Source organism: Delphinus delphis, chromosome 3 (genome assembly GCF_949987515.2).
Source record: "Delphinus delphis chromosome 3, mDelDel1.2, whole genome shotgun sequence".
NCBI classification, from domain to species: Eukaryota; Metazoa; Chordata; class Mammalia; order Artiodactyla; family Delphinidae; genus Delphinus; species Delphinus delphis.
Window position 1 is genome coordinate 82,597,336 of NC_082685.1, and position 72,089 is coordinate 82,669,424.

The 72,089-nt window shown below is 37.1% G+C and overlaps 1 protein-coding gene across 3 annotated transcripts; it reads right to left on the minus strand.

The window, feature by feature from the left end:
- Window positions 1-13,775: 13,775 nt before the first annotated feature.
- WDR36 (WD repeat domain 36) lies at window positions 13,776-48,268 on the minus strand. 3 transcript variants are annotated; one of them, XM_060009034.1, is made up of 23 exons: window positions 48,021-48,268; window positions 46,733-46,760; window positions 45,008-45,108; window positions 43,449-43,566; window positions 41,504-41,636; window positions 39,966-40,020; window positions 38,554-38,686; window positions 37,827-38,002; window positions 37,388-37,508; window positions 36,817-36,882; window positions 35,761-35,847; window positions 34,414-34,559; window positions 33,810-33,924; window positions 33,140-33,305; window positions 32,240-32,348; window positions 30,175-30,254; window positions 23,860-23,967; window positions 21,070-21,167; window positions 20,494-20,639; window positions 18,129-18,248; window positions 17,860-17,941; window positions 16,191-16,378; window positions 13,776-14,824 (listed from the first exon to the last, which is right to left on the minus strand). In XM_060009034.1, the coding sequence occupies exons 1-23, from the start codon at window positions 48,180-48,182 to the stop codon at window positions 14,675-14,677; spliced, it is 2,688 nt and encodes an 895-aa protein (XP_059865017.1). In that variant the 5' UTR covers window positions 48,183-48,268; the 3' UTR covers window positions 13,776-14,674. The 3 variants fall into 3 exon arrangements, with proteins under 3 accessions (XP_059865017.1, XP_059865018.1, XP_059865019.1); XM_060009035.1 differs by lacking the exon at window positions 23,860-23,967; XM_060009036.1 differs by lacking the exons at window positions 13,776-14,824; window positions 17,860-17,941 and having other exon boundaries at window positions 16,210-16,378.
- Window positions 48,269-72,089: the final 23,821 nt, after the last annotated feature.

Sequence of the window (72,089 nt, forward strand, 5' to 3'; positions counted from 1 at the left end):
TTAAAGTGCCCATGTTACAAAATGGCCATGGAGGCAGGGATGAAAGCAATGCATAGGCTTTAAAACATGCATAGGCTGATATGACTACCGCTACTGTTGAGTGCTTTGCTTTTGCACAGCAGAGACTAATGCTGAGCCCTTAATATGCTTGTACTTCCTGAGAGAACCAGCCAGCCATACAGCGGCAGGTTAATTATATTGGATTTCTTCCATCACGGAGGGGACAACAATTCGTCCTCACTACAATAGACTCATATTCCAGATACGCATTTGTGTTCCTTGCTTTTAATACTTCTGCCAGCACCACCATGTATGAACTTACAGAGTGCCTTTGTCACTGCCATGGCATTCCCACAATATTTTTTCAGGGCAAGAAACTCATGCCACAGCAAAAGAAGTACACCGAAGGGCTCATGCTTATGACATTCACTGATCTTACCATGACCCTGAAACTTCAGAAGAACGTGACCTGATAGACTATTGGAATAGTTTAGTGAAGACTCAGTTATGATGCTAGTTTAGAGACAATGCCCTAAAATAGGACGGATATTATCTTGCAGAAGGCAGTGTATGTTTTGATTCTACAACCAATATATGATGCTGATTCTCCCATAATCAAAATATCTGAATCTGAGAATTAAGTGGTTGTGAAAAAGTGGGAGTGACTGACCTATTACAATGAATAACCCTCTCTCAGAGTGCTATTTTCCCCTCAACTTTCAGCATTTCTGGTTTGGAAGTCTTGGTTCCTAAGGGAAGAATGCTTCCACCAGGGAACAAATCAAGCTGAGTTGGAAGCTGAGACTCTACTTACCTTCTAGGCTCCTTGTGCCACTAAACAAACAGGCAAAAGGAGACAAAGGAGAGGGTCTACTGTCTGGGTGATTTTTCCTGATTACCACAGGGAAATTACATTGCTACTATTTCCCTGGGGGTAGGGAAGACTGGGATTCTCTCCAGAGTCCTGTCAGGCTCCACCAATAAGAGGCTGCTGAAGGAAGACTACAAGACGAGAAGCTGGAGTTGGAAGAAGTGACATTCTCTTTCTTGTTTGCTTTCTGCTCTATTCAGCAGACCTCTAGCAACACTCTTTGACCCAGAAGCAGCAGTTTATTCCAGAAGCAATGGCTGATTCCAGGTTACAGTTTTTCCAGACTACTAGGGCCTCACAGTATTCACTCAGAGGCAACAGCACCAGTTGGCCAAAGCAGCCTCCTTAGAGATCTGTTCTATCTCCTTTTGGCACCTCCACCAAGTTCCTGAGGCAAAAGTAACCAGCCAGGCTGCACCACTGTCCTCAGCATTCTGAGTTCCAGATCCAGGGCACCAGTAGTATTTGGACAGGATGCGTGCCTCAGAGATCCTACTAATCCCTGCTACTCAGAGGCCCCTTCTCCAAGCTTCTAAATTTTAACAATTCTAACCTTTCCTCCCTGTTTCTCTGATCCTACAAATGGATAGTTTCTGAATAGACTCTGACTGAACTGCTTGTCAGTAGCTGCTCCTTTAGTATAAACAGACCTAAGGAAGCATCTAATAATGAACAGTATTTTCTAAAGTCTGTTTTCATCAAAACCTTTCAGATATTAAGTGTCAACCTTTGCATCAGATCCCCATGCTGTATGCTTTTTCATACTTTTCATATATAATTTTCATTGCTGGGAAAAAATGAACTAAGTTAGTTAAAAATATGTGTTCATGTGTTTAAATTAAACAGTATTTTTAGAAATAAGTAGACAATCTGAGGATAAAGTCCTGCACAAAATAAATAAACAAGGGGAAAAAAAGTCAAGGACTGATAAAATACAGACAGATAAACTAGCATTGACAAATGATGTCTACAAGGCATAATGGAAGGAAAATCTCTGGTTCTTTGCATGTGACAAAAGCGTAATGTCGTTGGCCTACAATGAATAGAATATCAAGAATAAGTAAGGATAACTCCAAGGAAAGACAGTGCAGATGTCAACAAAGACTAAGATACCAGACCATCCAATACATTATAAAGACATGGTGTACAAAGAGGCAGATGTACACAGCTAACTGGGACCTCGGGTGCAAAGACCACCTCAAGGGAAGCATTAGGTAGGCATCTGGGTGAAATCAGAAAGAACAAAGGAAGAGGGGTTTACAATTGTGAGAAAATTTGTAAATCTAGTCCTGTATGTTTGAGAACTTTTGGGGCATTGCAGACCTGCTGTTTCTCTCGCTGGAAAAAGGTGGAGGCTCACTCAGTGATGCCACTGTGACTCAGACAGGGATTGGGATCATGTATTAACCTATTTCTCAGACTGCTCCCCAAACTAGGAGGGTTAGCCCTCTCAGAAGCCAGAATAGAATAGGGAATCAACTCTCAAAATAACCTTATGAGGTAGAATTCTTTTTATCCTCTCTTTACAGATGAGGAAATTGAGAGTCAAAGAAGCTAAGATCTCCTAGCTGGCAAGTGGCAGAGCTCTGCTTAGAAGCCAGGTGCTTCTGACTCCAAAGTCTTCTAATGTCATACTTTGTGCCCAACTGTAAGTTCGAAGTGGAGACAGTTTAGTGACTGCAGAATGGCCCAAATATGCTATTTGGGCATAAGGATTATTTTTTGCTAAAGACTCGAAAAGCAGTAGGTGTAAGAAAGGTGCTTTGACCTCAGCTTTTATTCTTGAAAACAGAAGAGAAAACTCCCATGTGAAAGATGTCCTCCCTGTCCTGGGGGAAAGAAACATTATCACCAGAGACTGGGAGTCAAGGCTGAGAGAATTCTGTATAAGCACGCCTTATTAAAATACTTCTCATCTTCCTTTAGCCTCCCCATATATTTAGTTACTTTCCCACAATTGCCTCTCTTCGTTCAACCTAGTATAAAAGCATTTAGGTTTTGTCACTTCTTTGGGTCTTCATTTCCTTATGAGGATTCCCATGGCACATGAATCTTATATGGAATAAATCTGTATGCTTTTCTCCTGTTAATTGGTTTGTGTCAATTTAGTTCTCAGGCCCAGCCGGAAACCCTAAGAGTGGAGTACTAACTACAACTGGCAATTCAGTTTTCCACAGCCAACAACTTTCTGGTCACTGAAAAAGTGCCAAATGATATGGGGTTTTTAAGCAGGCACTTTTGTGGCTGCTGTTTTTGAAGGAAGGAGAGGAAGAGATATATTTTTAAGTTGCTATAATTAGGCTTAATGAGAAAAACATGGATTACTCTATATTCTATGTTATTTACATTTGTTTTCTTTAAAAACGTAGCATTTCATTTAAAAACGTAGCATTAGTTAACTGTTCCTGGAAAGTGGCGTGACATGTTTTCTCTCCTTAAAACATGTCATTTCTCTTTTTGTCACTTCTTCTTAATGGAAAGTAAAATTTATAAATGTGTCTTTATTTTTAAAAGTAAACATTCTTTTTTCTGAATGTAACATATTTTCATGCAGATGATACTGAGATGGCTTTCAGTCCAATATAAACCCCTGGAAAATGTTCTAAAATCTTCCCTAGCATCTTCTTTCTGATATTAAGTTACTTAACATTTTTAGATGCGAGAAAGAGATAGAATCAGCTGTTTGCCATCCCTTGATTGAAAAGTCCTTTCGATCCTTAATTTTCACAAGGTGTTGCTGCTTACAGATGAGGTGCTGAGAAGACTGACTCATCAGCACTTTGACCACTCATCCTGGACTAGACCTGAGTAAGACTGCTTTAGTTAGTGCTGAATGAACATGGGACTCTGGGAATCAGGAGAGGGCACTCTGATTCAGCCAAGGTGGGGCGATGCTATCATGGGTCTATGCATATGCCCCAAACTCATCAAAACACATACATTACATGCAATTTTTTATATCAATTATACTTCAAAAAAAAAACACAACTATGTGAGCAGCTACTATGCTCATAATGACTTAGCAGAGTGAGGACCTGAGCGGGGTGGGGCAGCTGAGAGCAACGAGACCACCCGGCACCACCCCTTGAGTTGAAAGGAAGTCTGGAATTTAGGCTGCTATTAAAAAGCAAATTTATACAGGAGAATACTGTCAGACCTTGTCACAAATGTCACCTTTGGCTTTAAATCTTCCCTTCTAGATTGTTTTCTAAGAGCCACATTGCTGCCAATTCTAGAAGTGTTGTGTTCATCACTGATAGCTACTCAGAAATGGTGAGCCAGGCTCACAAGGCAGAATAAGCGGGACTATTTGGACCATTTTCATCCCTTAATATCCATTCCCTTTCATTTCATGCTAAAATATTTGACCACTGTTAAATTATACACCAAATTTCATTTAAATCATATTTAACTCATAACTCAATAAGAACAATCTCCAGTAGACAATGAATGTAGTTTTTGTTTGTTTTTGGTTATTATGAACCAAAGACAATGTCTATTGCCAATGTAACAGCAATGTCTGCCATTTCTTCCCTTCTAATAGCACCCCAATTTCATGTTTAGATAGTGCCCATTGCTCTCTTTCCCAGCCCTTGGGGATAAATCATGTTTGGTCTAAGTTAATCATTTCTCTTTATCAGTGATTGGCCAAGTGGTAGTCATGTGAGCCAGTTCTGTCCAGTGATACTTAGGGAGAATCTGTTTGGGTGGTGATTAGGGGTCTTTCCTATTAAAAGAACAAAGCCTCAAAAGAATAAATAATTTTGCCGATCTCCCTTCTTTCATGCTTGGGAAGGTTTGATAGTTCTGATGTCTACAGTTGTTGGCAGGCATCCTGAGACCACAAAATGACAGATATGAGGAACTATGTTCCTGTCATAAAAATGAAGCAGGGAAAGCAGGAAAACAAAACAAAGCAACACAAAAAACCCCCAAAACAAACAAAACCCTATGCCCTTTACAGCATCACTGAATAATTGAACCAATGTGAAAAACTACCTACCTCTAGACTTCTTGATGTATGAGAAAAATAATTCCCCATTTGTTCTAATCGTGGTTAGTTGGGATTTTCTGTTACTTAATCCTCAAATCATTTATAACTGATAGAGAATTGTTTCTCCATTTAAGAGAAAGGGTGAGTGTGTTTTTATTTGTATGAAAGATAGTATTTTATTATTGTTGCTGCTGTTATTGTTGCTGGAAAGAAGGGTGTCTGTTGGACAGCCAAGGTAAGAACTATAGGGATATCTATCCTACTTTTTCACTCCAAATACCTCCTGAACATTCTTCCCACTTTAAGTCCCTGGATCCCCAACACAGAATCCAGAACCTCACTCTCTTGGCCTCCCTTGTGGCTTGGATACAGGCATGAGCCTTAGACTGTTCCAACTGGATGTGTCCACATAATACGAATTGTAAGTCATTGCCATGGAGGAGGTACTGTACAGAATCTGTTCCACTGAGAGTGGTGGCCAAGATCCCCAGCCTTCAGAGGTACCAGAGACACCCAGCACCCAGGGCTGGCCATGCCAGTGACTTGGGGTGATCTGGACATCGTTCTTAACTACAAAGGCCACAAAAGATTTGGAAAGATTCCTAATGTTCTTTTTTTTTAAATTAATTTTTATTGTAGTTACTTTACCCTAATGTTCTTTAACATTTTTTTCTGCTGAAAATAGCTAAAATTGATTCTAAACACCTGGATCGATACATTTCATTATCTTAACAATTTTAGCACTCTTGATTTGTCACTTCATTGTCTTAGCCTAAAGTTTGCCATCTAGTCCTCACTGAACTCAACAGACCACTAATTCCAACTAAATATGACATTGAATGGGATCTCAAAACCTGACAGCTGCCCTGGCCCCACTGGTCCTCTCAGAGAATCTAAGAGCAGTACTGATTCATATTCCATATCTTGGAACATCAGGTTTTAAGGCATTTTCAGATATGAGCATAAGGTATTGCATAGTTTATGCTAGCACCTCTTGGTGAGGTTATGTATTTCTTTAGCCAATTAATAAGGGCAGTAATTCTCAGCATTTTTGGTCTCAGGACTTCTTTACTCTTAAAACTTATTAAGGGCCCCACCAAGCTTTAGTTATATAGATTATACCTATTAATATTCCTGTATTTGAAATACCAAGATCAGAAAGAGGCAACTAACTTCTGAGTCTTATTACTAAAATGGTTTTTTGTAATATTTTGCTGACCCCCTGAAAGGATTTCAGGAACCCCCAGGCAACTGTATCACACTATGAAAACCATGGAATTAGGTATTTATTGTACACCTGTTGTGTGCACAACACTGAAATGGACTTTATACCAAATTTGGAAGTTCAGCTGAAGGTGACAGCACAAACAGAGGCAGATCTATGAGAACATGACTGCCATGTTAACAGAAGAGGACGAAACCAATCAGGCAGAGCAATTTGAAGATAACGGAAAACAATGAGAGACACTTTCCCATATGGTCTAAATTTACCCTAAGTGTCTCTGGGCAATGCTCTCTGTTCAGGGGTTTTGCTACATAAGAACTATAAGAAAAAGGCCTTTTGTTTCAAAATAAAGAATAATTTTTTAAGGCTTAGTATTTTTTAAAGATAAACTTGGTTTCAAGCAATACAAGGTGTGGTATATTTGTTGTGAGACTGTTACTTCCCAGCAGGAAGGAGAATGGTAATTTCCTTCCGTGGGCTCTGGTAAAGGGTAAAGAGATAAGCTAATGTGATACTGTGTCTCTATAAGACATTTAGTTCATGAGGAACCAAGTGGGTTATTTCTTTCTGCTTACCGCTGAAGAACAGTGAAACTCTCAGCCCCAATATTCCTCAAGCTTTCTGGGAAACTTCAGGCACGCACCACACCATTTATTTAGGTGTGGATCTCTTTTGCCAGTTGTCCTTCCCACCACTTCCTGGAAGAACTCCAGGCTCAGCCCAATGCCAGGTGAGTCATGGACACTTCCATGGGTCTCCTACATCCCAGCTCATGTCAACCAAATGCCGAGAGAAGACGGGAACTGGAGAGTATCACCTCCTCTCAAAGAGCCCATGCTAGGGACTTGCATCCCCAAGCGAGTGTCATCAGCTCAAGTTTGAAGGTCTGGGTGAAGGTCCAGTAATTAGGGCAGCAAGCACAGTTGTAGCTCCAGTGGTGCTTTCCGGGAGGAAATGCAATTCTGGCCAGCCACATAGAATATCTGTGCATAACAGGATGTATGTACATTTGGGTGGATGGGTGTTAAGCTATATACATAAACAAATTTTATTTGAAAAACTAAATGAAGAGTAAAAAATAAAGTAAAATAGAGTAAAAGAAACCAAACACCTAAATATAAAGAGTACTGAAATGTAAGCATACAACACCCAGAATCAACATTTTATCCGATTTTGTCTAATTTTAAGTAAAAATACATAAAATATTGCAGAAAAGTTCGTTTCCTTTGTACTTAGTTCAGGGACCATTGGTCTCCACACTCCCCCTGAGGTAACAAAGAGCATGTGGCCACCCCTGACTTTCCACTGCCTTTTTCATCTCCCCTTGGTCTCTGAATTCTTGTCTCTCTCTACTCCACCACTCCTCTGGCCACCCACGTCTTTTTTTTTAAGTTTCTTTTTTTTTTCCCCGGTACGCGGGTCTCTCAGTGCCGTGGCCTCTCCCGCCGCGGAGCACAGGCTCCGGACGCGCAGGCTCAGCGGCCATGGCTCAGGGGCCCAGCCGCTCCGCGGCATGTGGGATCTCCCCAGACCGGGAAAAGCCCGTGTCCCCTGCATCGGCAGGCGGACTCTCAACCACTGCGCCACCAGGGAAGCCCCACCCACCTCTCTTTGAGCTCTCCTGACAGTTGTCCTCTTCTCCACGCAGCCTGCCCGGGCTCACAGAGGCAGATGTTCTCCTCCTGTGTGGCTCATGTCTTGGAGTTTGGGGTCAAGCTGCCTTATTTGCGTCGGTATCTCCAACACCTTGTCCAACACCACATAGGACTGTGAATGAACCACTGAGGAAAGGTAATGGGATGGACTGAGGGAAGCACACGGTCCCCACGTGTACCTACTATTTCCTCACCCGTTACAGTCCCCGCCCTTCACCTCACCTTGTCACCGCAGCAACAGGCATCCTGTCTCCACCTTCCCTTCAGGTCATACTGTGTCCAGTGTGCCAAGAGCGAACACTGGCACCCAGCCGCCTGGGGAGTGGCCCTCAGATCCATGAGCCCAGTCTAACAAGTGGGGCCGGGCTGATGCCTCGCTTCCGCTTCCGCTTCCTCAAATCTGGCCGACTGGTACCAACCCGTTGTCTCCAGAGAACGAAGAGGTGGCGTCTTCTGAGAAAAAACGTAGGTTTTTTCCCCCCTTAATTATTTAATCTCATTATATGCATTGCTTTTCTAAGTTATAACCAAATTCTTTGTTAAAAAAGAACCGCAGCGAAAGAGCAAAAAGGCGTTTCCTCACGTCGTACTCTCTCTCACGTAGGCTTAGAAGCTGCTTGAGACCTTCTGTCAGGCACGCACGCACGCACGCACGCACGCACACGGGGTCTGCGCTTTGTAACAAACTCCGGGCAGTCGCTGGTTTTGCGAAGTGTGGAGGCTTAGAAACGGTCTCTTTTGTCTTTGCACTAAAAGAGAGCAAAGGAAAATGGCCAACCAAGAGATTTTGAAAGAATGGTGAGTTAACACCCAGCCCCACAAGGACCAGAGTTCTTGTATGTTTTGTTTTCTGAAGTAGTTCAAGAGCATAAAACAGCACCTGAGACAGAGTAGGTGCTAAGTGAGTAGCATTTGATGAGGCAGAATGAGTAAGTCAGTGACTGAAGGAAGGAGCGAAACACTGCTGGGTGGGGAGGCTGTCACCTTTTCGTATGTTATACTGCTTAAGAGACCCAATCAACAGGGTAAGGTGAATCCAGGCCGGAAAATCCTCGCACCTGCCACTAATTCGGCCCCTGTGCTTGCATAATATTTACTCTAGACAGCAGGGTGTGGCTAGGAGTGAAGAAACAAAGCTAGAGTTATGGGATAGAGGCCAGAATTGGAAAGTTCGGGTAGGGAAAAAGAGCCAAAATAAGTTGTAACTGGTTAGTCAGAGACAGTGGAAAAAATTAAAATGGTAACAAAGCCTTTTGATTTGAAATATACATTCCTGGCTGTAATAGAAAATAAATGATATTGCTAAAAATTATTTGTCTGGGATTTGTGCCATTCTTATTTTTTCCCATGAATATTAAATCATTGTTATCTGCATGTCTGTGTAGATAAATCACTTTAAAAGGAGATGAAAACTAATGAATACTTATGTACTCCTTTAGAGATATTTAGTAGAATTCAGCTGTAATTGGAAATTAGCATAATTGGAATTGGAAATTCAGCCTACAGTACAGACACTGAAAAAAATCCCACAGAATTCTCAATTTCATCCTAAACCGTCATGCCACTGGATTCAGGGGTTGGGGGAAACAAATTTACCAAATAAAAAGTATCTCAGTGTCTTTCACATTAGTTTAGGCTCTTTTGAATACACATTTTGTGAAATTTTATTTTCAAATTATCCACTAAGGCTTGCTTTCTTCTCAGTGGTTCAATCCACTCCCTTCTCCTTTCCAAGATGGCATGTGGATAAAAACCTTCTGTGTTGCCAGATCCTTTCCTTCTCCCTCCACCCACCACTGTCATCCCATTTAGCCTGTGTCTTAAGTCTCAGCTAGCCTTCCAGCTGCACCCTGGGCTAGGATGGTGCAGTTACACTCTGCTATGGGGTCATGGCTCACTGTGTCACAGTGGCTCTGCAGCCAGCCTGTGGACACTATACTCTCAGCTCTCCCTCGTTCCTCTCGTGAACAGGTGGAAAGTTCAGAGCTCTCCAGATGTCACCCACAGTCCTCTCCAGATGTCACCCACAGTCATGGAAAACTGTGATCTGTTACAGGCCTCTCTCCCTCTGCCTAAATATATCACCATACAGTCACCCTTAACTATGGTTCAAAGTTTAAGTAGGCTCATTGAAATTCTGTTTCAGGATTTGTTTAAAGATAATCACTTTCTAATTAGTTTAAGTGGAAAATATGTAAATTCAGAGCTGCTGGCAGCTGTATTTTTTCAAGTTTTGATCGCTTATATTCCCAGCACAAATAAGATGCTGGCACATACTAAGTTCTCAATAAATATCTGGTGAATCAGGGAATGAAGAGAGATCTTGACTGAACAGTTAACCATAATGAGAATAAAAAGGAGAGATGGAGAAAGGGACTAATTCCTATGGAACCCATGGATCTATCAATAGGTAAAGCCAATTTTTATCCCTGGACTTTGCAGATACTCATGTATTTGAGTTAGGTTTTGGTCACTTGCAACCTAGTAATTAATAAAAAGGCATAATCCTAATATAATTTACACTAATAAATTTGAAAATCTAGATTAAAGTCATGATTTGTAAGGAAAATATAGTTTACCAACACTGGCTTGAGAAGAGACAGGAAGTCCAATTAGTTCAGTAACCACAGAAAAAATTAAGTAGGTAAAAATCACCATATAATAAAGACTTTATGCAAGGGTTTTTTCCCTTTTGACTAGACAAGTTTAAAAAAATATATCAAGGATAGCTGAATTCCATGAAGCAAACAAATGCACCAGTTTCATCTCACTTATAAAAAGTTCTATTCCAGAAATAAAAATGACTCAGTGTTAGAAATCTTTGAATAAAATTCACCAATTACAACAATTAAAGATATTGATTTTCCAATATATGCTGAAAAAAATCACTTGATAAAATTCTATACCTCTAGTTTAAATTTTTTAAAGTAGCAAATTAAAAATAAAGTAGAACTTAACCAAGGATATCTACCAGAAATTCAGAGCATACATTATCCTTAATGATGGAACACTAAAAGCATTTCCACTAAAGTCAGTAACAACACAAAAATCTCTAAGCACTGCTAGTATCCAACATTCTATGCCAGATTGCTAAAGCAATCCTAACTAAAAACAAGTGAAATAATGAATACTGGATAGAAAATAAAGGCCAATCAATTGAAGAAGATGGGATTCTCTTGGATTTTCTAAGACTATACTCACAAACTTTTTTTTTTTTTTGCGGTATGCGGGCCTCTCACTATTGTGTCTTCTCCCGTTGTGGAGCACAGGCTCTGGACGCGCAGGCTCAGCGGCCATGGCTCACGGGCCTAGCCGCTCCGAGGCATGTGGGATCTTCCCGGACCGGGGCACGAACGTCCCCTGCATTGGCAGGCGGACTCTCAACCACTCTGCCACCAGGGAAGCCCTATACTGACAAACTTTTAAGAGTTCTGCAGTATCATAAAAGATCAACACATAAAAAGCAAATTGCTTTCACCATGACAGCAATAACCAACTATAAAATATATTAGGAAAAGTATATTTCACTGTAACAACAAAAATAAAATCCCCAGAAAAGAGTCTGTCAAAAAAATGTATGATTATATAATGAAATCTTATGAAATCAAGAGAAGCCCACTCCTGGTTTAATGAAGATATAGAGTTTTCTCAAAAAGAAATACTATTGTATGGTTGACCCTTGAACAACATGGGTTTGAACTGTGTGGGTTCACTTATACATGTTTTTTTTCAGTAGTATATACTACAGTACTACAAAGTCTGCAGTTAGTTGAATCCACAATGCAGAACCACAGATATGGAGAAACCACAGGTATGGAGAGCCAACTATAAATTATGCTCAGATTTTGACTGCATGGAAGGTTGGCACCCCTAACCCCCGCCTGTTTAAGGGTCAACTGTAATTCTTTTCAAATCAATACTATAAATTTACTGCAACTAAAATCAAAACTTCAAAAAGATATGCTCACCAATAGCCAAAAATTTTTGAAAAACATTAGGAATGCTTTACCCCCATCTCTGAAAACATACCAGAAACTATAAGCAATGCATTATTTATTAGGAATATTAAATACCTTAATTAGAGAATTTAACACATAATAAAACAGCATCCCAAATCAGTAAAAATGAACTTCAAATGGTTTTTGGACTTTTGAATAAGTGTAGCTCTGTTCCTTGCACTCTTCACAGAAATCAATTCCAGATGGAGATCTGGATGCATACATAATTATCTTAAAAGAAAATACAGAATATGCTCTATATTTTGAAATAAAAGTCATAAAAATACTTACCAATTTTACTATGTATAAAACATCTCTTTAAAAGAGACACCAAAAGTAAAGCTAAAGACTTAAGTGACCAACTGGGAGAAAACATTGCAGCAGTCATAAAAGACTAATATCTATCCAAACTATATGAAAAACTCCTAACAAATTCATGAGATAAAAAGACAAATCATTCAACAGAAAAATGAGCAGTGTTGGCAAAAGGCAATTCACATGTCTAAAATATATGAAAAGATGCCCATCTTCACTAGTCAGTTTTTTTAATATAAACAATAAAAATGGTAATTTTTACCTATTAGATTAATAAAAAAAATTTTTAAATCTAAATCAAATGGGATTTGATTAGGGATATGGGGAGCAGGTACTCATTCCTTGCTGAGAAGCTATAAATTGCTACCAGTCATTTTGGAAGCCAAATGAAGTACCTCTTTAAAACTGCCTAACTCTGGCCCAGCAATTCAAAGCTTAGGCACACTAGAGAAATCCCTATATGCACATAGTCATACAGGATGACATTCTTTCAGCATTGTTTGTAAACAAAAAACGAAAGGGAAACTACCCTAGTGTCCATTATAGAGTAAATAGCTTGTGGCACACTATATAAATGTAAACAGGTGAGATTAGGTGAGATTATACTCAAGTAAAGAAATCACATAGAAAAGTTGAATGATATACATATATTTATGTAAAAACTGAAGCTATACATTTTATTTCCTGTAGCTATACATAACATGTATATATATTCACAGAAAAAGGTCTAGATGGAAGGTTAACAACTGTTACTTCTAGGGAAGGTATTGGGATTGAAGGTGACTATAAAAAATAGACTTGTTGGGCTTTCCTGGTGGCGCAGTGGTTGAGAGTCCACCTGCCGATGCAGGGGACACGGGTTCGTGCCCCGGTCCGGGAGGATCCCACATGCCGTGGAGTGGCTGGGCCCGTGAGCCATGGCCACTGAGCCTGTGCGTCCGGAGCCTGCGCTCCACAAAAAAAGAAAAAAAAAGGACTTGTCTTCGATGGTTTTACAAGTAAAATGTAGTCATATACTACACTTGTAATTTAAAATGTAAAGAAAAAGCAATATGCACAGAATGATACATTTTAAGAAAAAATATACACAAAAAATTATCCTTTGTATTTCTTTCTCCCTCCCTTCCTCGACGGCAAACATACAGGAAAGGTTTTAGAAGATTACCTGCCAAAATGATGCTTTAATACTATCTAAAGCTATCTCCAATAAAAACAATACACTCAACTCCTCTATTCTCACCTGAAAAAGAAAGCTCAGTTCAAGATTTGTCACAGCAATACAATTTCAGTTTAGAACTCCTGTTTTAGATATTTACAGTCTTCACATTGTACATAATTGTATACTGAAATTTTGCCATATCTTTAGAATATAGTATTTGGGGCAAGGGGAAATACAGTTTTTAAAGTTACAACTTAAATCATTATTAACATTTAAGTCGATGGCTTAAGTTTATATACATTTCTAAAAGAACAAAGTACCAAACCAGATTGGCTTACTTCCTCAGCCATTTACTAATTCTACCTTTCACCATTAAACAAAAACACTTTGATAGTTAAAGTTATCGTTGATCATCTCCTTGTGAGGACTACTCCTTCTGGAGATTATTCTGTAAAGCTACATCCTAATCAGAATAGAATAGTATTGGTGTTCAAATACAACCAGCTGAATTTTACGAATGACACTACTTTTGAGTGTAAAAACTAACAAGTTTTTAGAACAGTGTGCTTTTGAGAATTGCTTACTTTTAATTCACATATTGAAATCTTGAACCACAAAAACAATGACGATGAGAAAAAAAAGTACCAGAACTATCTGGTTTCACAATGGTTATGACAGAAAAGTACAGTCAGCAGTTTCTTCCCAAATAAAAAGGTCATCAGTGGGGAAGAAAAACCTTTGAAGGATATCTTCAATGGAATTCGGAATTTCCCTCACCTATCCTAGGTATCTGTTCAACTGCCTCCTATAGCAAGTTGCCTTGTGAAAGTGCCTCTCATATAAAAGAATAAAAGAATAAGTTCCTTTAGAAAGGCTACAATGTAGAGAAGACTAACTGGGCCAGTGTTAGAAAATCTGGATCTGTTTCTGAGATCCTGAGCAGACCTCAGCAGTTTCCTCTTCTGCAATGCAAGAGGGCTGCACTGTCTGACACACCTTCCGGCTCTAACTATGTTTTCATCAAAGGCCACCAAGGAAGGAAACATGCCTTTTTACCTTATAACATGAAGGCATTTTCATAACTGTTTTATGTATTGGTTTTATCTTCAGTGTAGTTCAGCAATATTCTACATTAAACACCCAGCATACCTCATATGTTACAAATATTCAAAAAACACGAGCTTGGTGACGACAGTTCAAAAGAAGTCATATCCAAGTAACTGATGTGAAGAGACTCAGAAAATAAATCATTTGAGAATACTCTTTATGTCTTTAAAACAAAAAATAGGTATACTTTTATTTCAAGAAAGTATTCAGCATTTAAAGTGGAGAATGACGGACTAGTTGGTAGTGCTGGCATTTATTTTCTTTTCACATTGACACTTGGAAAACAAGGTTGTAAGTTAAACTCAATCTCTTTAATATAAAAGTCTTTATTTAGTCACCTAAGTTTATTTTTACAACAAAGCACTTTTAATGTAATTTAAAACACACATGCTTTGATTGAAGAGTGATTGTAAATGGATCCAGTTTTCTTCCAACTGTGATGACAACTTAGTCATTTCCTCTAGAAGTACTGGCTCTGAAGGAAGCATTTTAAGGTGTAACTGAAAAGAAAAACGATAGTCGAACATTTAATTTAAGAAAATTAAAATTTTGTTTATTCTGGATTTAACTGTTTTACCAAGGAAGCTCAGAAGGTACTATTCTTAATTTTTTTTCTTAAATGCTGGTTTATTACCATCTCCCATCTCCCTCTCCTCTATTATGAGCTCCTTTATGGTACTGTCACTCTTTTAATAGAATTCAAGTGGTCATCACTCTCCTCCACATAAGGACAGTCCTGATACAGATCCAGAAACAAGGTCCCAGTTCTAACACTAAATCTGTATTTCTGTGCTTCTTTTAAGTTTCTCCTTTCATAGTAACCCATTGTTAATGAATGACCTATGGGCCCTTTGCTTTATTTTCTAAAGATTTAAGTAAACATATTCAGGAAGGTAAATTTGGGAACGAATATAGAAACAATTTATGGCATTTCTATTTTTTTTTTTTTTTTGGCGGTACGCGGGCCTCTCACTGTTGTGGCCTCTCCCATTGCGGAGCACAGGCTCTGGCCGCGCAGGCTCAGCAGCCATGGCTCACGGGCCCAGCCGCTCCGTGGCATGTGGGATCTTCCCGGACCGGGGTACGAACCTGCGTCCCCTGCATCGGCAGTCAGACTCTCATCCACTGTGCCACCAGGGAAGCCCCAGCATTTCTATTTTTAATTCTACATACTACTTTTCAAATAATTTAAAATAATTGCCTCAAGTGAAAAGTTGTTTTAGATATTTATGGAATAAATGAAGAATCATATCTGCTATTACTGAAAATCAGCATCATCTACCTCCTTCAATACATTATACTCCTTCAATACATTATACTACTGAGATAAACATGAGTTCTCTATTATATTAGTCATAAAAGCAACTGTCATTGTCAAATCATTTGAAACTCCTTCAACCAGGATAGAAGTAAATATTTTGATTTCAACAGTAGAAAAAACAAAACAAAAAATAAACATAAAACCTGACTCTCTTCATGATCATTAAAAAAAAAGTCTGCTGAAATGTAACTACATTAAAAAGTTAAGTTTAGTATACTGATCAAATGGATGACACATAAAAGTCAGGGGGTTGAGTCAAAATTGTGTTAAAAAACAAAAGCCAACAAAAAACAATTATAAGCTGCTGCACTATCCAGCCATCCAGTATGGTAGTCACTAGGCACAGGAAGCTATTTAAATTAACTAAATTTCTATAAAGTGAAAAATTCAGTTTCTCAGTCACATTAGCCACAATTCAAGTGCTCAGTAGCCACACACGGTAAGTGTGGATATGGAACGTTTCCATCTTTGCAGCAAGTTCTATCAGACAGTACTCCTCTAGAGGAGGGCAAGCTGCGAAGTACTTTTTTATATATTAGACTTACCTTTAAAAACAACGCAAGGTATGCCTGGGCTAACTCAAAGTCACGCTTTTTGTCCAACATCATCCTGATCATTTTCAAGAAGCTCTTCATAACTTCTACAGAACCACCACAATCAGGAGACAAACTTCGCAGCTCTGTTTCAATTCCTGATGGGCCTAATTCTTTCAGAAGGTTAAGAGCAGCTTCATCTACATTAAGTTTTAATAAGAATCCAGTTATTATCTACAGTCATTTCTTTTAGGAAACTAGTTTACATTTCAAACCCAACATATACTTAAATTGCACAAGAAATTACTTCTATGGCTTTTTTTTTTTTTTTTTTTGCGGTACGCGGGCCTCTCACTGTTGTGGCCTCTCCTGTTGCGGAGCACAGGCTCTGGACGCACAGGCTCAGCGGCCATGGCTTACGGGCCCAGCCGCTCCGAGGCACGTGGGATCCTCCCGGACCGGGGCACGAACCCGTGTCCCCTACATCGGCAGGCGGACTCTCAACCACTGCGCCACCAGGGAAGCCCTATGGCTTAATTTTTGTTTTGCATTTTCAGTAAGCTTTTTTCCTATTAAGGCTGTTAAAATCTAATTAATACCTAGCAACAGACATTTTAATATACTCATGAATCAGTCAAACAAATCCAAATGTAAGAAGGCTACAGAGGTATATGCCAAGTTATTAATAGTATTTGCCACTGGGAACAAGATGAGGTGAGGGAATTTATTTTTCTTTCTTTCTATCGTTATAAAAATTATAAAAACACCACATGATTATTAAGAAACATTAACACGACAGAAATATATGTGGGGAAAGACTCCACCCTAATCTTACCCACCCCAAATCTACTTCATTTCCCTAGAAGTAAGCACTCTTGTTTCATATGCATCCTATGAAAACATATTCTATACACTTACAAATTTTATACGAGGTATTTGATATTACAATGGCAATGACTATGCTTTTAGCTTTCTGAAAAGGAAGAACACCAATGACAAAAGTCTAATACGTTTTACTTTCTGTTCTTCAGTATATATTAAATAGTAGTGCTTTTTTTCTTTGTTCCCCCATAAATATAACAAGTTACTCCCTGTTTAATCCTGCTGTTCTTTAGCCATCAGTACCATTCTTTGACTTTTGCCAGTGTGCACTCGAGTGACAGTGGTATGAAAACAAAGCATTTGGATCAGAAAACAAGAGTATAAGTCAAACAGGAGAATGTGATTTTTGTTAATTGCTTACAGCTCTTACTATCATTATTAGCTACAGTCTGTAGCTTTCAAAGTTTAAATCTATTAAAACACTCAATAAATTTTAAAATTACCTTTTTATGTGATAATTTGGTAATATCTGAAATTATCTAAGACAAAAGTCTCTGCTGTATTGCAAACTATATTGCAAACTGTATTTGTAAGTAAAAACAAAAGCAAAAAAAAAAATCCAATTTTCCATAAAGAATGAAAGGTTCTCAAAAGATTATTATAATCTCAATATCATCTGAGTTTAGTGTCACTCATTTAATACAACACAAAGCTAAAACTACTTAAGATTAAAACCAAAATTTCAGTCCTTCTGGTTTTTACTTTCAGCTACTGAGAAATCTAATATTTCACTCAATTCTCTTCATATAAAGTAAAATAAACTGAAATACTTGGTAAAATATTTTATAATTTAACTTACATTTATTATTTACCAGTGCTTCCTCAAGTTTCAAGCAGAAATCTGATTTTTGAGCCAAAATTCCAAGATTTACCACTTTAGACTTAAACAAAAACAAATAAACATTATTCAAAAACCATAAATGTAACAGAAAATTTATAGTTTATAATTAAAAGCTATCAGTAATTTACTCTATATCTGTAAAACTGGGTCTTGGTTAAAACTACAAATGTAAAACACAAAATACACACCCCATATACTTAGAATGCTCCCTCCAATTTGCTTCTTACCTGTTGAGGATCACTATTTTGTTCAGGTGCAGCATACCTGGGTACAAGGCCAGGAACTGTTGGAATGAAAAACGGTGCTGATTTGGGTACTTTTGGTGGTTCCTTTGGTTTATTCTTTTTCTAATTAAGAGAAGATGAGAAAAGGAAAAAAGACTAGTAAGTAATTAAGTATTTAATTCCCACTTAATTTTTTAAAAGTCCAAAAAGTAAAGAAAGGGATGAAACTTTTTCAGACTAGTTTGCTAAAATAAAATCCCAACCAACCAAAACCACAGATATCCTTATTCCCAGTGCAAACCTCCAGTATTCTTGCTGATATGGCAGAAGGAAAATGACAGGGTTCAGGAGAAGCTTTAAGGCAAAAACAGCCCATTTTCCTGAAACATGAATATTTACGTGAAGAAGTAACAAGTAATTTTGAACTTCCTTTTTATTGAAATACAACCTTTTCTGCAAAATGGGCTAGAAAGCAAAATTTACATAAATGCTCAACAGTTTTTCAAATATCTTTTCTCCAAAAGAAATTTGGAGCCAGAGTTAGACTCCACCATTAGAAGTAATTTGGTTAAATTTTTCTGTGAAGCATGGCCCTCATTCTTCTATTTTGTTGGAATTTTTATTTTTCCTTAGTACTTTGTGCTTTTAAAAAGAGAATACTGTTGCTCATTTATAAAATATTTCAAGTGTTAGCAAAATTCTATCATGAAAACCTCCCTTGGAATTCCCACTGACAGAATTCAGTTTTGGTGACTACATTGGTACAGATCACTATCTCAGGAGCATATGGTAAACTGCCTAATAAAGGAATCGCACAATTTTACGTTACACTATTCCTCTTCCATTCTTTAGGAACCCTGGGGAGTTGCTTTCTGAAAGAAAGCCAGGGATACTTGTGGCCTCCTGGAGGCACAGCATGAAAGAAAGTTGTTACATGAAAGCCAGACGAAGCACTGCCACTAGCAATGAAAGCACAGCCCTTCTTTGTGATGGTAGAAAGTATAGTAAAAGTCACAGTTACTCTTCTAATTCATTGTTCTTGAGTTAGAAGGCAGACAGTCACTGAGTTGTAAATAAAAACAAAGGGCTTTGGAGAAGTTCCACAGGGCTCTGGAAATCACCTAATTTCATAAAGAAAACCTAAAGTAGAAAAGTTACCCATAGGACAAAAATGAAAATTCTAACCTCTTTCATTCAGAAGGAAATAAAAATATTGGAGGTGTTAGCATATTTCTCTCATAAAGAGCATTCACTCAGGTTTCTGGATGTTTTTATGCAGAACAAACTATATCTGAGCAGCAGATATTTTGTCCCTTTACGGCTGACAAACTAGACAACATAATGGAGAGATTTCATAACTATGTGCCTGGACAGCATACCTTTATGCTGATGCCCAATCTTTCAAAAAGTGAGCAAGTAAAAAGAAGCACTTTTAAATTCTGTGAGTCAAATTAACATGTGAAAACCTCTCTTTTCTTACCCAAGACACAAACAACTTTTCTTGTTATTAGTTACAAAAATACTTGCTGCACCTTGTCATAGTTATGTCAGTGTTCCTTACACTTTTTTTTAATGCCAGCCCTTAATGTGACTTAGTACACTTAGTACACACATAACCTCTGGTGACTGTATGCATTTCGTAAAACAATACTTACCCTAATTATCAAAGGGCAGTCTCTGAAATTTTCTACTCTAGTCTATACCTCTATACCTTTCAATTGCTTTTGCTACTCACAAATAGGGGTCATGAAACATGCTTTTAAAAAATTAATTTATGCCATAATTGTCCATTTTTAATGTAAAATTGTAAACTCAAGGACAAAGGGCCTAAGTTTTTTTCCACTGCCGTCTCAGGACACTACCCCGTACCTAGTTCATATTAAATTATGTGCCTGAACCCAACAGCAAATCTTCTTATAGCTGACAGAGCAGGGTGTGGTATGATAAAGGGTGACTGAAGCTTACTTTTAAAAAGGCCAGTGAAAGTATTCTAATCCCCAAAACGTCTAGGAATAGAAACATCACACATTATGGCAATATTTTTTTTTTCTTATTTCAGAAGTTAAAAAAGTAATTCATTAGGCTGGGCTTAAAACATCCAATTTCTAATAGCTCTGTAGTTGCAGGCTATACTTTTGCTATATCCAAAGGCCCTTGATTGCCCTCAAAGTTGATACATGTAGAGAGAGAAAATCTTGCGATAATCATACTAGATTAAACAGCATTTAAACAAATGGTATTGTCTTTACTACCTTAGGCATCACCTGCTCCTCCTAAAGCCCTCAAAGTAAGGGAAGCTACCTCTACTAAAGAAAATACTTTTGGAATGTGTCTTTAGGGGCCAATATTAAGTGTACTATAGTATTACCTTAATAACATCAAGATTTAGAAGATTTTTCCACCGGGATTCAGGAAGGAGTGACAGAGTCACCAGCTGCTCATTCAACTGTTCTGGGGAGTCATACTCTATCATTTCATCACTTGGTTCTGTGGTTTCTTCTAATAATTCTACATCTTAAAACAAAAAATTTTCAGGTAAAACAAATTAATGCTGAATGAGATTTTTACCATATAAAAGCAAATTAGTTCATTCTAAATGAACTAATTAGTTCATTTAGAACTAATTAGTTCCATTAGTATTTCATAACATGTTCACTCAATATAGCCTTGTAAAATCTTTCTATTTATTTAGTTCATCTTCTTATTTTCTCATATTAACTACAGCTCCCATCACCAGACTCAAAACATTTCTCCACTGGTATACTATTTGATATCAATACATCAATTATATCTTTGCATAAATTCATGAAGTCATTCAAAATATTTCACATAAGCTAAAAAATACTTTGATTGAATGCATTAAATTTTGCCTTCAGTATCAATATCCTGCACGTTAGGTTTATTATATTACACTTCAAAAACTACTTTACTATTTTGTGATTACCTTGGGTTTGACAAGTACCAGGAAGCATCACTACTGAAGGAACATAATCTGTGGGAAGTGGCCGTAATGAAACAACTGAATACAGGGAAATATTGGACCTGAGAAACAAAAACATATGCAATATTGTAAAACTTATAAAAATATGTTCAGGGAAACTTCAATTACTGGTAATAATCTCCACAACCTTGAACTTGGCTATAAATTCTGATCACTTGTAAGTTAAAAAAAGATCTCAAAAATAGTATTAATTTGAAAATGCTGATTCATATCATAGATGTCATCACAAGAAAGGTGTGCATACACATTATTAATGGAGTCTTTATTCCTAATGTAGCACAAAAAACTATTGCGTTGGCCAAAAGGTTCGTTCGTTTTCTCCCCTAAGATGGCTCTAGTAGCACTTAGTTGTCTTCAACTTCATTCGAAACAATTTTGTTAGGTTGTATGTGACAGCTGTCATATCAGCGTGCATTTAAAAAAAGACTTAGCAAATTGGTAAATTTTTGTGTAGCCATTTTAATATTGAAAATGGACCAAAAAAAGCAACATTTTTGGCATATTATGCTTTATTATTTCAAGAAAGGTAAAAATGCAACCAAAATGCAAAAAAAGATTTGCACAGTGTATGGAGAAGGTGCCTTGACTGATAGAACGTGTCAAAAGTGGTTTGCAAAGTTCTGTGCTGGAGATTTCTTGCTGGACGATGCCCCACTGTCAGGTGGACCAGTTAAAGTTGATAGCGATCAAACAGAGACATTAACTGAAGACAGTCAACGTTATACTAGGCAGGAGATAGCCAACATACTCAAAATGTCCAAATCAAGCATTGAAAATCATTTGCACCAGCTTGGTTGTGTTAATCGTTTTGATGTTTCTGTTCCATGTAAGTTAAGCGAAAAAAACCTTGATTGTATTTCCGCATATGTTTCTCTACTTAAACGTAAAACATTTTAAAAACATTCCGTTTTTAAAACAAATTGTGACGGGCGATGAAAAGTGGAACTGTAATAATGTGGAACGGAAAAGATCGTGGGGCAAGTGAAATGAACCACCACCAACCACACCAAAGGCCGGTCTTCATCCAAAGGTGATGTTGTATATATGGTGAGAATGGAAGGGAGTCCTCTATTATGAGCTCCTTCCAGGAAACCAAACAATTAATTCCAACAAGTACTGCTCCCAACTGTACCAACTGAAAGCAGCACTCGACGAAAAGCATCCAGAATTAGTCAACAGAAAACACATAATCTTCCATCAGGATAACGCAAGACTGCATTTGTTTCTTTGATGACCAGCAAAAACTGTTACAGCTTGGCTGAGAAGTTCTAATTCATCTGTTGTATTCATCAGACAATGTACCCTCGGATTTCCATTTATTTTGGTCTTTACAAAATTCTCTTAATGGAAAAAATTTCAATTCCTTGAAAGACTGAAAAGGCACCTGGAACAATTCTTTGCTCAAAAAGACAAAAAGCTTTGGGAAGGTGGAATTAGGAAGTTGCCTGAAAAATGGCAGAAGGTAGTGGAACAAAAGGGTGAATACATTGTTCAATAAAGTTCTTGGTAAAAAATGAAAAATGTGTCTTTTATTTTTACTTAAAAACTGAAGGCACTTTTTGGCCAACCCAATATTTATTTGAGAGATCAGTAATGGCTAATACTTTTATAAGGTAACATAACATCCATATATTTATGTTGCTTTGACAAATGGCAACCTTCATGTAAGGAAATTATAAATGAAGTAAAGATGGACTGAGAGAATTAAGTCAGAGAGAGAATATGCTGAACAGATTCTTGGGGGGTTGCTGAACAATCATGGATTTCTCCTTTCTAGAATGGTCCTCTAAGTGCTACCTGACCCTGCACCATGGCCTTGGATGACTAATCAAGATGTGGATACCTGTCCCAAAGTGGGCTAATCACATTCTGTCTCCCAAACATAATGAATCTGGAATGGAAAATAAAAATTGGAAATATCAGATTCTGAGTTAATAGCTGTACTATATGCTCTTGTTGCTGAGGGACCACAGCTACCATTCTTCTCTTGTCTTGATTGTTCAAGCCTCAGATTCCAGGAGATACCCCATTTTGCTTATTAAGATGGCCAGAATCTATTTCTATTATATAGTGAATTTACTTTCATACCTAAAAAGCCAATTAGAAAATCTTGTAATTAGAAAAGGAATTCATTTTTTCCTCTTCCTCAATAATAAGAGTTAAAAGAATTAGGCATCTAAACTCAGAAAACAAACAAAAAATTTTCTAGACCCAGATAATGGATCATTTATTTTGAACTCTTCTATGTTCATCACCATTAGAAGACCACCATTAAGATCGGTACATGGCTATGAAAAGTTATGCAACTAAAATGAATCTTAGAAAGCATTCAGCCCATGCTTATGCCTTATTTTATAGATAAAGGAGTCTGAAGTTGAGAAGTGACTAGCCAAGGTCATAAAGGGGTATTGAGGCAGTGGCAGGAAGACCAGCCTGGCTGGGGATATCCCTTTTCTAAGATTTTTAAACTCACTTATCCTTTCCGCAAATAAAAGCCAAATAGTATAACAGATAATAATCAATCATGTGGTTTAGAATACACACTTGAGCAAAGCTATCTAAATTATCAAGCAGATGTTGACTTAGTCACAGACTTATGGTGAACTATGTGACATTTCCATTTTATAAGTTAAAAAAAAAAACCTAAAGGGCAATGTTAGCAACTATGATTGTCTGACAATATCGTCTTCCTTTTCCTTCTTACCCCAAAGAGAACTGTATACAAGAACTTACCATAGATAAATTCCAAGGTGGTCTACATGGGAAGTGGCCAGAAAGTCTCCAGTAGGGGACATAGTAACATTAAGAGGAGCTGAGTCCAACAAAAAGCTGTCTATAAGGCTATAGAAAGAATCAAGATGTTAAAATATTTGAACTCTACCAAAAGGATATAATTCACAAAATACATTTTTGCTAAAAAAAACAAAGGGTAAGAGATGCAGAAATTTTTTTTTAAATCACCAACACCAGAAAGTCATCACTAACAAAGAGCTTTGTTAACTAAGTTACTATGTGAAAATAATCTCCTTAATGAGAACGACCCAGAGCAGAGCACTAAATAGACCAATTAACTGGAGAGAGTTTCATCAACAGGGAGAATACAGGAGGAAATGCTGTTTTTCTGGAATGCCATTTTGGCAGACTTGGAAACAATTCTAAAGATGTCACATGTTTAAAATAGATTATCAGTACTCTCCTGTATTTGTTATTTCAGTAAAATAATAAAAGGTGTAGGCGGGCTTCCCTGGTGGCGCAGTGGTTGAGAGTCTGCCTGCCGATGCAGGGAACACGGGTTCGTGCCCCGGTTCGGGAAGATCCCGCATGCCGCAGAGCGGCTGGGCCCGTGAGCCATGGCTGCTGAGCCTGCGCGTCCGGAGCCTGTGCTCCGCAACGGGAGAGGCCACGACAGTGAGAGGCCCACGTACCACTAAAAAAAAAAAAAAAAAAAAAAAAAAAAAAGGTGTAGGCAACAGAAGAAAGTAATAAAATCATTATAAATAATAAGGGAATGGTAGTAGAAAAAAAATTTGAGCAATTCTGTTTTTCAAATAGGTAACCATGCTATATATGAAACATGAAAATTCAGTCTATAGAGCATAACCATAAAGCAGCACTAGTCTCACAGCTTCAAAAAGCTATGAGCAGGGGTTGAAATTGGGGAGGAAAAGGGAGCAATCACACTCAAGAAGAAGACTCAGAATAGGCTTCTCAGAAAACAGTGTGTGAGGTGAGCCTTACAAATGGACAGGAATTCAATGGATGTTGACGGTAAAGAAAGCATCTTCTGGATGAGGGAAATGTGGAGGGCAAGGTGAGGGAAAATACTGTCTAGCGAGGAGTGCAGTTTGGTCTTGAATACCAAACATCTGAGTTTGTTTTTGTCTCTTAATAAATGGAAAGTCACTCCAGGCTTTTGAGCAGATAGTGCTGTAATCTTCACTTTCATAAGAAAATCTGCTAGCAGAATGTAGAATATATCTGAACAGAAAGAACAGTGAGATTATGGTAGTAGTCATCTAACAAGCAGTGAAGATTTGAACTAGGATGGTGGAAGCAGGAAATTTAACGAGGTGAATTTAAGGAGCAAAAGGAAGGCCTAACACATTGGCATCTTGCAGAAGAGGCTTCTTAGGCTGGCCAAGAGTGTGAATACCTTGTATACTTTAAGAGGAGTATACTGGTTTTAATCAGGGCTGTTTTAAAAACTACTTTACTCACTGAAGCCAATACATTATCCATGAGAAGGCATGGCAAGATGACTGAAGCTCAGAATCTACATTAAATAAACCAAATTATTTCAAGAAAGCAAATGACAGGAGTTAACACCTTTTTTAGTGCTCCATGCTAGGAAGTATCCTGAGCACTTGTGCCTACTAATTTAATCCTCACAACCCTATGAGGCAGATCTGTCCCAACTATACACATTAGAAAAATGAGGCCCAGTAAGATTTAAAAACTTGCTCAAGGTAGAAAGTAACTGAGCCATATCTGTCACCAAGCAGTCTGCACACTTAATCACTATAAGCTCAGTAAAACCATTATGGAAACTAAAGGTACGACAGTTTGATAGCACACACACCCAAAAGATGCCTACACTGGTGATTCATGAAGCACACTCTGAGCAGCTCAAAATGAAGACTTTCCAATGGAAGCATTAAATGACTTATCCATGATAAAATCTCTCTCAATGTGTTCACAGAGTGATTAACAATGTGAACCTTAACTAGGTAGTAGGACAAGACTAAATTTAGGAGCACTACAAACAAACCAAAGTGTGCTCAGGACAATGACTGATGTTTAATTTTCACTTATGGGGAAAAAAGAGTAATAATCTGTCTGATTTCTGCTCAACCCTTCTTTGGAAACTCACAAGAACAGCTGCTCTTGGGGATCAAAGGAATTGAGGAGAAGGACGATTGCTAAACACTTATTATAACCAGAGACTGTAAAATTATTTGTTAATTCATTTAATGCAAACAACCCAGAGCAGAAACTTTATCTCCATATATACTGATGATTAAACCTAAACTCAGCAATTTCAGATCTTACCATTTCTTCTTTGTCTTAATATTTGTTCACTACAAGTGTAAGTGTGTGAGGGGTGAAACTCCCTAACATGTTCAGAATCTATCTGTTAAAAAGAGAAATGTACTGCTTGAGCAAATTTATTTTACTTGATACTATAATTGCTTTGGCAAATTCATTGTGCAATGTGACTTCCACAGCTGTTGTGTGTGGGTAGGCTGGCCTTCCATTATGTAAAAGCATCAAACTGAGGAAGGTGGTTTCCACATCCATAGCATATTTTACATGACCAAATTAGTTCATAAAGCTTAAGTCTACAGGCTTAATCCCAGACCTAACTACCATATAGTCTCCTGCTAATCCTACAGAATGAAGTCTCAGGTAAATTATGTTTTTTGAGAGAAAAACTGAAAAAAAATTCCCATTTTAAGGGATCAGATTTTCAAGTACAAAGCTCCTCATAAACAGAAGTAACATTAACCCACTTCTGATTATATTCTAAACAAATGCAGAGAATGTCTAGATGTTCAATCTCCAGAGTGACGGAATCACCTTACAAAGGAAACTTTAATGAACAGAATAAAGGGATAGTTTTGCCTCAGTGAGAAATGCAAAACAATGTTCTACTGCAATTATTCTCATGTAATGCTCCTCAGAAAGCAAGGTCAGGTGAATGAGACAGAAAAAAAATGCAAAATTCTATTAAAACTATTTAATTTTATATTTTTCTCACCCCCAAAAGAGTTCAACCTAAACTTCTAGGAGATTAAAAGCAACCAGAAATTACAGGTGGTAGTGGTAGGGGATGACAGATAATTTCAGGGATAAAAAATTTCAACTCTGGGACTTCCCTGGTAGTGTAGTGGTTAAGAATCTGCCTGCCAATGCAGGGGACACGGGTTTCAATCCCTGGTCCGGGAAGATCCCACATGCCACAGAGCAACTAAGCCCATGCACCACAACTGCTGAGCCTGTGCTAAAGCAGTATTTTATCAAAATAATAAAAATAAAAAAAAAGAAATTAAAAAAAAATTTCAACTCTGCTTCTCTGAGAATCCTACAAACACAAGAAAATTTTCAGCACTTAAACAAAAAAACCTTTACAGTAAACATTTCAGTACCTATGCAATTTGTTTAAATTATTTTTTTGGATGCATTGGGTCTTCGTTGCTGCATGCAGGCTTTCTCTAGTTGCGGCAAGTGGGGGCTACTCTTTGTTGCGGTGCACGGGCTTCGCATTGCTGTGGCTTCTCTTGTTGTGGAGCATAGGCTCTAGGCACACGGGCTTCAGTAGCTGTGGGGCGTGAGCCAGTAGTTGTGGCTCATGGGCTCCACAACACAGGCTCAGCAGTTGTGGTGCATAGGCTTAGCTGCTCCGCGGCATGTGGGACCTTCCTGGACCAGGGCTCGAACCCGTGTCCCCTGCATTGGCAGGTGGACTCTTAATCACTGCACCACCAAGTAGTCCCTGCAATTTGTTTTAGATAGGCACAATTCCAGATGGATACATCTGTATGTTACCACACACACCAAAGGTTTACTCATACGTATCACTTTTTAGCCTTTGTAATGAGTATATTCATTCTTTACATATTTAACATGTTATGTAAATGATAAAACTGCTTACTGAAGAAAAAACTAGGACTCTCCAAAGGTTGCCATACTAATTATGTTTAAAACAAATAGGGGAAATCAAAAAACCCAACAGAGGACTTCCCTGGTGGTCGAGTGGGTAAGACACTGAGCTCCCAATGCAGGGGGCCTGGGTTCAATCCCTGGTCGGGGAACTAGATCCTGCATGCATACTACAACTAAGAGCCCGCATGCCGCAACTAAGAAGTCCACATGCCTCAGTGAAGATCCCATGTGCCGCAACTACGACCCAGCACAACCAAGATTAAAAAAAATAAATATTAAAACAAAAACAAAAAAACCCAACAGTTACCTATGGTTGTATGGTGAAATACTGATCCTTACTTCCTTACTATCTTCTACATCAAGAAAACCAAATCATCCTTAGAACATATGACACAACCCAAGCAAGGCTGATATTACAACTATTGGGAAATGTCTTTCCCCTATGCTTATTACAGCAAAATCTCATTAACAAACTATGTCGCCTTGGGCAAATCACTTAACTTCTCTCTGAGCCTCCGTTTCCTCATTTGTAAAACAGGACTAAAAAACAGTACCTATACCTAATAGGATATGAGAAAAGACGAAAAATAAAAGCATATCAAGTGCATAGCAGCTCATGGTAAATGTTAGCTTGGCTGCAGTTAGGCAGCAGCAGTTGTATGGTACTGCTTTTCAACCTTTCTCATTTGCTCCACTTCAAATCTTAACCAAAAAAGTAGTTTTTTCTTTATTAAAAATATACTTTGGTCCAATCATTATATTTTCTTTAAACAATCCCTATGTGACTCACTTCTTGCTCTGGCGTTTCTCCCAGCTTAATGCTTTTGTATTCACTTAAAATTGCCTGTGTTCACTGAAAAATAAGATACCAGAGTTGAAAATCTATCAGATTTGAATCTGTTCATCTTTTTACTAAAATAAGAAATTCAGCAAAAAAGGCTAATGCTGAGTCAAAAACTGGTGGCTTTGAATGCTACTTTCAGATCCTAATTCTTCCATTCCAAAAAAAACCTTACCACTTTAAAAAAATATTTTGCTAGTGTAGTACTACTGAACATTAACCTGTCTCTCCCATCTAATAATGTGAACTTAAACTACTAAAAAGGAAAATGAAAAGGGCATTGTGTCAACTCTATTTTCTGTACAACTTTCCTACTGTAAAGTAATTCAAATTATAATGTTCACTTTTAGATAGAAGTAAAAGTCCAAGAAGCAAAAGACTAATCAATATTTCTAATGGTACCTTTAGAAAAAAGTTGTGTTTCTTTTTTTTTTAATTAAGAAAGTACCAACTTGAGGTGAATGTTTTGAAGCTGAAGGACACAGGCAACTAATTATATTTTGCTTTACTCTAAGTACAAAAGAGACCCACCTGTGGACCAAATTCCCTAGTTATTAGAGTTGGACCCATTAGTGACACTCTTGCTGTGCATATTTCCAAATCCAGTATGTATGCTGTATAGACAGCTTTGCCTCATTCCTTTATCAAACTTAAAGGGAAATAAGTACATCAGCGTTTTTCCTTTCTAAAGGTCAAATTGCTTTCAGGTATGAGCTTATCTAATTCCTGAGAAAGAAGAGTAGTAGAATTGGACAAAACTTAGTTTAGGAACATTTCAAAAGATTGAAAAGTACTAGCTTCCGTCTCATCTTTCTCACGTATCTCTTTAATTATGGTATGTTCCTTTTCCCATCACTCCTTTCAAACTCAATCTAAGCAATTCTATGTTAAGTGATATGATTTCAAATTGTATCTATTCCTACATAATTTTTAACAACAAAGTACTCTCTCTCTCAAATTACTGAACAGAATTAATGTTTTTTCTTCAAGTGCTGTTTTAGTAGCACGTTTCAATCTATGCCAGATTTCTGAACACTGTTGGGTTTTACCCAAATCTTAAGACACATTTTCAGTACTTTAAGGTATCTAAATGTCTTTTTTCAAGAATTATGTTAGAGACAGAAAATATATAATACACACAAAGCAAAGTGTTCTAATCTCTTAACTAAATTCAGTATCAACAACAACAACAAAAACAAAAAAAATACTCAAAATAAAGTTTGTAGTCCTAAAGTACGATCTCTACTTTGGAGTAGCAAAAAGGCCAAATGTGCTTTCTTAAGGTTTATGCAACTCACTTCTATATCTCAATTTTGTAGGAGTAGAGAACTTAAGAGGTTGGATTTTCCTATTATCTTTTATGGCACTAATCTCTGCTGTTTGAGATAAAAAACACTACAAGGATAAAATATTGTCAGGTTAGAAAAACTCCCCAAATATATTCACATTCTAAAAGTACATAATCCATTAACAACAGGTAAAAGTCACATGTAATGACAATGACTGAGAAAACCTCAGATAAGGTTAGAGATTTAAAAACTCACCATCCAGATGGAAGGTCCCAAGTTCTAATAGAGCAATCCATTGAAGCACTTATTAACCAACGACCATCAGGACTGAAAGCCTTTAAATAAAAAAAAAAAAAGAATACATACATAAATATATGTGTGTGTGTATATGTATGTATTTCTGTATGTATGTTTGTGTCTGTATATTTAACAGCTTAAAGAATACAAGAAATGAAAAGATAACGCATGCTTCATTAAAAAATGTTTGAAGTATAAAATTTACATCTTATTACATAAAATGCCATCTTATATACCACTGATTTGGATACAGCTAAGGACTAAGCTTTTACATGAATTATAAAAAGTTTTAAAAATGAACAGTTTCACCCAATTTTCAATTTCTACCCCATAATCTCCTATATTTATAGACAGTTAACAAACTGACTACTAATTGTTTTTAACATAAAACTGCTGTTTTGAGAACATTCTATTAGAAATATTTTGTGAGCCTAATTTCAATAATAAAGTATCTGTGAAAGCAACAAAAGCTCCATTTCCTTGAAAACCATCTATATCTTAGAATGGCTTTCTAAGAATGATTTTGAAGAATGCAATTTCTCTTAATATAGTGAAGTTACTAAAGAAGTCCTTCAGCTTGTACTTATAGATTCAGTTAAAAGTCTTTTCTCCCTTAATGATCTTTTATTTCCAAAGTATAAATTAAAACCACAATAATCAGATTTTCAAAATAAATTTAAATAATAAACTACTTATGCCACCATGAAGAAGTTATATCTTCTCTGTAGATAAAAATGGAAAAATAATAGCTCTCTTCCTGCAGCACATGAGCTTTAAACCAAGTCAAATGTAAAAGAAGACCCAAAAGGAAAAACTTTAAGGTTTATAATGGTAGTAGGTTGTTCATCCAGGAGTGTAAACACACCATAGGGATTATGACCATCCGTATTAGCAAATAATAGTGGGATAAGTGAACTCCAACTTGGTCATGGGGCTGCGATGATACTGTGGAAACTCAAACCTTAAGGTGCAGAGAACTCAATTTACAGAAGGATAGTGCAGATAATAAAGTATGGGAAAATGACTTTGATAGGTGAAGTCATGTAATAAATGCTCATAGGTTTAATGGAACAGGAGTAATTTGTTATTGACTAGGGGAAACTCCAGACATACAACTTGAAAGTAAAGTTTGAAAAGGAAAGAAATAGGAAGAGCAAGATGGCATTGACAGATGTTTTCAAAAATGCAATTTCATCAAAATTACTCCACTCCCACCCCCATTTCTATAGATGCTGTCACAACAAATTCTGTTGATGGGTAGTTCTGCCAATCTCTTATCTGCAGAATAACACAATTTCCCGACCATTAACCCCCCACCCCTGATTTTTAAGGAAATGGGGGTAAACATTGCAAATTCAGATTTTTGTTGTGAGAACTGATAAATAAAAGTAGCTGTTGGGAGTGTCACTATGTAGGATTTTCTTTTCTTTTATTTTTTCTGTTTCAAGTAAATAAAGGTATCTGCAATTGATGCAAAGTCTTCAACTTACACTTTTTAAACTAGAGTACTTATTATCATATTTCTCACTATAACAACATAATAGTAAGCTAAAACACATTTTTATTAAACTCTTTTGAAGTTAAGATATATAACCTGTAGAAATAACACTAAACTAGAATGAACCAAGAATCAGATATTCCAGGTCTCCTATTAATTCATTATGAATGTAGAAAAACAGAAATGAGTTCTCTCAGCTTAGTTTAATATTAAGTCAAAAATGATACACTTATGTTTCAATGATTCACTCTCCAAAGTATATTTTGGCCTTGTTTAAAGAGAAAAAAATGAACTCTGGGATTTATACTTTAATGGCATTAACTTCCTGAGAAATATTAAACTTCTTTTAATTCTAAATTTTCCTTAAAAATCTCTTTTTTGAAAATTAGTCTCCTAATTATTCATTTTGAACATCTCCTATGGTGAGTTTAATGCTATTAAAAGTTTCAATTATTTGAACTTTTTAAACCTAAACAGAAATAGTAATGAATCAAGTTTTATTTAAACATCTAAAGTTTGTTTTACCATGTCATTTATTTGGCCTTGGTGTCCAGAAAACTCTCTGACAATCTTCCTAGTTTCTATGTCCAAAACAGTAATGGAGAAGTCGTCCAAGGCGAGTCCCAGAATGCCACTAGCAAAATAAATGCAACAGTTTTAATGAACAAACAAACAAAAAAAAACCCTTGAACTAAAACCTCACAGTCATTTAAATTTTGTTAATCAAGTATACCTTTGGGGGAAATTAAGGAAAATGCTGTTCTTTTATATGAAAAGTCTGGTTTTTCTCACTTGGTAAATTACCTATAGTTGACCACTTTACATGAGGGTTAGGGTGCCACCCCTCTGCAGACAAAAATCTGCATATAACTTTACAGCTGGGGGACTTCCCTGGTGGCACAGTAGTTAAGAATCCGCTTGCCAATGCAGGGGACACGGGTTCGATCCCTGGTCTGGGAATATCCCACATGCCACGGAGCAAATAAGCCCGTGCGCCACAACTACTGAGCCTGCACTCTAGAGCCCGTGAGCCACAACTACTGATGCCCACGCATCTAGAGCCCATGCTCCGCAACAAAAGAAGCCACCGCAGTGAGAAGCCCACGCACTGAAACGAAGAGTAGCCCCAGCTTGCCGCAACTAGAAAAAGCCTGTGTGCAGCAACAAAGACCCAATGCAGCCAAAAATAAAATTTTTAAAAAAAGATGATATTAACTTTACAGTTGGCCCTCCATGTCCATGGTTCTGCATCTGTGGACTCAACCAACAGTGGATCATGTAGTGCTACAGTGAGTATTTAGTGAAAGTTGTGTATAAGTGCACCTGCACAGTTCAAACCTGTGTTGTTCAAAGGTCTACTGTACTTAAATTAAGAACTAAAAACATCAAGAAGAAAGTCCATTATCATTAAAAGAAAAACTTTACCTGTCTCTATGTAGCAGCATCATATTTGGAGATGAATCAAGGCTCACAGAATGAATTAAAACTTTGTTTTTAAAGTTCCAGAACTTGAGTACTCCTTCACTACCAGTTGTAATTGTCAACTGGTTTAATCCATCCACTGCAACACCTCTAACAGATCCTTTATGGGCTTTAAAGCATATGGTAAAAGAAAAAAGAAATAAGAATTGCAACTGACTCTCTGAACACTACACAAACAGTGATTCCTTTATTTAAATATCTAAGTTCCCACTATTTAACACCCCTAAAATCTTTAAATTAATATGGATTTTAGGGAGCAGAGAGATTATTATACCACTTGAGTAATAACAAAATCCATCAGGTTGATGCCATGAAGATTTCAAAAAATAGTTAAGATTTTCTGCTTAATGCAAGAAGAAAAAAAGAACCTTTAATTTCTATAATATCCACTTTCCCCTAATACAACTATGACTTCATTCTCTTTATTTCAACACGGTGTTTCAAATAGATATAATGGCAGGAACTGCCACATACAGCTGATGATAACCCATATACAACTTTAGCAAAATGACTGGCACTCAAGAATTTAATAAATGCCAGCGACAGTTATTAGCCTTTTATCTATCTATATTACTTTTTTTAAAAATAAGAAAAATAAAAATAAATTCAATACCTTGATCCTTGCCAAAACTTCCTCGGTGTATACCCGACTGCATGTTATATACATCTACAGTTCCTGATGAGAGACCAATCACAGCAAAGTTTCCACAAGAAGTTATATCCACTGCCTTAAGGGAAAAAAAATTAACACAAATGACACAGAAAATAGCTAACATTTTTATTGTACTTTATGGCTTCCAAAGTATTTTTTTAAATCTTTAAAAAAGATTGTAAAGATTTTTAAATTATTTTTTTTAAATCTACTAATTATCTCATTCACTTTCACTGAATATAGTACTATATACTCAACATAATTCAGGTACGAAAGTATATTGATAAATGCTCAAATCCCCCTCAAAGTGTATCCTGAGTAATCCTATATTAATCAGAAAATTAAAATAACCAATATACAACATCTAATTAAGCAAAACTTAACTTAAACTTAAAATAATTCTCTCCAAGCTGGAAAACTTAACACTATTAGGGAAAAATTTCAAAATGTTAAACTATGTTCTTTGTTCTTTCAATGAATATTATCATTAATAAACTTGAGTATAATAAGATAACCACAAGACAGTTTTACAGGAGAAAACGCCCTTAAAAACAAGTTCACTTACTGTTGCAGTTATGCCATCTTTCTTCAGCTCTTTTGGCTTGAGAAAGTAAGCACCTATTGTAGATCTTTGATAGTTCCAGGTTGAGCAAGATAGCTTACCTTGATGGCAAGCAATGATACCATCCCAGTCACTTTCACGAGCTTCCTCTAAAACATAATTAAAAGCATAAATCAAATTGCTTTTCATTCCCTCACTCATTCATTTACGTATTTTATTTATTAAGCATTTAATATTCTATGTTGTAATTAGGCACTAGGGACAGGATGGTAAACAGGTAATTTCTGAGAGCAATGAGCTTCCAATCTAACAAGAGATTCTGATTAGAAGAAATTACAATAAAGTAAGATGGTGTCTTGTAAGAGCACTCAGGAAGAGTTTACTAAGAGAACTGGGGAGAGTAATAAATGGTCCCTGAAAGAAGTAAAACAAGTAGAAATTAATCGGGGGGGGGGGTTGCTAGAGCAGAGAGAGGTTGAGACACACACACAGGCCCAAGAGTAACTTGTACAAAATTAAGCACAGCAAGTAAGTGTCTTGAGAGGGGTGGCAGGAGGACAAGGCCACTAGGTCACATTACCAAGGGTCTTGAAAGCCATGTGAAGGAGAGGAGGTTGCACCCAAAAGGTAATAAAGAGCCATTAAAGATTTTTAAGCATATGAATGACATGATTCAGATCTTTTAGAAAGACCACTCAGGTTCTAAGATAGAAAATAAACAGGAGGGGGGGTTAAAGTTAAAAAAAAAAAATGACCAGTCATCAGGTTGTTATAAATAACCTTGAAATGGAAATGGTGCCTATACAATTATTTCTATGATAGTTTTCGCTCAACAATCTTATCACCTATCTACATTTTTCTTAAAATCACTTCTTCGAATGATGCACTGCTCAAATGACACAGTATACTAAGACCTCAGTATGTTCAGATGTTTATTAAATTAGCCAGAGCTCTATGTTCTCAGTTCTCACCTTTTTACATTAGTGACTTTCTTATACCAGGCATATAACAGAATAAATAGAAGAGCTACAAAATGAAATAGCAAATATTGTTTATTAATAGCTTACAGAGAACAAAGCCTAAATTATTAGATAACAAGTTCAAATTATAAATAACTCATTTTCAGTCTTCACACAAGACTAGCATGCACTTGGGATGCATCCTGGATTCTTATTAATATTTGCTGAAACATTTATTAAAATGGGAGAAATAAAGAAATATATTTTGAGTTACCCTCCGGATGCTTATTAATATTTGTAAAAACATTTATTAAAATGGAGGAAATAAAGAAATACATAGGAGGAAATAAATGACAGAGCAGAACTCGAAACACAGTATGAAGTTTCTTACCAGCTGCAAACTTTGTGATGGGTGGAAGTCTCACTGACATGGTATTCTGAAGTCCTTTACGTTTGACTCTCTTTTTATTTATTAATCCTGTGGTTAGGGGAGAAGGGAATAGAGCTATGAATCCTTCTTAATGAAAAATGTATATATAAAAAAAGCTATTCATTGTCATATAACTATAAACTTCAAGATATTCCCATTTAAGTCAGGTGCAAAATAAAGATGATATTACCACTATTATCAGTAGTATTAACAATGACAGAAATATAAATGAACAGACTGCAGTCACAATATTAGCAAAAAAATAAATATTAGCAAATTATATTAAAATATATAAAATACCACTGAATAATCTTAAATATGTGGGACCAATAGGAGGAAAACTAAAAAAACTTCACTGAGGAACATTAAAGACAACTTGAATGAGGATATATCATATTCCTAGATGTGATGATTCTTAAAAATATCAAATCTCTCCAATTTGATTCTAAGAAGAATTATTTTGGATATTGATTTTAAAATGATCCTGAAATTCATCTGGAAGTATATACATGCAGGAATAGCCAGGATATTGGCTTGCAAAGAAGAGTAATTATAAATAAAACTGAACATTTTTGTTTAATAAACAAACTCTTTCAAATAACAGAAACCATGGGAAGGGATACAGAATAAAAGAGCCCTTTTTGCAAAAAGATGGGATGCTTCTTACTTTGATGCTTTCTCTAAGCTTCCTTCCATCTTTAAAATGTTATAGTCTGCAGATGGCTCAAGTTAGATCGTTAATGTCTTTTCGGTGGCAGCAGTATGTTTTTACCACTTAAGATGTTTTTTACCACCTAAGATATCTAACTCTTCAATAACCTTACAGTAGCACCTCAATCACTTCCATAGCAACATCGATCTTAAGTATCTTACTACTACTCTTTCATACAAAGGATTTTTATTTCATCTGAAGAAAGAGGAAATTATCAATGAAACCTCCTCTGATTATCTTACAGAATCTTGAAATGATTTTTTGTGTGTGACCAACAGTTTTTTTCCATCTTGCAAATGACGTACCATGTCCCAAGCTCTTGTTAAATTTTTCATGTATTGTGGAAAATGACTGAAGAGTTCCATCCTGACCTGTTGATATACAGAGAAAATGCCTAATCAAGCTTCATTGAAACAATGGACCATTTAAATCACAGCTCTTATAATATTAGATTCTACAGAAAGCTTGAAGTTAGTTTGCAGCACTTTAAAAGGCGAGCTGATTGCAACTACCTAATTTATCATATTCAACTGCACACAGAATGCCATTTAGTAAGAACAAAGGATAAACTGAGGTGCTAATAACTGCCAGTAGATTATCTGTATAGGCAAGGGCCACATTTCTGGAATTTGCCCTTTCTGTCTCTGAGGATTAGTAAATAGAATGACACTCCAAATAAAAGTAATAGCAGCTACAGTGTTCCCTGAAGTATTCAAAAACAATCACCTCATTTTACCCAGATTTCCAAGTCACTCAAAGGGGCATTTGAATCTAAAACTGTGTAAATACCAAATAAATATTAAATACCTAATAAATATTAAACACTCTGCTCTCATTACTTGCTGAAATAAATTAATGCACAAAGCAGAAACTCACTTGCGCTAAGAATTTGTTGTCCGTTTTGTCCATAATATCTTATTTTGGTAAGAGGAGCACTATGTCCCATTCTGAATCTCAAAAGCCGGCCTTCACCTGTGGGACCATCAAATATCCATATCTGCCAAGAAATAAAAAAGTAAGGTTCTTCCACAATGTTTTAAGTGATCCGCAAGCAGTCAAATCATCTCCTATACAAATGTGGCACTGGGTATTGCGTGCAGACCACTGACCCTGGAGTGGGGGCTGGGGAAAAGCTAAGCTGTAACTCTCTCACTTTACTAAAATCATGTAACCTGCTATGCGTTCTATTTCATCTGTATCAATATCTTATCCCATATTCCCTTCATCTGCTAGGTTCCAGGCTGATACAGTACAGCAGGCTTATAATAACCAAAGGGTAGGACACATGAGCCAAGAAAGATAAGAATCATAGTACCCTGAGAGCATTGTCAGCACCATTTGTGACAAGAAGTGGTTCTCTATGGAGAAATGTCAGTCCGGCAATTGCTGTAGAATGTGCATTTCTCATTTGATTGATTAACTTTTTGTCTTCTAGATCCCAGAGTCCAATATGGCCACATGGGCTTCCAGCTGCCATTACTGGATGACCATCTGTTGTTAAAATAGAATACATAAAGAAAAACATGCAACTTAAAACAATTAAACTTAAGAATTTCTCTCTCCATCCTTTTAATCCATAAATATAAAGTTTAAAAAAAGACTATACACCAATAATCTATCAATATTCCTTTGGCTCTTTATATTCCAGTATTTCATTCATTTCTATTAGATTAAATTATAAGAAAATATTAAGAAAATCTCTATGAGCTTCAAACTAATGCATTTCAAGTGTTCTTAATTTTCATCAATCAATAAATTAAGGACTTCCCTGGTGGCACAGTGGTTAAGAATCCACCTGCCAACGCAGGGGACACGGGTTTAAGCCCTGGTCCGGGAAGATCCCACATGCCGCAGAGCAACTAAGACCGTGCGCCATAACTACTGAGCCCGTGCTCTGCAATAAGAGAAGCCACCGCAATGAGAAGCCCTCGCACCTCCGCGAAGAGTATCCCCCATTCGCCGCAACCAGAGAAAGCCCTTGCACAGCAACGAAGACCCACCACAGCCAAAAATAAATTAAAAAAAAAAAAAAGTTAAGTTACCTGTGCGAAATGAAATCGAAGTAATAGGTCCCCAGTCTTGACGAAACTTCATTAATGTTTCATCAAACTTAATGTTGTGAATGATAATCTGACCCGACATAAGACCAACAGCAACAACATCCACAGCTGGTGCCTGAAAATTAAATTACTCAACTTTTTATTTTCTTAATCAAATTAAATTAATAGCTTTAATAATACTGATGATTACATCATTACTTATGTGTTATCAAATTATTAATAGCTTTAATAATACGATGAGTACATCATTACTTATGTGTTATCAAAAGAAATAATGGAATATCTAATCTAATAGTCTATGATTATAATCTTCTGTTTTTTTGTTTTTTTTTTTGCGGTACGTGGGCCTCTCACTGTTGTGGCCTCTCCTGTTGTGGAGCACAGGCTCCGGATGCACAGGCTCAGCGGCCATGGCTCACGGGCCTTGCTGCTCCGCGGCATGTGGGATCTTCCCGGACCGGGGCACGAACCCGTGTCCCCTGCATCAGCAGGCGGACTCTCAACCACTGCGCCACCAGGGAAGCCCTATAATCTTCATTTTATAAATGGTCTTACATACAGACTCCATAAATTTCTTTATTTTAGCACACAAGATCAATGTCTAATACCATTACAAAATGGAATCAGGCTAACATGTTATTAATTTGCCATCAAGTAACTACTACGCATGAGACCCTGTGTAGAAGCTGGGTATACTAAAACAAGTATGATGTCTTGCCCTCAAAGGACCTAATCATCTGATACCTTTGGGGTCTTCTGGGTAGGTAAAAGCAGAGTAAGGCTGACGGTAGTGTGAGAGAATAAAGGAATGTATATAAACTGGGCAGGTATAAGCAACTGATATTTAGAAAGACAAGGGTACATAGCTGTATATGTGTCCAAAATAGATATAAGATTCTCTGCAGACATACAGTCATTCATTCATACATGTCCTATAGACTCATAAAAACAAAAAGCAGTTATTTCTGGAAAAGTCAAGCATTTAATGAATTATTAAGATTTGGGCCCCAATTATCTCAAGCTACAGATCTCAACATCCTGACAAATTTTTCCGAATGACCTAAAATCTCCCTTGCTTCACTGAAAAACTCATCTCCGCTCTTTACAAGGCACTGGACTACATGCTTACAAAATGAGTGGTAAACATGGTTCCATAGCAACCACAGATTTAGAGCCTAATTCCAGGCAAAAAGGTTTCCACAAACATTTATAGACAAAGGCGCTGTTTTCAATTACATTTCCAAAACACTATTTTTTATGGTGTTATTTGTAAAGATACACTAGTCTATATATTATTTTGTCTTTAGGTCCAAAAATATGGTTGGCCCCTGAAAATGAAAGATGCTACTACTATGAGCTTCATTTCTTCTTTGACATAACAGAAAAAGACTAACCTGCTGAAGCGCTGTCACTCCAACTTTCCATCCCGCAAATGTATACAGAAGTTTACTACAACAAGAAAAATAGTTGAAAGCTATTTTTTTGGGGGGGGGGGGGAGAAAAACAAAGTCAACTACATATTAAAAAATGAAATAATAACAGGTGATATTTATTAAGTTCTTACTCTGCCCCACACTATTCTAAGTATATATATTAAAACAATTCCATGAGGTAGATACCACCATATTCCAGATAAAGAAACTAAGAAACTTAATTATGTGAAAAAAATCAAGCTAAGATCACATGGCTAAAATTGACAGAGCCCAGAGAGACCAACTCCAGATCCTAAGCTGCTAAGAACTACTCTACTATGCAACATCTTTAAGAAATTAAATAGAAAGAAAAAAAATACATGAGTAACCATGTTATATGACAGATACAATTTAAAATAAAATCTTAGAATATTGGCAGATCTCATTTTTCACTGCAACGTGTTCCTAGAAACATATCACAAAAGGGAATATATTATAATTACAATACTCCTTGTATGTTACATGACTGTTACACGACAATACTGACGCTGCTTTAAATTTCAGAATCAAGCCATAAATGATAAAGAATCCATAGAGCAGAGATATATGAAATTGTTATAATGACAAAGTACTTAAGCATATGTTAAATTTTTTAAGGGGCACAGATTAGATCACTCAGTGATTATCCAAGGGATACTTAATGTACAATAAAGAGTGTAAACATCACATAAAGAACCTAAAGAGATAACCTTAGGGCACAGAATATTTCAGTCATTATCCCTCAGCCTAGTGCAGAGTAGGTAGTCAATGATATTTATTAAATTGAACAGAAACACTGAATTAGAACTAGGATAAACATTAAACCTCTGAAAATCTTATTTCCCTTTTCGAATTTATAAGGGCTTTGGAAAGAACAATTTGGATGGTCAAATATTTTTGTTTGCCCTTTTAATGCTATACAAAGAAAAGTGAGCTGCCATTTTTTTCTCTGGATAAACGTTCAAATAACAGGCAGAGGTATCTAAAATCATTTATCTAGACCCCAAGCTATACCAATAATATTAAGTAGATATCCGTCATGTCTGTGGTTGATGATCAATGTACTTTTACCCTAAAAACCATTCCTAAATGCTAGCACTAAATTAACACTGATTTGCTTTGCCATCTTACCTTTCTTAGTTTACTGAGAACTAAAAGCTTCCCAGCGATAATCTCATAATTATCTTCTGATCCTGTGTACTAGAGCCTTCTTTACAGCTTTATGAATTCTTTACAGTGACTAAGGCCGTTAGTATATACTTTTCAACAAGGATTTATGAAGCTGCCTACCATGTTCCAAGACCATATCCAAGCTTTCACATATGTGATGCCGTGAGTATAACTCCAAAAACAGGTATATTTACTGAAAGCTCTCCAAATAAACATATAAAGGCAAGGAGAATTGAGAGACTTAAGTGCGCATCAGGGAGTAGTGATGAGGATTAGGTAAGAATCACTTATGTTCTAAATATTGTGCTTACTTGGATTTTACATTCCACAACTGGAGGCTTCCTTGTTCACTGCCAAGAAGTATTTTATTCAAATAGGTACTCGGATGCAAAATTGCAGAAATTTTAAATACTGATTTATCAAAAGACAACTGCAGGTATTCTTCTATGAAAGTAAAAGTTATAAACAATATGTAACTTTTTAATAAAATAGTTTAAAATATTTTTCATATACCCATATATTTAGCACTTAAAATCTACCATATCAAAGATTTATGTACTAATATAAATCAAAGACATATGCTAACCTATAAACATTCCCTGAGAAATTAAACAAATGTGATGAGGGTCAACTTGCAAATTTAACTTTGACTGTCAAGAATTTTCTAAAAGTTCTAATATCAATACTGTTTAAAATTTCACTGACAAATTGGTTTACAGGAATGAAAACAAGGGTTCAAAAAAAAAAAATGACGCGAGGGATCAGACTTAGTATTTTTATAATTTGATCAAGAGGCAGCAAATGTTCCAAGTGAAGCGCGTGCACTGAGCTGAGCTATTCTAGGGAGTGAAGGACCAAATATCTAGAGAGCTTGACTGGCTCCTCAAACATGTAAAAGTCAGAGGCAAACTTCAGTGAAAGGAGCAGTGCTTCTCACATTTTCACAGGAGAACCTCTAGCAGAGGAGAAGACCCTATAGCCCCGTGGAGTAGAGAATGGCACAGCCAGCTGTTTCTCGCTGCAAGATCAAAACATTTTTTGAAATGCCACGTATGTTTAAAATTCCTATGTGTGAATTTTCTTTTCTACCTCACAGTTCATCCACGATGAAAACAATTTTTCACTAAATTTCCTAATAAATTTGAATATCAGAGAAGGTACATTTCTTTTAATCTTTAGTTTCACATACTATCTGGTTGCTACACACTCCCAGGGGTATGTGTACCCCAGTTTAAGGAGAATAGATTAACAGGTGAGAATTACACAAATTTTACTTAAATACTATTTTAAAAGATTCTTGCCTCTGTTCGTAACTAACAGTTTTACTTAAGATCACCACAAACAGCTCCCTGAAGACACTGTGCTGCAGCAACAGCAACAAAAAGCTGGACATAAGGATCAACAGAAAGCCTACTGAACTCTAAGAATCAGGTTCTCTAATTTTATAAAAGGCCTTTTAACATCCATCTGCACAGGTACTACTTTTGGAATTCTGTTCCCTCCATCTGAGCAAAGACAAAACAAACAGTGACTAATCTGAACAAGAACATGGAATGACTCCCAGGAGGGCAATCTTTCTAGGATTTTTACTAAAAATAAACACATTACATCAAAAAACGAGTTAATCAAGAGATAACAAAAGCTAAAAATGTAACAGATTAAAAAACTTAAAAGCTTTAATTCATGAGAGACCCCACAGTCTTTTACATGAAGAAAGCTGGGGATATTCTGGTGATAAGTTCCTAACCTTTGAAGATAACATGGTCCTATAAACATAGCTCAGTGACATTGTTTAAGAATATCACAGTTAAAGGACACTGACTCATATTCTTAGAAAAAGGATGTATATTTTCCTTCAGATTACTGGATCTTCAAGTTTACTATTATAATTTCACTTACTGAAAGTTGAAAATACAAACCAAGTATTACTCAGATGTGAACATACACCAAAATTCACCCCACAGAGAAAATAATATAACATGTCATTAATCTTGGAGAACTGCTATACTAATACTGAACTAGTCTTAGTTCAGAAAAACACATTAAGCAGGTTATAAAAAGTTAGCTCAACTAGCTGACTAAAATTATTGATACTTACCCATTTTTTACTTAGAACCTTTTTCCTTACATGTGTTAAAGATTCTTAAAATTTTTTTTACTGCTTTACTCCTTTGATATAGAAGTTATGCTTGCCTAGATACTTAATTTTAGCTACACACATACTACCCCAAGATAAAGCAATAAATTGGTTCTTACCTTCTGAATATATGTGCCAAATAATAAGAATACCGTCAGTATCAACAGAAATAACGTGATCCCCAAAGGGTTGCAAAAGATGGATTTCTGCCTTATGACCCTTAAAGGTATGTACTACCTACAATGTCAAAGTTCAAAGGAATTTCATATTATTATTCATTCCTCATGTATTATTATTCATATTATCCAAAAAACAAGCTAATCCTGAAGATGCTCATGTTAAGAAATGTGGTCCAACTTTTGACTACCCAAGGTTAGATTAACAAATAGCAAGGAATCAGGCATTTTTACCTGCTCCCCCAGCCAGTCCAATAAGGAAACATGAACTAGGAACACAGAAATGAGATCTCTGAGGCTCAGCTTCTCAACCGAGCTTAGGAAGCATGCACACAGCTGGGTCCCTCACCCCATCCAATCAGCGCAATTCCGTGCTGATGGTATGTTCTAGAAGGCTGACCTCTACAGCCATCACCAGCTGGCTTCCACATGAGACAAAGGAGAGAGATATAGGATACTCCTTCCATATAGCTTTCTGTCTTGACACAGACACCCTTACCTTACAGCAGCAGCTGCATCCTCAATAACTACAGTCCCCTCCCCCACGGTTTCAGTTCCCACCAGGCTCCAGAAACACTATTTCTTCTCCTTGTCCCTTTGGCCCTAGGGATGGTAACCGCTTCCTACAGTTGATAGTCTCTGATACCTTTCTACCCCTACTTTCTATGTTTATCTCCCAGGGAAAACTACAAATTGCAATCAATATTTTGCAAAAAAAAAAAGACACTTTTCCTGACTCTCTGAAAGTCAAAACAACTCCCATTAAAGAACTGTACAGGTAAGTTGCCTTCCTCGCCGTAGGTAGTGATGATGGAAAATGTTGGGAACAAACATCATCAGTCCAAGTTAAACTTTGAAAAGCACAGTGATTCTATCACTTGGCTATCTAGGAATCCCCATGGCCACTTTCCCTTTTCATTCTGGACCACTAGAGCCAGGTCACCTCTCAAGTCAGTTGTTCCAGGACAAACTTAGAAATGAATGAGTAAATTAACAAGAAAAGATCCTTCCTTAGTAGAGAAAACAGAGAATCTAGCTTTCTCTTTATAGGAAACAAGCACTCGGTTCTTAGAAAATGAGTCATGGGCTGTGTTGTTCATAATGAAAAAGTCAATCCACATAAAGCAGTAGTGCAAATAGGAATCTCTTAGGAAAACATTTTCAAACTACTCTTAACTAAATCCTACCCCAACCAAATAAACAAAGTAGAAAACTCCAGAGACAGGACGTGGCTGGTCACAATAATGTTTTACAAGCTGTGCAAATAATTCTAACATTGATCCTTGGCAAAGAAAACTGAACTAAAGCACCAGTTTTAACTAATTTTGAGAATTTGATGAAATCAACTTTCTCTTCCTCCAGAAAAGTGAATATACATTAAAAAAAAAAAATGTCCAGTGTCCCAGATGAAGAATAACAACATTAAAGTTCCCTCAACTACCATGACAATCAACTACTGACTGCAAAAGACAAACAAATTAAAATAGTTCAGTGATACAAACCTCTTTATTACGGGCAAAGGCAGAGAAAACATTCCCATAAGCAGCAAAGACTAGCCTCCCATCAGCTGCCATACAACAGATATCCTGTGGAAGGGAGTTACCTAGGAAAAAGGAAATATAAGAAGTAAGGATTTTTAAGATCTTGGAACAAATAGAAACCTCAAGTATATGTATAACATTTTTCCTAACTATAATTTAAAAATATGTATGTATGAGAATCAGAGTATAAAATTTAGATTTCAATGTTATTTTAGACATCTAATAGTAACTATCACACTAAAAATATGACATCACCTTGACCTTCCCTAGAGAATTAATGTCTGGTATTTGCAGACATAAAAATGTAATCCTAAAGAAACGAGAAGAAGCTTTTGAGGTTATTTGGAAAAAAAAAAAAAATCCTCACTAAATACACAAAACTCTGGCAGATGGTCACCTAGCCTTCATGTGAATGCCTTCAGGAACATCAAGTTCCTAATAACTGCAGGAAAATTTTAAAAGTAAATCAAAACCTAGAACTCTAACTCTACCCTTTAGAGTAACCTAAAAAAACCTCCATATGATATTCTACATGCTGACCTTTCAAGTGAATAATATGGTTTCCACTCAGTCTTCTCCAAGATAAATATGCCTATCACCTCTAGCCATTTCTTATGATAGGATTTCTTGATTCCTCTCTCACTACCATGGTCACACTGGCCTTTTCTTTTTATTTCCTATTTTGGGCTTAAAATATAGAGAATCGCTTTAAGTATCTTTCATGCTGATATTCTGCTTTGGGATTTCATTTCCAAAATACTATTTTTATTGGTTTACCCTTCGCTTTAGTATTTGACTTAGGTTTTAGTGCCCTTCTACTGCCTTCTATAATTTTAAAAATGTAAGTTTATCAGACATGTACACTGGATTCTTTATAGCTCTGTTTCTCTTACAAAGATCATATTTGATGGTGAAACTAGAATCTCTCAGCCCTGGCAAGCTCTTTATTCTATTAAAGAGTTTTCAAAAAAAAAAAATTTCTTCCATTGGAAAAAAAAATATCAAAATGTGGAAAAAGGGAAAACTCTTTCTTACAATAGAATGATAGAATCAGAAAATCACTGATAATCATCCTACTAATAACTGATTTAGGCAAGAATCATCACCAAATGATAAACCTAGCAGTAGTTGAAACTTTGTAGAGTAAAAGGACACTTACATGGTCTCAATGTATCTTACCACTTATTACATTTATTAGTTACAAAGGGTGAAACTTTAAAATGGAGCTGCCTGATAAATGTCACCTTAACCAAATGATCAAAGTTTTCACTGCCAGGAATAAGACTAACCAATAGCATGTGCCTCCTGATATGGTTCATTGAGAATTCAGCATCATTTCTGTTATTATTGCCATACTGCATAACCTGAATCTAATCATCAGGAAGCATTAGAAAAAGTCAAATTGAAGAATATTCTAAAAAAGAACTAGCCTATACTCTTCAAAAAATAAATGTTGTAAAACACAAAGAAAGTCTGATGAATTAGTCTAGATTAAAGAAGACCAAAGAGACATGACAACTGAAGGCAACACACGATCCTGTCTTGGACTTTTTGTTGTTCTTGCTATGTAAGTTTACTATAAATACACGCTGGAGTCCTTGTTCTGCAAGTCTTAAATTATGTCAAAATTACAAAAAATTTTAAGATACTAAACATGCACAAATTCAGGATAAAGTCTATACTTACTTACTGCAACCAGACTAAGTTTCTGAACCTGTCTTAAAGAAAAAAGAAATGATTAAATTTTTACTAACAAAAACAACTATAATAATCTAACATTTGAAGATTAAGATCTAACCTCATACATAAATTTGCTATTCTGTCCTTCCTTAAAGAGACACTTAACTGACCCTAATTTTCATTATTAGGAAAGCTTATATTTTCTACTATTTCATCAGATGGAAGGATAGGTGTCACACATAGTTTTCTACATGGGCTATGTAGTAAATATTTTAACGCTTTGCATGCTGTGTGGTTTTTGTTGCAATTACTCAACTGATAATGTACCACGAAAGCAGCCATATATGACACAAAAACAAACGTGCATGGCTGTATTCCAATACATTTGACTTATGGATATAGACTGTAATTTTCAAATTTTTCATATGCCACGAAATATTATTCTTCTTTGGATTATTTCCCAATCATTTAAAAACGTCAAAACCATTCATCTCAGAAGCACAGAGCTCAGAGGGGTATAAGGAGAAATTCATACCCTAGAGATGTGTAAGACTGAAAGAGCCCTTGAAGATGAATTAAATAATCTGTTTCTTAATCAAGAGTATATGGATGTCTCCATCCCACGTCAAAATTTGATTATACTGCATCCTACTACTATGCAAATTTTACTTGGAGATTATGCTATATTAGAATAAACACAAACATACACAGAAAAATAAATAAATAAAAACGTCATGGGTCATACAAAAACTATTGGCAGAACTGGCTTGCAGGCTGCAGTTTGTGGACCCCAATTTATGGTTACTGATCCAGCTATGTGACTTTAAGAAAGTTACTCAGGGGAAGTTTAGGGAAATTAGCTTGCTATCAAATGTGGACTGTCCCCTACAACATAATTAATCGCACCCCCTCCAGTTATCCCAATGTTTTTTAGCCTGTATTTCTAACCCAGCTCTTGTCGCGAATTGCACAAAATTGCTTGCAAGTCTTTCTGATGAAGAAGGTGGTGGCGCCAGGGAGTTTTTAAAATCACATTTACATCTTCAAGAGAACTTCAACAAATATTTAGAGAGCAAATACATTGCTATTGAACTGAAATGTTCTCTAGTACCTCCCCCTAGACAGACTGCCTCCGAAACTCTTCCCAAGCAGACTTCAAGGACTAAATCAACACGTGGATGTAATACGGTGGCGAAAGCCCTTGGTAGGTGACGGAGGAGAACGGGATTGCCACAGACAGAGTTGGGGGCCGGGGAGGGTGATTCCCGGGAAGCGGGCGAAAGAAGTCACTCACGTCATAGGTGTGGAAGCTTTTGCCCACGCACGTCGTCACACAGAATCGGCGCTTCAGCGCACTGAACCGCACCACGTGTGGAATGTCGTTGCTGAAAAGCCCCAAAGCCCGGAACCCCGCGAAAAGGGCGCTAGCAGTGCGGTCTCCTGCGCTCCGCTCCATTGCTTCCGCGGTGGGGTTTCCTCTGGGGTCCAGTCCCAGTGGAAACCGCGCACCCAGGCTCTCCGCGCGTCTCGTGGCACAATCCTTTGCTGGGTTCCCAAGCGCTTCCGGTCCCCGCTGCCAATCGCGTGAGCGGAGACTGTCCTCAGTGCATTTGAAAAAGAGCTCCCTACGGAGCTCGAAGGGGAGGCGCGACTTCAGTTCCGCCGTCCACAGCCTGCAGCAGTTTAACGGTGCTCCCAGCTCTCCCGGGCCTGGAAGACACTCGAGTCACTTTTCAGCGGGACCGTAGGGGAGGGGAAAGACTGGGGAAGCAAGCACAAGGGCCAGGAGGGTGAAGGGGAAACGGAAGACTTAACTCAGATGGAGTCAGGTTAAACGTGTGAAACGATGAGACTGCCAAGAAAATTTGAACACTGAGTGGATATTTGATGATATTAAGACATTATTGTTTAAATATGTGATAGTAGTATTGTGATTATGTTTTTAAAGGTCCTTATCTTTTGGAGATATGTATTTATGGATGAAATTATGTATCTGGAGATTTGTTTTCAAAATAATTGGAAATGAGGTGCATGGTTTAGATGACATAAGATTGGTAATTATTTAATCTGGGGAATGAGTATGTGAGAGTTCATAATACTGTCCTTCTGCTTCCTTTTAAAATCAAAATTTCCCATAATAAAAATATTTTTGTTTGCTTTTTACTGAGTTTGTTTAAAGTAAAATATAAATTGGAATATTAATGGATTATTAATTTTTACCTGTGAGTCATGGAAATATGTACAAATGTTTTTAATTACTAGATAAACATTAAGAGTTCTCTAAATTTTGTATAATGCACATATAATTTTTATAATCACAAAGACTTCTGTCTATATTGACAGTTTGGGGAGAAAATTGAAAAAGTTTCCTGTTCAGGACTTTACAGTTCACAAAGCCTTTGATAACACCCATTATCTTAATATAATCCTCAAATTAACACTGTGAGGTGTTTAGGGCAAAAATTATATTGTTGTTTTACAAATGAGGAAATTGATTCATTGGGATTAAATGATTTGTTCAGTTCCAAGATTATTTAGTGCCAAAATCCAGACTAGCACAAGGTTTAGAAAAGGATAAGTAGAGATCACTGAGGGGCAGCTGGAGGGTGGGAGAAATCATTCAGCAATCTGATTTTCAAGATCACATGATGGGCCACATGATGGGTGTGTGTTCGCATTAGATAAGAAACCTGAGGTTCCCAGAGATTACCTGACTTGTCCAGGGTCACTTAATTAATGGTAGTGTAGCAATTTGAATGTAGGCCTATCTGACAATTAGATTTATGTTCTTTGACCTACATCTGGACAATAAGACAAAAGTTTAAAAATTAGAACTGTCATGGAAAATCTAGTCATATGGTAGCAGTAGACGTGCATGTTAGCTATTTTGCTGTGATCTTTTAAAGGGACCGTGTTATGGGCTGATTGTGAGTTTTCCAGTTTTAGCAGTTGGTCAGAGTACATTTCTCCCCATCAGTTGCCTCCCTGAGTTTCTTGCTATTTAGCTGCCAGCAAAGTGTTTGAATGTGTAGTGGGAGAGAAGGACCTAGCTACTGCTCTTTTTACTTAGAGATGCCCCTAAGGATGGTAGTCCCAAGTTAGAATAAAAGAAAAGGTAGAGAATTCCCTGGCAGTCCAGTGGTTAGGACTCCAGGCTTCCACTGCAGGGGGCCTGAGTTCGATACCTGGTAGGGGAACTAAGATCCTGCAAGCCACGTGGTGGATGTAGTCGATCATTGACAAATGATCATTTTCAATTTGATTCAATGCATTGGGACTTCAGAATATTCAGGTAAATTAAAAGTATAGCTATGTCGTGTTGTCATATCTAACTTTTAAAAAAGGGTTAAATATGACTTTTCTGATTAGTTTATATAATAAAGACCATGTCTTTTTTGTTACTGGTATTGTGATTACCAGCCTCCAAGATGCCATCAATGACTCTTACCTCCTGGTATTCACGCCCTTGTGTAGTCCCCTCTCACACTGAATAGGGTTGACCTGTAACAGGGCTAGGTCATAAAACACATTGAAGCTTTTGACTTGCTCCTTCTTGGGTCATTTGCTCTGCAGAAACTCAACAGCCATATTGGGAAGATACTCAAGCAGTCCTATGGAGTGTTTCACATGACAAGGAACTGAGGGCCTCCTGCCAGCCACCAGCACTACCTTCTTAGACATGTGAGTAAAGCGTCTTCTCCAGCCCCAGGAAAGCCTTCAGATGACTGCAGCCATGCAGACATCTTGACTACAACTTGATGAAAGACTCTAAGCCAGAAGCACTCTCTTAAGCCACTCCTGAATTCCTGAGTCTCAACTGTTTAACATAATAAATGTTAATTGCTGTTTTAGGCCACTAAATTTGGGGGTAATTTGTTACACATTAATATATAACCAGTATATTTATACTTACCTTGCTAATCAAATTTAGAAATGCATATAGTTCATTTCATCGTATTGGCAGAAGCATGTCAGAAACCCAAGGAGGTTTCAAGATATTGCTTGTCCGCCCCCTTATTTCACAGATGAGTGAACTACTAAGGACTACAACTGTGAAGTTAGGTGATAAAAGAGCAGGCACCATATATCAATACTCCTTATTCTCAATCTAAGACTTTCTACCTTGGGGAGTTGTTCATTCTGGCTGCCCCAATTTTTCCTCCGCTGGTGGAAAATGTACACGAACATGTCTGTTGCTGGTTGAGCAGAACCACTAAAATACACGTTGCTCTGAGGTATTGTTAACCAGGGTAGAAATAAGAGATTTGCTGAATATGTCAGATCTATTTGTTCTACAGGTAAGCATGTACAATTCACTAAAATCTTGTAATGGCAATTCTGATCTAGAGTTTGGAGGCTATAGGAAATGTTTGTTTTAGTTAGCTTTCTTGAGAAATGTCACTTACATGTGGCAGCATAGAGAAACCTCTTTAGCAACAAACCGTTTCTTTTCAACTCTTTTCATGTAAATCCTTTTTTTTTTTTTTTGCGGTACGTGGGCCTCTCACTGTTGTGGCCTCTCCCGTTGCGGAGCACAGGCTCCGGACGCACAGGCTCAGCAGCCATGGCTCACGGGCCCAGCCACTCCGTGGCATGTGGGATCTTCCCGGACCGGGGCACGAACCCATGTCCCCTGCATCGGCAGGCGGACTCTCAACCACTGCGCCACCAGGGAAGCCCTGAATCAGTTCTTTGATAGTGCCTATGGTGGCACTTAGCCTGAAAGAAGAGTCAATTCTCTAGAAAGATTATGCTTAGGATTTGCCATCAGTATAAGCATCCACATAACATTATCCTCTTCCATAGTCAGGCTGGAGCAGTTCTCTTTATTTTAAATATCCTTTTACTTCTTTTTTCAGTCATAGTGGGAACTCAAAGCTGAAGTTCTCCATAGCCATGAGCTGGGATTAGAGGACACACAGGCTATCAGCATCAGATGACAATATTGTAGAAATAACCTTCAATGTTCTGCTGTTCTCTTGAGGACTTTTCTGACCCAAGTGCCAGAAATCCTGGCCCCACAATGATTTGTAAAATGTTACCTTCCCAAATGACATTGCCTTTCATGTAACAGCTTTTCCTAAATATTCCATGAGGTCTTTTCCCTGAATAGAATATCTGGTATGAGACTAGACCCATGTAGGCCCGCTGACAGTAAGGTCACTGTCTTTCTTTTATCCTCATTTAAAAAAATATCCTATGCTACATTGATAGTAATAGAGACTTTTCTTCTCCATTCATTATCAGACCTTCCTGACACTAAGAGACTAAGAGAACTGGAAAAAAAAAATAGAAAAGGAAAGAACAAATGGAAGAAATTAACCAGCAGTTACCGTTAGAGGTTCTTAACTTGCAATGGATCTTCATGATATAATTATCTAGAGGACAGTGTGAGCATGGTTTGTTGTCAATATGATTTGAGCAGATTTTAGGTACATAATAAACACAAAATGAGGATATTATGATTAGAGGTATCCACCAACCTGGAAAATTGGTAAGAAGAATTGTGAGTGCATAATTCCCCATGCTTATCTTACTGGTACAGAATTAGCATCCACCAGTGCAAAAATGGTCTCCCCAGAAGCAATACCCTGCCAATCAAAGACCTCTCCAAAACTAGAAATTTGAAAGGAATAATAGATTCTTGTGGTTCTCTTTCTTACCTTTTTAAATTTATCCTGCTATAAATCTCAAAAGGCCATATAAAACTATATTCATGGGTCAGTTTAGACTTCTAAATAACTGAATACATGGCTGAATGTCTGACTAAATTATTGTCACTGGTGGTGGTCAGTATGTGAAAGGATCACTGAGGCCTTACCACCCAGTATTCAGATTCAGAAGGAGAGGGGTGGACTACAGGTATCTGCATTTAACAAGCTTCCCAAGTGATTCTGATACCAGTAGTCCACAAGCCACTTTGAAACGTACTGACTGTTGAGGAAATGGCTGGTGAGAAAACAGTGATGCTGTTGGATACTGGCAATACATGAAATCATAGAATGTGTGCTTCCAGTACTTGTTATCAAGGCTTCAAACTCTCTGGCACCAGTAGAGAAAGGGCTTTGCTGAAATTACATGGTCTTGCATGATGGAAAACCTCAGTCATATATGGTCCTGAATCTCATTACATTCACCCTGAATTCTTCAAGGAAGTTCCAGGGAGAGGAATAACTGAATCTCATTAAGAATTATTTGCAGCCCTTTAAGAATAATGAGACTATTATTCTACTCTTCTAGAGACTAAAGTTTATTTTCTAGAGAAGTGAACCCTAAGTAATCCAGATTTGGACAGCAGGCACAGAAAGACGTTGCAGCTGAGACTGGCAGATGAAGTGAACATCACACACTGACCAGTGGGTCTCCCAATTTCTTCCACACCATGCTCCCAGAAAGCCAACCTTCAGGCCTGTATACACCTAGAAGATTGCAGGAAAACTCAGGAAAACTGAACAGTTCCAAAGAAAAGACCTACAGATGCTTCCATTTGGTGATCTCATGCTGAAAATGCCTGTCACCTAAATAACCTACATTTTATTCAGGAAGTATTTATACAACATCTAATGAATGCCAGGCACTTCTAGATGCTTCTGATATCACCATAATCAAATCAGATATACAAGACTTGTTTCAGACATACACATAATCAAAACATACAAAAACTTGTCCTCATGAAGTTTGTCTTCTATGAAAGAGAGATAGACAATAAAGAAGAGGTAAATAATAACTTTGAAGGATGTTGATAAGTGTTCTGGGGGAAAAAAAGCATAGAGAGGGATAGATAGTGTCAGAGTTACAATTTTAAAGACTTTGCCAGGTAAATTCTCATAGAAAAGGTAATGTTTGAACAATATTTTGGATAAAATGTATTTTTTGTATCCTATATACATTATGAGTATGTAGTATACAAAAAATATATTAAACTCATATAACTAAATATTGACAATATTATTTAATACTTACATAGCATATGTATTTTCAAATAATGTTAATAAAACAAATGTCCATGTAATCACCATTCACATAAAGTAATTAAACATTGATAGTAACTTAGAAGTTTCCCAAGTAACTTTTCAACATTACATACCCAATTCTCCCTAATCATAAATAATCATTACTAATTCTGTGATAATCATTCTTTTGCTTTTTAATTTATTCATATACCATAATTTATTTAATCAGGTCTTATTGTACAACATTTAGCTATTTATAATTTTTTACTATTACAAATTGGATCCCTGGATTGTAATTCTGGTTAAGCTACTGTTTCTCTGGGTAACTATTACTTTCCAATTTTCCTGTGAATCAGATGCTTGCCCGCCACACATCAAGAAATTAGCAAAAAAGCAATAAATGAACAAATGTATGAGTGTGTGAATGAGTAAATAAATGAGTAAAACAGGTTATATTCTCAAATATGTCACACGATGTCTAGTCCTTAAGGAACAAAGCAAAACAAGAGAAGACAGCTCTATTCCAAAAAGCTTGGATGGAGAGGCTAAGGTAAAAAATCAGAACACTATAGGAGAGGTTATCTTTTAACATAAAGCTTTTATCAAAATATTTCAAAAATAAGAAATTGACTTTCCTAAGAAAACTCTTGTTTTGCCCCTACCCATCCTCCTTCATTCCCCTCATACCCTTTATTTCTGTATTGGTTGGAAATGATCGGGTTGGACACACAACAAAACAAGCAAACTGGAAAACAAAATGATCTGCCTAGTCTATGGGGGGAAAAAAGAATGGGGGCAATATGGGATTATGTATAGAACTAAAGGAAAAGTTAGAGAGTCATGCTTCAAAAAGGACAGCAGCCAGAACAGTTCCTATTTTTTATTTTTAAATTTTTCTTTCTTTCTTTATTTTTGCTATCCTTGCCCCTGCCATCTTGAGTCTACTCCTTTGGGATCAGGGAAGGAAGAGGATGTGAAGAAAATACCCCATTTAGATGGTACTCTTGGTAGTACTTTCTTGACTCTGAAATGTCCTCTGTCTCATGCAGCTTGCCCAACTCTTGATCCCTTTCAAGAGCCCAGTGGTTACAGGCTATTCTGACTAACCTGCCTCCCTCAGATTTCTCCTAATGAGAGATAGGCATTATTTTCTATGCACTCTGCTTTATCTGGAAAGATACATAAGAGGATCTTCCAAGAACTGTCTTATATTTCATTTAGGTGGGCATGGATTTGAGCCTACAAGATTATGCAATTCAGCAAACTTGGAGTAAGTCGTCAATTTCACATGCTTGTACATAACCCTAGTCTCTATAATTGTTTTGTTTTGTTTTGTTTTTGGAGCCACATACTTAGCTTGAGAATTGGAAGTGTTGGGAAACTCACTTCCCTCCTTCTTGGTGAGATTGGTGAGAAAACGATAGCTCTCTCTACATCTACAGAATCTCTTCAAAGAACCCTCTAATTACTATCTAGCTTTCTCTTACTTTGGCTGTGATCCAGTTATAGTCACTAGATCAGGCTGGCAATATCTTAAGCAAGTCCTAAATGAATGTCTTGCAAGTTTTCTTTAGAAGGTTCATGGGCAGAGGAGAGTTATTTATCATTTATTGTTCTCAGCTTTGAGACTTTAGAAAAAGTTTCACCCTGTAGTAGATCGTTTCCAAAAATGATCATGACATTATTGCCCATCCCACATGCCTGTAATACAGTGTGACCTTGACATTACTACCATAGAGTCTTGAGATCTCTATCTTCTCCTCTTGAACCTGGGTGGATCTTTGACTGCTTCAAACAATAAAGTATGGTAAGCATGCTACTATGTGACTCTCAAGACTAGATCATATGGGATTGACATATATACACTAATATGTATAAAATAGACAACTAATAAGAACATGCTGTATAAAAAATTAAATAAAAATCAAATCAAAATAAATAAATGTTACAAACCAAACAAAAAAAGACTAGATCATAAAAATCCCTGGCATTGCCACCTTGCTCTCTGGGAATGCTCACTCTTGGAGTCAGCCTCCATTCAGAGAAAAAGCCCAAAATAGTTCATGTGGAGAAACCACATGGAGAGGCCGTGTGCAGTATTTCAGCCTGTCACCCACCTGTGGTCTCAGCTGACAGCCAGCATGAACCATCAGGCATGAGAGTATGGGCTAGAATGTTTCAGCTCATAGCTGTCGAGTCACTCCCAGATTTCAATTCTCTCAACTGACACTCCATCCCAGCTGTGCCCTTTCTGAATGCTAGACCCAGAGAATCCATAGCACAATACAATGTTTATTTTAGGTCACTAAGTTTTGAGTGGCTTATTTTACAGCAATAGTAACTTGAACACATTAAATACCTTGTTATAATTGTTATGCGATTACTTAAGCTCTTTTCTCTGCATAGTGTCCTCAAAGCTCCCCTCTGGATAGCAAACATTCTCCCTTTTATTACTGGCCCAGTTCAAGTTCTGCCTCCTCTGCAAATCCTTCTCTGACTTTTTCAGTCCATAAGGAGCTCTCTTTTCTCTGAATTCCTAAGTATCACTTCACTTAGTGCTTGTTTTCTGTGGTAGACACATACTTCTTTTCATTCTTAGTTAACAGAATCCCCACTATGTTCACATAGCAGAGGGCCTTATGGTTCACTAAGGGTTAATCCCCTCCCCTGAGTAGGTGAATATCAATTAGTCTAATATAATTATGGTAATTAATATTTTTCTCACCAGAGATTAGTTTAAGCAAAGGCTTGAGACCTAATTCTGGCCAATTAGATTTTAAGGGAAGTCTTTTGGGAGGTTTTGGGAAAAGGTCTGTCTGTTTAAACAAAAAGGTGGGGGGGGGACATAATTGAAAACGGCTTTCTTCTGCTTAAAGTTATTGCATCTGCATATAAAACCTAAAAATTCTGCAATCACCTTACAACCATGGGGAGAAAATCCTGAGGAAAAGGCAACATGATGAGAAAACAGAGCAGAAAGACAAAAAGAATCTGAGTCTTTAATGATATATTTGAACTACTAAGTTACCAAACCCTGAAACCATCTTTTCTCTCATATTATTATATGACATAGTACATTTTTCTCATTATTTAAGCCAGCTGAATGGAGGTCCTCTATTACACACAGAGATGGATTCTGTTTTCTGCTGAAAGTTCTAGAGTACTCAATTAAATTGTGGCTTAAACAATAAAGCTATTTATTATCTCATGTTTCAAGGAATTTAGAGGTAGTATGGACCCAGAGTTGGTTCACTAACTCAACAATATCATCACAGACCAAGGTACTTTCCAACTTTATACTTTGCCATTGTCAGTAAGTCAGTGATAATCTTCACTTCATGGTCACAAGGTGGATGTAGTCATTGTAAGCGCAATATGCAGAAACAAAATATCCAGTCAAGAAGAATAAGACAGAGACCTTCAAGATGGCAGAGGAGTAAGACGCGAAGATCACCTTCCTTGCCACAAATACATCAAAAATACATCTACATGTGGAACAACTCCTACAGAACACCTACTGAACGCTGGCAGAAGACCTCAGACTTCCCAAAAGACAAGAAACTCCCCACGTACCTCGGTAGGGCAAAAGAAAAAAGAATAAACAGAAACAAAAGAATAGGGACGGGACCTGCACCAGTGGGAGGGAGCTGTGAAGGAGGAAAAGTTTCCACACACTAGGAAGCCCCTTCACTGGCGGAGACGGGGGTGGCGGGGGGGAAGCTTCAGAGCCATGGAGGAGAGCGCAGCAACAGGGGTGTGGAGGGCAAAGTGGAGAGCTTCCCGCAGAGAGGATCGGTGCCCACCGGCACGCACCAGCCCGAGAGGCTTGTCTGCTCACCCTCCGGGGCGGGCGGGGCTGGGAGCTGAGGCTCGGGCTTCGGAGGTCAGATCCCAGGGAGAGGACTGGGGTTGACTGCGTGAACACAGCCTGAAGGGGGCTAGTGCGCCACAGCTAGCCGGGAGGGAGTCCGGGAAAAGTCTGGAGCTGCCTAAGAGGCAAGAAACAATTGTTTTGGGGTGTGCGAGGAAAGGAGTTTCAGAGCATTGCCTAAATGAGCTCCAGAGATGGGTGTGAGCCGCGGCTATCAGCACGGACACTAGAGACAGGCATGAAACGCTAAGGCTGCTGCTGCAGCCATCAAGAAGCCCGTGTGCAAGCACAGGTCACTATCCACACCTCCCCTCCAAGGAGCCTGTGCAGCCCGCCACTGCCAGAGTCCCGTGATCCAGAGACAACTTCCCCGGGAGAACGCACGGTGCGCCTCAGGCTGGTGCAACGTCACGCTGGCCTCTGCTGCCTTAGGCTCGCCCCATATCCGTACCCCTCCCTCTCCCCGGCCTGAGCAAGCCAGAGCCCCCGAATCAGCTGCTCCTTTAAGCCCGTCCTGTCTGGGCAAACAACAGACGCCAGAGGGCGACCTACGCACAGAGGCGGGGCCAAATCCAAAGCTGAACCCCAGGAGCTCTGCGAACAAAGAAGAGAAAGGGAAATCTCTCCGTACAGCCTCTGGAGCAGTGGATTAAATCTCCACAATCAACTTGATGTATACCCTGCATCTGTGGAATACCTGAATAGACAATGAATCATCCCAAATTGAGGAGGTGGACTTTGGGAGCAACTGTAGACTTGGGGTTTGCTTTCTGCACCTGATTTGTTTCTGGTTTTATGTTCATCTTAGTTTAGTATTTAGAGCTTATTATCATTGGTTGATTTGTTTATTGATTTGGTTGCTCTCTTCCTTTTTTAAAAATATATATCTTTTTTCCTTCCTTTTTCTCTTTTTGTGAGTGTGTATGTGTATGCTTCTTTGTGTGATTTTGTCTATATAGGTTTGCTTTTACCATTTGTCCTAGGGTTCTCTCTGTCCATTTTTTTTTTCTTTTTTTTAGTATAGTTTTTAGCACTTGTTATCATTGGTGGATTTGTTTAATGGTTTGGTTGCCCTCTTTCTTTTTTTAATTACATTTTTATTTCTTTATTACTTTTTAATTTTAATAATATTTTTGTATTTTAAAATAACTTTATTTTATTTTTTTCTTGCTTGCTTTTTTTTCTCCCTTCTCTTCTGAGGTGTGGCTGACAGGATCTTGGTGCTCTGGCTGAGTGTCAGTCCTGAGCCTCTGAGGTGGAGGAGCTGAGTTTAGGACATTGGACCACCAGAGACCTCCCGGCCCCACATAATATCAATCAGCAAGAACTCTCCCAGAGATCTCCATCTCAATGCTGAGATCCAGCTCCACTCAACGACCAAGAAGCTCCAGTGCTTGACACCCCATGCCAAACAACTAGCAAGACAGGAATACAACCCAACCCATTAGCAGAGAGGCTGCCTAAAATCATAAAAAGTGTACAGACTCCCCAAAACACACCACCAGACACAGTCCTACCTACCAGAAAGACAACATCCAGCCTCATCCACCAGAACACAGGCACCAGAACACAGGCACCAGTCCCCCCCACCAGAAAGCGTACACAACCCACTTAACCAACCTTACCCATTGTGGGCAGACACCAAAAACAACGGGAACTACGAACCTGCAGCCTGCGAAAAGGAGACCCCAAACACAGTAAGTTAAGCAAAATGAAAAGACAGAGAAATACACAGCAGATGAAGGAGAAAGGTAAAAACCCACCAGACCAAACAAATGAAGAGGAAATAGGCAGTCTAACTGAAAAAGAATTCAGAGTAATGATAGGAAAGATGATCCAACATCTTGGAAATAGAATGGAGAAAATACAAGAAATGTTTAACAAGGACCTAAAAGAACTAAAGAGCAAACAAACAATGATGAATGACACAATAAATGAAATTAAAAATTCTCTAGAAGGAATCAATAGCAGAATAACTGAGGCATAAGAACAGATAAGTGACCTGGAAGATAAAATAGTGGAAATAACTACTGCAGAGCAGAATAAAGAAAAAAGAATAAAAGGAATTGAGGACAGTCTTAGAGACCTCTGGGACAACATTAAACACACCAACAGTCGAATTATAGGGGTCCCAGAAGAAGAAGAGAAAAAGAAAGGAACTGAGAAAATATTTGAAGAGATTATCGTTGAAAACTTCCCTAATACGGGAAAGGAAATAGTTAATCAAGTCCAGGAAGCACAGAGAGTCCCATACAGGATAAATCCAAGGAGAAACAGGCCAAGACATATAATAATCAAGCTATCAAAATTAAATACAAAGAAAACATTAAAAGCAACAAAGGAAAACAACAAAAAACATGGAAGGGAATCCCCATAAGATTAACAGCTGATCTTTCAGCAGAAACTCTGCAAGCCAGAAGGGAGTGGCAGGACATATTTAAAGTGATGAAAGGCAAAAACCTACAAAAAAGATTACTCTACCCAGCAAGGATCTCATTCAGATTGAACAGAGAAATTAAAATGTTTACAGACAAGCAAAATCTAAGAGAAATCAGCACCACCAAACCAGCTTTACAACAACTGCTAAAGGAACTTCTCTAGGCAGGAAACACAAGAGAAGGAAAAGACCTACAATAACAAACCCAAAACAATTAAGAAAATGGGAATAGGAACATACATATAGATGGTTACCTTAAATGTAAATAGATTGAGTGCTCCAACCAAAAGACATAGACTGGCTGAATAGATACAAAAACAAGACTAATATATATGCAATCTACAAGAGACCCACTTCAGACCTAGGACACATACAGATTGAAAGTGAGCGGGTAGAAAAAGATATTCCATGCAAATGGAAATCAAATGAAAGCTGGAGTAGCAATTATCATATCAGACAAAATAGACTTTAAAATAAAGACTTTTACAAGAGACAAAGAAGGACACTACATAACGATCAACGGATCAATCCAAGAAGAAAATATAAAAATTGTAAATACTTATGCACCCAACATAGGAGCACCTCAATACATAAGGCAAATGCTAAGAGCCATAAAAGGGGAAATCGACGGTAACACAATAATAGTAGGGGACTTTAACAGCCCACTTTCACCTATGGACAGATCATCCAAAATTAAAATAAATAAGGAAATACAAGCTTTAAATGACACATTAAATAAGATGGACTTAATTGATATTTATAGGATATTCCATCCAAAAACAACAACACTTTCTTCTCAAGTGCTCATGGAACATTATCTAGGATAGATTATATCTTTTTTTTTAATTGGAGTATAATTGGTTTACAATGTTTTGTTAGTTTCGACTTTATAACAAAGTGAATCAGTATACATACACAAGGATAAGTTACATCTTGGGCCACAAATCAAGGCTTGGTAAATTTAAGAAAATTGAAATCATATCAAATATCTTTTCCGTTGACAACGCTATGAGACTAGATATCAATTACAGGAAAAAAAATCTGTAAAAAATACAAACACATGGAGGCTAAACAATATGCTACTAAATAACCAAGAGATCACTGAAGAAATCAGAGAGGAAATCAAAAAATACCTAGAAAAAAATGACAATGAAAACACGATGGCCCAAAACCTATGGGATGAAGCAAACGCAGTTCTAAGAGGGAAGTTTATCGCAATACAATCCTACCTCAAGAAACAAGAAACATCTCAAATAAACAATCTAACCTTACACTGAAAGCAATTAGAGAAAGAAGAACAAAAAAAAACCCCAAAGTTAGCAGAAGGAAGGAAATCATAAAGACCAGAAGTAAATGAAAAAGAAATGAAGGAAACAATAGCAAAGATCAATAAAACTAAGAGATGGTTCTTTGAGAAGGTAAACAAAATTGATAAACCATTAGCCAGACTTACCAAGAAAAAAAGGGAGAAGACTCAAATCAATAGAATTAGATACGAAAAAGGGGAAGTAACAACTGACACTGCAGAAATACAAAGGATCATGAGAGATTACTAAAAGCAACTCTATGCCGGTAAAATGGACAACCTGGAAGAAATGGACAAATTCTTAGAAAAGCACAACCTTCCGAGACTGAACCAGGAAGAAACAGAAAATATAAACAGACCAATCACAAGCACTGAAATTGAGACTGGGATTAAAAATCTTCCAACAAACAAAAGCCCAGGACAAGATGGCTTCACAGGCAAATTCTATCAAACATTTACAGAAGAGCTAACACCTATCCTTCTCAAACTCTTCCAAAATATAGTAGAGGGAGGAATACTCCCAAACTCAATCTACAAGGCCACCATCACCCTGATACCAAAACCAGTTAAAGATACCACAAAAAAAGAAAACTACAGGCCTATATCACTGATGAACATAGATGAAAAATCCTCAACAAAATACTAGCAAACAGAATCCAACAGCACATTAAACAGATCATACACCATGAACAAGTGGGGTTTATCCCAGGAATGCAAGGATTCTTCAATATATACAAATCAATCAATGTGATATACCATATTAACAAATTGAAGAATAAAAACCATATGATCATCTCAATAGATGCAGAAAAAGCTTTGGACAGAATTCAACACCCATTTATGATAAAAACCCTCCAGAAAGTAGGCATAGAGGGAACTTACCTCAACATAATAAAGGCCATATATGAGAAACCCACAGCCAACATCATCCTCAATGATGAAAAACTGAAACCATTTCCACTAAGATCAGGAACAAGACAAGGTTGCCCACTCTCACCACTCTTATTCAACATAATTTTGGAAGTTTTAGCCACAGCAATCAGAGAACAATAAGAAATAAAAGGAATCAAAATCGGAAAAGAAGTAAAACTGTCATTGTTTGCAGATGACATGATACTATACATAGAGAATCCTAAAGATGCTACCAGAAAAATACTAGAGCTAATCAATGAATTTGTTAAAGTAGCAGGATACAAAATTAATGCACAGAAACCTCTTGCATTCCGATACACTAATGATGAAAAATCTGAAAGAGAAATTAAGGAAACACTCCCATTTAATATTGCAACAAAAAGAATAAAATACATAGGAATAAACCTACCTAAGGAGACAAAAGATCTGCATGCAGAAATGTATAAGACACTGATGAAAGGAATTAAAGGTGATACAAATAGATGGAGAGATATACCATGTTCTTTGATTGGAAGAATCAACATTGTTGAAACGACTATACTACCCAAAACAATCTACAGATTCAATGCAATCCCTATCAAACTACCACTGGCATTTTTCATAGAACTAGAACAAAAAATTGCACAATTTGTATGGAAACACTAAAGACCCAAAATAGCCAAAGCAATCTTGAGAAAGAAAAACAGAACTGGGGGATCACGCTCCCTGACTTCAGACTATACTACAAAGGTACAGTAATCAAGACAGTATAGTACTGGCACAAAAACAGAAATATAGATCAATGGAACAGGATAGAAAGCCCAGAGATAAACCGATGCACATATGGTCACCTTATCTTTGATAAAGGAGGCAAGAACATACAATAGAGAAAAGACAGCCTCTTCAATAAGTGGTGCTGGGAAAACTGCACAGCTACATGTAAAAGAATGAAATTAGAACACTTCCTAACACCATACACAAAAATAAACTCCAAATGGATTAAAGACCTAAATGTAAGGCCAGACACTATAAAACTCTTAGAGGAAAACATAGGCAGAATGGTTTATGACATAAATCACAGCAGGATCCTTTTTGACCCATCTCATAGAGAAATGGAAATAAAAACAAAAATAAACAAATGGGACCTAATGAGACTTCAAAGCTTTTGCACAGCAAAGGAAACCATAAACAAGACCAAAAGACAACCCTCAAAATGGGAGAAATTATTTGCAAATGAAGCAACTGACAAAGGATTAATCTTCAAAATATACAAGCAACTCTTGCAGCTCAATATCCAAAAAACAAACAAACCAATGCAAAAATGGGCAGAAGACCTAAACAGACATTTCTCCAAAGAAGATATACAGTTTGCCAACAAACACATGAAAAGATGCTCAACATCACGAATCATTAGTGAAATGCAAATCAAAACTACAATGAAGTATCACCTCACAACAGTCAGAATGGCCATCATCAAAAAATCTACAAACAATAAATGCTGGAGAGGGTGTGGAGAAAAGGGAACCCTCTTGCCCTGTTGGTGGGAATGTAAATTGATACATCCACTATGGAGAACAGTACGGAGGTTCCTTAAAAAACTACAAATAGAACTACCATATGACCCAGGAGTCCCACTGCTGGGTATATACCCTGAGAAAACCATAATTCAGAAAGAGTCATGTACCAAAATGTTCATTGCAGCTCTATTTACAATAGCCAGGACATGGAAGCAACCTACGTGTCCATCAACAGATAAATGGATAAAGAAGATGTAGCACATATAAACAATGGAATATTACTCAGCCATAAAAAGAAACGAAATTGCGTTATCTGTAGTGAGGTGGATGGACCTAGAGTCTCTCATACAGAGTGAACTAAGTCAGAAAGAGGAAAACAAATACTGTATGCTAACATATATATATAGAATCTAAAAAAAAAAAAAAAGGTTTTGAAGAACCTAAGGTCAGGACAGGAATAAAGATGCCTACGTAGAGAATGGACTTGAGGATAGGGAGGGGGAAGGGTAAGCTGGGATGAAGTGAGAGTGTGGCATTCACATATATACACTACCAAATGTAAAATAGATAGCTAGTGGGAAGCAGCCGCATAACCCAGGGGATCACAGGGAGATCAGCTCGGGGCTTTGTGACCACCTAGATGGGTGGGATACAGAGGGTGGGAGGGAGACGCAAGAGAGAGGCGATTTGGGGATATATGTATACGTATAGCTGATTCACTTTATTATACAGCAGAAACTAACACAACATTGTAAAGCAATTATACTCCAATAAAGATGTTAAAAAAAAAAGTATAACTCCCAGCTTATGTGTTTAAAAAAAAAAATTCTGCTTTTGTAGATCAGGGGTTGGCAAACTTGTATAAACAGCCAGTGAGTAAATATTTTAGATTTGCCATATGGTCTCTATTGTATCTACTCAGCTCAGTCATTGTAGCCAAAAGCAGCCACAGTAAAATGTAAATAAATGCATATAACTGTGTTTCAATAAAACATTATTTATAGACAAGGAAAAAATAAAAATAAGAAGAAAAAGAATAAGGAAGGAAAGCTCTTCCAGAAGACCCACAACAGACCTACCTCAGGTTCTTTTGACCAAAACTACATTCTACACTCACTTTTTAGTGGCAGAGGAGGCTGAGAAAACAACTGTTTGGCATTTTTCAACATTGCTAGAGGGAGGTGGTCCCTGCCACCAGCTACAGCAGCAACCTTGAAGCATAAGTAGATTATTTCTTTGTACTCTGGCATATTCCAGTCCAAAGAGCCTAAAAATTTCCAACTTAGAGATGCTGTTCATAACAGGTAAACATGAAAGTCAAGTTCTTTATGTTTTTTACAGGACAAGATCTCAGCAGAAGAGTTCTTTGTTCTCTTTTTTCCTACTCTCTCCTCTCAGGAAATTAAAACTAAAATGACATATCATAATACTTTAACAACAATATTAATTTAAAATCCCACTAAACTTTCAATGTCTTGTTCTATCAAAAACTGTAATGAACATTAGTTGACTTTCCTTCCTGGTATCTCCCACCCCTCTTTTATGAACATGGCACCAATCAGAATTACAGGTTATTTGCAGAAATTATAATCGTAGAATTGACAACAATATCTAAAATCTTACAAGAACCCTCAGACCAAAAACCACTTGCAAAATCAGAGTTATAGTAACAGACAGAAAAGAAGTTGATAAAATTTGTGATTATTTAAGTCCAAATGTTTCTTAGGAAAACCAGATTATTTCTGTGGAAATTTGCAATATGATGTTTTATCAAATCAGATTCTTTGGAATAGTTTATGATCAAGAGTGATCTCTCTTCCTCTGTGGGTGCAGAAGTGAAAGAGCTCCTTCATTTTTTTCTAAAACTCCTTTTGATAATATAAAAATCACATTTTAAGGCTAGACTCTGAGATTTCATTGGTCAGCATTAGCAGCACAGAGATATTTTATATAGCTTAATTTCATTTGCAGAAATGAAGAGTTGAATATGATTTATCTTTTCCTTTTTCTTCTTTCTAGTAAAAAAAAGTTACATTAATACTACCTGTGGAAAAATGAATAATGCTTTCCAGTTGGCATTCTTTTCACACCAAACACTTAATAAAGTACAAGACATTATTTTATTTTGCAGAAGTGGGGTTGAGTTCTGACTCACAGTACCAAGAAAGCATCATTACCTATTAAAGCAAAAATATTCATAACCCCAGATTTCATTTGCAGTGTTAGTCTTCATTCACTGGCACTAATAATCAGTTTAAACCGTAGGCTTGAGATAACTACAAGAAAAATGTTAATCACTGTCAGCTCTATATCCTTTTATTTTTAAAATAAATTTATTTATTTTGGCTGTGTTGGGTCTTCGTTACTGCACACGGACTTTCTCTAGTTGTGGCGAGCGGGGACTACTCTTCGTTGTGGTGCGTGGGCTTCTCACTGCAGTGGCTTCTCTTGTTGCGGAGCATGGGCTCTAGGTGCGTGGGCTTCAGTAGTTGTGGATCACGGGCTTAATTGCTCCGCGGCATGTGGGATCTTCCCAGACCAGGGCTCGAACCCATGTCCCCTGCACTGGCAGGTGGATTCTTAACCACTGCGCCACCAGGGAAGTCCCTCTATATCTTAATTTAAATAAAAATGTATCTCTATAGGAAGAAGAACTTTGCATTTTTAAAAACTCTTCATACCATGGCCACATAAACAACTTTCTGTGTTTTTTCCTCTCTGCCAGTTTTGAAAAAAAAATTAAATAACAACATAATACCTAAAATTGGGGATAGACTGTAGTCTCAATACTTACAGCAATCACTTAAAGTAATTACATTAAAATTTGTAGTACCATAATTTCTCAATTCTAAGTTGCTAATTTTTCTGCATTTTAATTTTTTTGGAGCTTGTGATACATTGTACAATTCACCAGGTTAATGTAGATTTCCATTGTTGTGTTTAAGATGATGGTATTTTCTTCTCTGTTCTTTTCTTTTTTAATTTACTTGAAAAGCTGTAAATGGATGTTGGACCTTGCATGGAATTGAGGATGTCAAATGATAACTACCCAGTCAGTTTGGCACTTGGTATTTTGAATATTCAAAATGACACACCCATCGTACCCTCTGATTTTATAAGTAGTTTCTATAAAATGCCTTGGTTCTCAGTCCAGAGATATTTTAGGAGAATTTCTCATCAAAAGATTAAAAAAAATGAGATACATTATTCTTCTAATTTCCCTTTTCTTTGGAATATAGGAGTAGGAAAAGATGAAACATGAATAAATAAACATACAGGAATATATTAGCAGACCGAACATGCTTTTATGACAATTGCTGTGAATGTGCTCAACTGTGCAGGTAAAAGACAGTAGTAATAAACTTAATTTGGGTCAAAGGCCAAACCCCAACTATTAATAATTAACTGTAGACAAACTATATACAAATACCACAGGCAAATATAAATTACAGTTTAAGGTAGAAAATAGCAAAACAAATAAAAAGAGCAGTTTAATATTCACCAAAGCTACAGCTTAGAGTGAAGATTTAATCTCCATAAACCTTTATGTGTTCAGTGACAGCATAAAAATAAATAAAAAGGTGATACATGTTCATGAGGAAACTGATGAGCATAATTATCATGAAAAGTTTTAGCATTTGATTTTGTAGTTTAAAGAAGATAAGCAAGAATTTGGAGAATTTTAATGAAAATATTGGCTTAAGATAGTTATCATATGTTACACACAGAATACATATTTGTTAAATGCCCTTGAACATTTACAAAAATTAATTAAGTGGAGTGTGATAAGAAAAATCTTAATACATTTCCAAAGGTTTCAGGAAATTATAGAAAAAACAAAAAACATACAAAATTACATATATTTCACGATCAAGTTCAGAGTGAAATCTTATGGAGGAGATAAGATTTTGTTGGCATTCAGATAAACTGCAGCTTTCAACATTAAGTAACAACAACTACACACTCAGAAAAAACAAAAACAAACAATGAAACCTTTACTCAACTAGCTCACACAAAGGGAAATAAAGAGGTAAGGTAAACTTAGAGGTTGGTTGACCCACCCATTCAATTATGCATTTAAAACCTCAGGTTCTTCCCATCTTATATCTCTGCCATTCACACTATCTCAAAGCAGGTCTTAGGATAATTGCCAATTATAATTGCTGTGGCATATTTATTTGTTCATATCCTGTAAGAAGGGGTAGCCTATCATCCTATTGTCCTTAAAAGTAAAGAAACATTTTTCAGAGCTCTCAGAAAAACTTAACACTTATTGTTCATCATGAAAAGTGGGATATGCTTATCCCTTAACAAAACTGAACTGGGAGAATTCCATATGCTTCTTTGATTTTAGCTTGGTTACCTCTATCAACTCCAAACGAGAATATTGGGGCCCACCTACTGGCGTGGATTAATCAATATTCACCCCAAAATCTGGGATCAATCCCTAAACCCTGTGTTGGATGGGGAAAATGGATGCCTAATTGAGAAGTGGTATAATGCATGTTGAGAAGTCAATTACAACATCTATTAGGTAAGGGGCACAATTCCTACTTGGTAGAAGTTATTTCTTATTTAGAAATCTCAAGTTTCAGTCTCAGGTAATGAAAAGTGCACACTTTGGAATCAGCTAGATACTGCACTTACTAGTTGTGCTACTTTGGGTGTTTTACTCCCTAAGTCTTTCCTTGCATCTATAAAATGGGGATAGTGGCTAGCTAACAGGATTGTTGCAAAGATTTAATAAGATGGCAGAAGAAACGTAAATGATAAAGCTACTCAGTAAGAGCTGTTTCATTTATGGTAATCCTTACCTTCAATAATGGCAGAAAATGAGCACAAAGATACTCCCAACTCTTGCTGTTTAAACAGAAACTAACATGTAGAAATCAGCAATTAAGGCTATCCAATGTTAAATTCATTTCTATTTAATAGACAATATTATGATTTTAACATGAAAGAATGTATAAGAAGTACAGGGGAAATAGTCAAAGAGAGAAAACCAAAGAGCTAAGGAAGAAAGAGGAAGTTCTAAAAGGACATTCTGTAGGCCTTTTTAATTCCTTTGGCTGCTTTTAAGATTTTCTGGTTTTAAGCAATTTGATTATGATGAATTTTAGAGTACTCTTCTTTGGGGATTTTTTTGTGCCTTATTGAGTTTTTGGAGCTGTGAGTTTATATAGCTTTATCAAATTTGGAAATTTCCATTGTTTCTTTCTGTATATTTTTTGCACCTGTACAGTTCACTCCTTAAGAGAATCTGATTATACATACATTAGGCATTTGCAGTTGTTTCACAGCTCACTGATGGTCTCTTCATTTCTAAATTATTTTTTCTATCTGTGTTTTACTTTGGATAGTATCCACTGGCATGTCTTCAAGTTGACTGATCTTTTCTTCTGCAATATCTAATCTACCATTAATGCCATCACTGTATTTTTCATTTCACACTTTACAGTTTTCATCGCTGGAAGTTGAACTCGGATCTTCTTTATATCTTCATTTTCTCTATTTAAATTTTTGGACCTATTGAAAATAGTTACAAAAAATTGCTTTAATGTCCTTGCCTGCTAATTTTAACTTCTATGTTAGTTATGTTTAATTTTCATTTTTTCTTTTCATCATGGGTTGTATTTCCCTACGTCCTCGTGTCTGATAAATTGCATGCCAAACATTGTGAATTTTGCCTTGATGGACCTTTTTTATTCCTATAAATATTCTTGAAGTTTGTTATGGAATGCAGCTAAGTTACTTGGACACTGTTTGATCCTTTCAAGTCTTGCTTTTAAGATTTGTTAGGTGGGGTCACTGCAGCACCTAGGCTTGGGCTAATTATTCTCCATTCGTGAGATAAGACTCTTCCGAGCACCCTACCCAATGCCTAAGGAATTGAGATTTTTCTGTCTGGCTGATGGGAATAGGAATCTTTCTGGCCCTGAGTGAGAACTGGGCACTATTTTCTGTTATTTCAGAAGATTCTTTGCCCAGTCTTGCGCAGTTTTCTCACAGTGCCCATGAGGACACACGTGCTGGTCAGTACTCTGTTGAATACTCTAGGGACGCCCTGGAGCAGGGGTCCTCAACCCCCGGGCCGCAGACCGCTACCGGTCTGCAGCCTGTTAGGAACCGGGCCGCGCGGCAAGAGGTGAGCGGGGGGCGAGAGAAGCTTAGTCTGCTGCTCCCCGTCGCTCGCATTACTGCCTGAACCACCCCACACACCCCCGGAAAAACTGTCTTCCACGAAACTGGTCCCTGGTGTCAAAAAGATTGGGGACCGCTGCCCTAGATTATTCAGCAGGTCTCCAGGTTTCCTCCGCTGTGTGCCTCTCTCTCCCTGGGTACTCTGTCCTATGAACTCTACCGCCTTGGTCTCTCTGGACTCTCAGCCTGTCTCCTCAACTCAGGAAGCCTGCTGGCTCTGCCTGAGTCCCCTCCCTGAGCCATGTTCAGGAAACTCAAGCCAGTAAGCTGGGGTAACTGTAAGGCTCACCTCATTTGTTTCCCTTCTTTCAGCATTATTGTCCTTTATTACTTGATATCAAGTGTTTTGAAAACCACTGCTCTATATATTTTGTATGTGTATTTTTCCTTGGTGTGTGTGTGTGTGTTGGGTTGGGGGAGGTTGTTTCAGGCAGGAAGGTAAATCCAGACCCTGTTATTCCATCTTAGCCAGAAACAAAAATCTTCAAACAAAAATTTTAAGTACAAAATTGCCAAGCTGTCAACAACTGTGTGATTAAACTTTCCAACCTTCTTTCTACTACTACAAAGCAGTCTTAGACAGAAAATTAAAAACTAAAAAGAGATTTACCAGACTCTGTAACAACCCTTATTTCTCATCTTTATAATGAAACAGGTATTTAAACAGCTAAATTTAAAATGTTTTTCTTACTATTTGCCAAGGGCTTTATATTTATTGTGTATTTTAATTCTCATAATAATCCTATAATGTAGGCAACATCATCCTTCTTTTAGAGGTGTAGAATCTGAGACTCAAGAAAGTTAATTAGCTATTATCCTCATGCATAAACCATTATCCTTAGGTTTAGGCATAAATAATTGTAGATAATAGCAATCAGTGAAACTTTATTAGTTGATATTCTATAAACAATGGATGTCAAAAAGCATAGCTGTATTCAAAAAGTATAATGCCAGCTAGAACAAAAACATTTGAAAAAAGTTAAAACTTTTGGGGCTTCCCTGGTGGCGCAGTGGTTGAGAGTCCGCCTGCCAATGCAGGGGAAAGTTAAAAGTTTTGAGTAATGGAAAGGAACGGTAAAAAACCCAGATCAGCTCATTATTATTCTCTGGCATAATTCTCAGACAGTTGGTTTGTAAGATTTAGAAAGAAATACAATTGAGATATTAAAAAAATACCTTTAATTTTTTGGATAAGTTTATTTGATTTACAGATTTGAGGGATGGTAGAGACTATATATTTTTAAATCAGTAAAGCATTTGAGAAATTTCCCCTGACCTTTACTTTGATATGACTATAATAAGAAAATGGAGATTCAGTTCTACAAAGTTAAAGGAACTTTTTTAAAACAAAGAACATAGACAGATGACTTTAAATGCCTATTGAGATGCCTATTTTGAAGGTTAGGCATCAAAAAAAAATTCAAGAAAAGGATGATTGGAAAGTATCCTGAAACCACCTATCCCCAAATAGTCTCTCTATAGGTAGGGTCAACAGGCACAATGCAGAAGGGGAGTGGTCAGTGGCTCCAAGGATGAGGGGAGGGAAAGAACTGTAGAAAAGTGATGCCCCTCAGAAAAGTATGTATGTGAAAATTGTCTACTACATTAAAAAGACCATTCATAAGGAATGAATTTGAGAATTATTTTATTAAGAAAAATATAGTGTCATTAACAAAGTAATATGTACATTTAAAAAACTGCTTACAAAATAAATTAAAGATACATTCCATAAATTTAAAAAATATATATATTTAAACTCTAACAAAGGCACTTCTTCGGGATTGGCTTGCACGCACCGCTCTTGTCTGTTAGATAATTTTTAAAATTTGGCTTAGAATACTTTCACAATATTTTGCTTGGAAATTATTTCAAATTGCTTCATTATATGTACAACTTTTGTGCACTTTTTTCTTTAATTCTCTTCTTTTGTAAATTTTTGGTATAAAAAGACAAGAAGTGTCAGTACACATGGAAGAAATGTCTCCCTTTTAAACAGAGGTTTACATGCTATAGTGTTCAACTTTTTTCCTTGAAAAAGTTCTCCTTCTACTACACTTTTAGATCCTTTCTTTGAGCAGGGCTCATGTAGTTCCAGCTGAGAATTACTGCCACAAATTCAGTGGTTCAGGCATGAATGCTAAAAAAATGTCTCCTCCGACATCTGAAGGACAGTACTTCCCCCATATT

Excerpts from the sequence above, each read along its gene's own strand:
- WDR36 (XM_060009034.1), bottom strand. The coding sequence starts at position 48,182 with ATGGAGCGGAGCGCAGGAGACCGCACTGCTAGCGCCCTTTTCGCGGGG. Across the intron at positions 43,567-45,007 it reads CCTTTGCCCGTAATAAAGAG|GTAGTACATACCTTTAAGGG; the intron begins GTTTGTATCACT and ends TTGACATTGTAG. Across the intron at positions 38,687-39,965 it reads GAGTGACAGCGCTTCAGCAG|GCACCAGCTGTGGATGTTGT; the intron begins GTTAGTCTTTTT and ends TTTAATTTTCAG.